Source organism: Leucopleurus acutus (assembly GCF_964270905.1).
Source record: "Leucopleurus acutus genome assembly, chromosome: 3".
NCBI lineage: Eukaryota > Metazoa > Chordata > Mammalia > Artiodactyla > Delphinidae > Leucopleurus > Leucopleurus acutus.
Window position 1 is genome coordinate 112,900,112 of NC_139145.1, and position 72,089 is coordinate 112,972,200.

A 72,089-nucleotide genomic window follows, 5' to 3' on the forward strand; every position below is an offset into this window, starting at 1 on the left:
AAGTTTGTACCCTTAAACAACAGCAGTCTTATCCCCTCACTCCCCATCCTCTGGCAACCACCATTTTACTCTGTTTTTCAAGTTTGACTTTTTTAGATTCCACATATAAGTGATATCACACAGTATTTGTCATTCTGTATCTGACTTATCTCAGCATACTATACTCAAGGTCCATCCATGTTGTTGCAAATGGCAGGAGATCCTCCTTTCTCATGCCTGAATAATATTCCATTGTGTGTGTATACTACCTCTTTTTTTTTAAATCCATTCATCCATTGGGCATTTAGGTTGTTTCCATATCTTGGCTATTGTGAATAATGCTGCAATAAACATGGGAGTGTATGTATTGCTTTGCAATCCTATTTTCATTTCTTTTGGTATATACTGATCTTATGGTAGGTCTATTTTTAATTTTATGAGGAAACTCCATACTGTTTTCCACAGTGGCTGGACCAATTTACATTCAGACAGTGTATAAGGGTTCTCTTTTCAACACCTCCTCGCCAGCACTTGTTGTCTCTTGTCTTCTTGATGATAGCCATTCTAATAGATGAGATGAATCCCATTGTTTTTTTTGTTTGTTTTTTTGCGGTACGCGGGCCTCTCACTGTTGTGGCCTCTCCCGTTGCGGAGCACAGGCTCCGGACGCGCAGGCTTAGCGGCCACGGCTCACGGGCCCAGCCGCTCCGCGGCATGTGGGATCCTCCTGGACCGGGGCACGAACCCGCGTCCCCTGCATCGGCAGGTGGACTCTCAACCACTGCACCACTAGGGAAGCCCCCCCCCCCATTGTGGTTTTGATTTCCATTTCCCTGATGCTTAGTGATGGTGAGCATCTTTTCATGTGCCTGTTGGCCATTTTGATGTCTTCTTTGGAAAACTGTTTAGTTCTCTGTCCATCTAAAAATTGGATTGTTTTTTGTTATTGAGTTGTATGGGTTTTTTAAAATATATATTTCAGTTTGGCATGTACTTCAGTGATTAGAATGAAATCCCCCAAGAACAGTATCTGTAGCCTTCATCACATATTGCTAGTAAAGTGCCAAGGACTCCAGAGAAAGCGCACTAAAATTTTGTAGTATGAAATACCTTTTATACCTATAAAGGTATGACGTAACTCTACCATAGAGTGGGTGTGGACCAGGAGGGCCAGAGAGCTCCTGGAGGCCCTCGGGGCTCAGGAAATAACCTTTCAGTGGGATACAAAAAGCAAGGAAAGCGGGGAAGACTGAGAGATGACAATCTCCAACCATATGAATTTACTTCTCCTTCCTGGGCTTTTTGGAATTGGGAAAGATTTGTAGATGTGGAACCACAGGTGTCACAACAATATGGCCCAGAGATCCTGGGAAGGCAGCTCCTGTAGCAGGATCTGCCTGCGAGACTAGATTCCCTCTGTGTCAGCAGAGGGAAGAATTGGTAGACAGGTCTAAGTTCTGTCCACTCACTGAAGACCCTGATTGAAGGTCTAAGTCCTGACTTTTGAGGCAACCTCCATCTGTAGGCTTTACATGTGAGAGGTGGCCCGAATTCCTGCACATCTCATATTGGTCATGCATATGCCACTGTGTTTTCTGACTACTGAAATATAATAAAACAGTGGTCACAGTGTTTACCCTTTATTTATGATTTAAAATATTTCCAGGAATTTTAGAATTTGGAGAATATATTACTGCCCAGCAATATTCCTTGAAACAAAAATCTAAGGGAATTTATAAAAATTTGCCTGGATCTTTGCCTAACAAATGCAATGGGAGAAAGGCTAGTGCAAAAATCAGGCAAGTTTCCGTCCCATACACACAGAGAGGCTGCCGATACCACCGCACGTAGAGTGTATGTTGTGAGCAGCTTTCTGAGTTGTAGGAGGGCTTATATGATCCATATACGCTATTGTCCTTATTACTTAAGAGGCATTCGTGCATCCAGCCAGCCAGAAATTTACTGGATATCTACTCCATGTCGGGCACTCAGATTATACAGATTGTAGTTAAGACATGGTCCTTTATTCTCAATTAGCTGATATTCCACTAGAGGGAGCCAAATGTATAAATAAGCACAATAACCGTGTTGAAAGTGCCGGCATACGAGTCTGGGCAGAAGGTGTGTGTGTGAGGTGGGGAGGGTAACAGAAGGAACTGGACAAATCTGCCCCAGGATGGGTCAGGAAAAGTCTTCATAGGAAAGGTGTCCCTGAGCAGTGTTTCTGAGGCTTCTTACCCAGAATAAGGAGGCTGCTGAGGTGAGCACGGAACTGGGAGGCTTCTGTGTGAAGGTAACTGGAGAGACGGAAGATGAGACCTCTGGCCTGAGCCTTTTGACTGTTGCACGTGGACACCACAGAGAACGGCACACACATCATCAAAGCCTGAGCCACGTGCAAGCGATGTCTGGGTAACACAGTTTTTAGAAATTCTCTTCTTTATTGCTACATTCATATAAAAAGTTTGGTATATTTGGGTGGGCAAAAGAAAGCCACAGTGTATATAAAGAAAGTTGTAGGAGGTTAAAAAAATATGTGGTTTCAGTGTTTGGAAAAGCAGTCACGGATTGTTTCTTTGGTTTAGTTATCCAGGCGATCGAAATTCTGGGTTTGAAATTCTTGGAAGTCCTCTGGGATGGTGTCTGCAAAGGAGAACAGGCACAGGGGGATTAGGAAGGCTCCCTCCAGCCCGCATCCTGGTGCATCTCACGCTGGGAGGCATCCTGTAGGGGTTGCTGTCAGCCCACCCAGCAGGCCCCCAAAGACACCACTTCACGCCACACCCCCGGCAGCCATTTTCTACTGCCGCTGCTTTGCAAATTGTTGGCTTAGAGCCCAGGAGCGCTCATTCACAGGCCTAAAGAAAAAATGGATTTTGAGTTTATGATTCTGTGTGAGCTGTATGAAAATGAAGGCTGCCTGTCAATTAAACCTGCCTGAATCTCTCACTGAACCCACGTTCTAAGCCGAGCAGTTTAATTCTCTGGGGCTCAATTTCCTCATCTATCAAATAGGAGAAATGAGATCTACCTTTTACTTGGATGACACAGGGATTCTCAGGTTTCGGGAATATGTGGCGTGAGCGTGTGGCTTCTGGAAGGGATGTGTGCTATACGATAGGGTGGCATTATTGGATTTTTTTTCTAGTAGTAATAGTATGCAGCGACAAGAATGTACGTTACCATTGCAGCGATATTTGAGGTTGGACCAAATGATGTTTTCCTGGGAGAAGCAGAACACGCCGAGCCGGCCTCCACGCATGGTGGTGTCTATGGTGACCCCCGAGTCAGCCACCAACTCGGAGCCTTCATAAAACTGCACCCTGCGGACAACACAGCCAGAGCGGGTCTCCGTGAGTAGGTCTCCAACCAAGGTTGGGGGAAGCGCCTGTCGTAAGACCTAGGGGTCCCACTTCTTATCCACCTGCATCTTTGCTCTGTTTCATACTCCACTTTTCACAGACCTGGAGCGTGCTCCCGCTGCTGTGTTCCCCTTTCCCTACGAGACTGGAAGCTCCATGAGGTCAGGGACCACCTGTCCACATCTCCCCTCTTCCGTCTCTCCAAAGGCCTAGCATGATGCTGGGCACCGAGCTCAACTCGCTGGGTACTCGCTGATGAGTTAAAGAGAAATCACAATACGACTCGGGACCGAGAGGCTTTGTGACTTCACTGTCCAGTGAGTTACCTTGTCCAGACCTCATGCTTGAAAACCACGGCTTTTCTCTAGGTCGAACTGATAACATTTGGTGGAATCCCAGAGCAATGATTCTCCTCGGGAGGGACGGCACTCCCCCCAGCAGGGTTTGAGACATTTGTGGGAGCATTTTGAGCTGTCACCGTGGCATTTAGTGACAGAGGCCAGGGGTGCTGGGTAGCTTACAAGGCCCTGGAGAGGAAAATCAAAACTTGTCCTGCATCCAGACACTTTTGGGGTGCTCCTCCAGACCCTTGGGTAGGTGAAGAGACTGTTTATCTGGGCTTAGAACCTAACTCTCTCTCACTTGTGAACATCAAGTAGTTTTTGCACTGGTATTAACTGATTTTCCAGGGTAAATTGAGAAACTGAGTACAGTCGACCCTGAAACAACATAGGCTTGAACTGCATGCGTCCACTTATATGTGGATTTTTTCCAAATACTACTTTACTATGTGATCTACAGGTGGTTGACTCTGCAGATACTGAGCCGCTGATACGGAAGGCTGACTGGGACTGGAGCATCTGCAGACCTTTATCCCTGGCGGGGTCCTGGAACTGATCCCCTGAATTGCTCAAAGGTCAGCTGTACTTTGTTTTGTTTAACAATTAAGCTGTTTACTATTTACTTATTTTATTGGAGTATAGTTGACTTACAATGTTGTGTTACTTTCTGCTGTACGGCAAAGTGAATCAGTTACACATCTACATATATCCACTGTTTTAGATTCTATTCCCACATGGGCCATTACAGAATATTGAGTTCCCTGTGCTATACAGTAGGTCCTTATTAGTTATGCATTTTATATACAGTAGTGTGTATATGTCAATCCCAACCTCCTAATTTTTCCCTTCCCTGCCCCCCATAACCACAGATTGTTTTCTACATCTGTGACTCTACTTCTGTTTTGTAAATCTTTTAGGTTCCACATGTAAGCGATGTCATACAATATTTGTCCTTCTCTGTAGCTGTTCACCATTTTAGAAAGTCACATTACCACTGTTGTGTCTACAACACACCAATCTGTAGTAGGACATCGCCTCTGCTGTGATTCTAGGCGCAGGTGCCAGTGTCTGTCTCATTTTGTGTTGGGTGTGGTTGTGTCCAAGCGTTTACACGATTTTGTTAAAAATTACTATTTCTCTATTAGGGATCAGATTGACTCTCTAAAATAATCTGTGCAGGTAGGTTATATTTTCTATGATTTCATTTTGGGACACAGAGGGGGCATCTCAAAATATGTCATAAAAAAGGGGCATTAAGCTTAATAGGGCTGAGAACATGATCATCTTACTGTGAGGCAGATTACATTTGATGTAATGTCTCAAAGAAGGACAAAATCTGAACTAGCCCTCATGATCCGCTTTTTTCCACTCAGCAGCTTCCTTGCCCCCGGTCAGCAGAAAGCAATCAGCATCCTTCCTAAAAGTGCTACATAAGCTGGCATGGGTGTTGATCTGTAAGTTTGAGGAATGAGAGAGAAAAGTACACCGACTAAATTTCAAAGATGTAGTGCTAAGGCATCCTAGCTTCTGAGAACAGTTGTTTGTTTTTTAAATAGTCCTACAGGGAAATAAGGCAGATTACATCGGCTCACATGAAGGTCAGTTCATGCCGAGGGTGGGATGTGCCGTCACTGTGTCAGGCACTGGGGAGACCAAGATAAAATGAGACATGGGTGCTGCCCTCGTGGAGTTTATCAGACCGTGAGGGACTCACTGCAGCGTGAAATGTTTGTGGGTAAGTGATGATACAGGGCCCAGAGGGACCACATGGGGATGCAGATGGGAGAGTCAGTGCACGTCTCACCTCACACGGGTCAGCGTGGCATCACCGTTCTGGTGCCCTGGTGCCAAGGCCTCCCCCACAGAAGGTCCTTCTACCCCCAGTTTGGCCCTACCATCCAGGCGGTCAGTCTGAGCCGGGTGTCGTCCTCCCACCTCTTTTCTGGGAGCCTGAGGTCCCAGCATGTCCTCGGGGACCCTAGGCTCAGGGAAGCGGAGGCTCTGCCATGCAGAAGGAGGATGCGCTTTACTTCAAGTGCACGGGGAGGAGGGGGCGCTGCACCTACCTGATGTAGCCCACCTGGGGCCGGTGCTGCAGGAACCAGCGGTAGGACACCTTGTCCTTCCAGCCCACGTTCCTGGAGTCCTTCCACAGCAGCCTGACCTGGTCGCTGGTGTCCCCGGTGTGCCACAGGGAGTTGCGGAGATGCTCCCCCGGACCCGTCTTAGACTTAACGGCCTGGACAACGACACGAGTGAGGTCTTAGAACAGAACGCACAGACCACCCTTCCCGCACCCTCCATCCCTGGGGTGGTGACGGGGTGGGAATTCACGGTTACAATCTGGTGGCTTTGGATCTGGACACAAAGCATCAACACTTAAGTGCCATTTCTACTGCGATGCTCCCCCCAGCCTTTCAGTAATCCGCACTGGCTAGTATTCCACTAACCCAGCCCATGTTTTTCCTGCTGAAAATCCATTGCTCCCCACATTTGGCCAATGAGGGCTCTGAAGTGTGCCTTTCCTCCCAGCAGGAGTGACAGAGGTAGCCTCCCAGCCCTCCTGTACAAAGCTGGCCCCATCGAGGAAACACAATACCAGTTTCCAAAAGAGTGTGCCTGAAGCTGCACCCCAAATCCTCCCCACCTCTTGGGCCCCTACTGGGGGGCTGACATTCTCACCATCAGTCACCCAGAGGGAAGCACGTAGCTTGTACGCAGGAGTGAAGGCAAGGCCCTGGATGGGCTCCAGTGTTCCCTAACTTGAATGCTGGCACGAATGCATCAATTCCTTAGATGGATAAATGCCATATGGGAGAACACAGAATTTAAAAGGTGGGTGAAGGGCCCAGAGGAGAGGGAGATGAGTACCTTGAGCTGAATGCCAGGTTCTGCAACAGCTCGGAACGGGGTGGCCTGCCAGTACGTCTGCTCCGTCTGCTTCCACATGACCACATAGAAGCTGGAACTGTCTTGGTAACCAAAGATAAAGCCAGCATAGTCATCGTCCGTCTGGGTGTTGACGTGGAAGGTCCCTTCGAAGTCCACTCCATTAAAAGCCGTGTACCCTGTAACGATCAAAATAGATGAGAAAAACAGACAAGCCACACCAGCTCGAAAGAGTGAATTCTGTACCAGTGGTGACGAGGCCCTGGACGTACCCACTGCCAGGCCTGGATCGCTGTTCATGGTCTGCACGATCTCCATGCCCTGCAGAGAGAGTTGAAGGGGTTAAGATTAACCTTGGAGGGGCTAGAATCATCTCAGAGAAGCCCAGAACCTCAGACCTCCATGTAAAGATTTCATTATCTGAGGAACTGCTCTCCCTTGTTATGTGCTCAAAGAAAGCGTACCCTTAGAAAAAAACAAAAACCCTCAAAGCTAAGTAGAAATAGTTTTGCTAAAACTGTCGCTTAAGCTGAGTCAATAAACCCTTAATTAGAGAACATATGCTTCTAATGAATGTGACCTCCTGGGTGACACTGGAAAACCTACGGAGGCTCTCTGTGCCTGTCTTCTTTAGGTCCACAGGGAGGAGGACACACCGGAGCATCTACGGCAGAGATTAGAAGCATGGCTCTAGGGTCAGACTGCCTAGGTCCCAAATCCAGCAATCTTAGCTGCTTAACTGCAGTGCTACCATGAGTAATCATTCAAGCTTTGTAACACTTGAGCTCATCATCTGTAAAACGAGGCTAATGAAAGAGCTCTGTCACAGGGCTGTCGAGAGGAACAAACACGACGTGGAACAGTACCTGGCTGGAGGTCGGCACCCTCAAAATATACCCACTACTCTCAGAAGGGCCTGTGTTGAGAGGCAACGCTGAGCCGGTGCCAACCGCGTGACCCTCACCTTGTTCAGGACCACCCAATTGGGATCGATCTGGGCGTCCCCTTCAGGGTCCAGGACCACCGTCTGATAGGCCCTGAAGTCGGTCAGCGTGACCTCTGCGTTCTCCGGGCACACGTCGATCCGATCGATGACCTGGTCGTGGTCGAAGTCTGTCTCGCAGATGTCCCCCACGCCGTCGCCTGTGGGGGTGGAGGAGGAGGGGACCAGTTCAGTAATGCCTACTACCCCCAAGCCACCCCCTCCGTGACAGAGGGGGCTGGGCAAGGAGCAGAGAGAGCCCAAGACGCAGCTCCACGTGGAGCGAGGAGTCCTGGAATCAGCCGTGTCTGAGCCGGCCCCGCGGTCCTCGTGGTGGGTTGGTGAACCCCACTGCAGGTGAGTGAACCCCACTGCAGGTGATCAAAAGGACTTCCTAGGGACAGAGTGGAGGGCAACTGTCCAAAGATGACCTGACAAGGGACTTCCCTGGTGGTCCCGTGGTTAAGACTACATCTTCCAATGCAGGGCATGCGGGTTCGATCCCTGGTTGGGGAGCTAGGATCCCACATGCCTCGCAGCCAAAAAACCAAAACAAAAAACAGAAGCAATATTGTAACAAATTCAATAAAGACTTTAAAAATGGTCCACATCAAAAAAAAAAAAAATCTTAAAAAAAAGTACACTTCAAAGTTGACCTGACAGGAAACCCTGGCTGTCCTCTAGGACAGGGGTTTCACCAACTGGTGGATCTTTTTTTTTTTTTTTTTTGCGGTACGCGGGCCTCCCACTGTTGTGGCCTCTCCCGTTGCGGAGCACAGGCTCAGCGGCCATGGCTCACGGGTGCAGCCGCTCCGCGGCATGTGGGATCTTCCGGGACCGGGGCACGAACCCGCGTCCCCTGCATCGGCAGGCGGACACTCAACCACTGCGCCACCAGGGAAGCCCCAACTGGTGGATCTTAAGCCTGACCTTACGTAAGCAAATGTCTACAGTACTTTCTGGACTATGATGCATAAAAAGCAGGGAAATTATGGTCACCAAAATCTAAGAAGAATTTACAGTGATCCTTAGGCTGAATATAGCCCAGTGCCTTTGTCCAGCTGACAGATGGTATTAAAATTTGAATTTGCATACTGGGATGGGCATGCCCTCACCAACGCACCACCGTGTGTCCTCACCACTCTGCTGTCTCATTTCTGGCTCTGTGCATACCTTTCCCTAACAGCTTGGCCCCTGCAGGCATCAGGCATCACTCAGCGCTGCGGTGCCCTCCCCTCCATCCCGCTCCTGCCCTGTGACTCTGGTGAAAGGCACGAGCAAGATGGTGGAGCAGCTCTCCAAGCCCCGAGCAGCACGTGGCTGCTTCCCTGCCCTGTGTGGTCTCATGCTAGGGCTGCGCGGAAGCAGCTCTGCTCTGACAGTTGGAGACTGGTGTCTAGCAGATGTCTACTGTCCACACAAGCTGTGGCTGCTCAGAGAAGCTGGGGCCCTGGCAGAGGGGGGCCACCATGGGCCTGGCCGAAGGGAGCCTGGGGCTGAGCCCACTTACTGTTGCTGTCCTCCTGGGCAGGGTTGGGGACCAGCCGGCAGTTGTCTGGTCCAGGGGGCACCAGGTCTGGGATGCCGTCATTGTCATCATCATCATCACACTCGTCACCAATTCCATCCTTATCGGTGTCCAGCTGGGCACTGTTTATGACAGTGGGGCAGTTGTCTGTACTGTCCTGGTGCCCGTCTCCATCACTGTGGGAGAAAGGAGAGGGGGTTTGCGTCCCAGTCCAGCAGAGGACACGAAGAGTCCAGTTCTCAGGAGGGAGAGTTTGGGTTTGGGGTCTTAACCAGGCTTGGTCTTCTATCACCCCCACAGGTCCTTAGATGAGGCTGCCTTATGGGCCTCAGAGACCATTTCCCACTTCTCCAACCTGTTGAAACAAGTAGATCATCTTCTATTCAAAATAAGGGCCTATTTCTGTGATTTGGTGACCAGATGCTCCTTTCAGTCCCCGGGCACGACCGTGACCCCCGACAGAGAAAGTGGGAGGGGAACAAAGTGAGGGGCAGTGGACTCACTGCCCGCTGCGAGTCCTGGCTCAGCTGCGCACCAGCATGGGGCCCCGGACGTGACACTTACCCCTCTACGGCTCAGCATCCTCCCCTGTACCATGGGAATAGTAACAGCCTACCTCACAGGGTTGTTAGGAAGATTGAATGATTAAGTGATTAGAATTTTGCATGTTACGTTTTAATATAACAAAAACACTTCTAAGTGCCTGGCTCTTGGGAAGCCCTAAGGTGTTTCCTTTTCTATGACTCTTCACCATGCCCGGCCAGTAAGCCTGAGAAGCGTCAGACGGGAATGCACAGGGAGAAGGGCAGGAACAGCAGGGCCGCCCTTCCCAAGGACTGAGCACGTAGGCCGGGCTCGGCCCTGGGCTAATGCACTTCTCAGAACCCTCGTTCTCTGCCCACCTGACATTCCTTCTTTCCAGGCCTAACGGCCACCTGAGGATGAGTCTGCCCTGTCCCCAGGCTTCCCTGAGTTGATGGAGGCCTCCCACGGCTACCCTGGATTAGAGCAGATACTCCTTTCACGGGCGCCACCCACAGCTCGTCCTGGACCAGCAACTGCCCCACGCTGTCCACAGTGGGACAAGGAAGGGAAGCCAGGGGCCAGTCCATGCCCTTCAGGCCAATGCTTCCCAGATGGGTCCCAGAGAAAGTGAGGTCAACCCCGACAGGCAGAAGGTGACACAACTCCAACAGTGGAATTCCTGGGCATGTGGCAGGGCTGCTTTCCAAATCATAAGATTGAGCTATTTCCATTAGCAGCCATTCCATATAGCCCTGAACATTTTTATGCAAAACCAAGCAGTTTCTGTCCTCAAGTTTGTGGGAATTAAAATGTAGTGAAATGAGTTATTTTAGGCAGAAAATCTAGAGGCTGGTGGGACAGGATATTTTAGAAATCACTTAGATGGCACTGAGAGCACAGGATGACCTACAACAGGGAACATTCTTGATGTACATTATCGAGGGAAGTTGTCAGGGTACCAGCCGCATCTTAACCTCAAAAACGGAGACATCCTATGTCAAACTGTCTCCGACTTGCCTCTCCTTTCCTCATGCTGTGATAACACTAATACCTCAGTTACCATTTTCTGCAGGTTATCTGAGGGCCAGCACTGTAGGTAGGAGCTTTACCTACGTTATCTTTCTTTTTTACCATCACTTGGCATTTAATTCTCTCTACTTTGCAGATGAAGAAATTGAGACTCAGAGACTGAGAAGTCTGTTGACGTTCACTTAGCTGGCATGTACTGTGCATCAAGGACACGGAGCACAAGGACTTGATAGGAGCTGTCCTTGAGCAAGGTTGGGCTTGGGAGCTGCTGCCTGTAGGGAGGCCTCTGAGAAGAGGTTGAGAAGGGCAGCTATGTTTCTTCCTGCTTTGCCTTTTAGACTCCTTTCCCTCTCTCACCCCTGTCCTGCTGCCCCTATGATTCCCTACAGAGATGAAAGGGTTTAGAGTCTTGGACGGCAGGTACCTCTAGGGCAGAGCTGGCCATGCCTACATTTTTGATGTTCCTATAGCATCTGATCCAGCCCCGTGTCTTAACGTAGGACTCCATCCATGTGGGGCTAGAAGGGCTGACAACATTCATTTGCATAGAACAACTCCACCCAAATAAAGAAAACTGAAAGAAAAAATTCCAAGGACAATGAAATAACAGTGATTCCCTCAGCACACTGACAGCTCTCTATTTTGGGATGATGATGAAGCTTTCCTGAGCTGAAAGAATATAACAGCAAAAGAGCTAACATCTATGTAACAGAAACTGTAATATGTCCTTTCCATAAATTAACTCAACTTTCACAATAGTCCTAAGAGCTACATTCCATTTCCATCCCCATTTTACAGATGAGAAAATGGAGGCACAGAGAGATGCGGTAACTTGCCTAAGGTAAGCTGCTGTGTAAGTGGAGGAGCTGGGATTTATATCTAGCTGTGTCGCTCCAGAGCCCATCTCTAAAGCATGATGCTACACCGCCTCTCCTGTGATACAGTCTCAGTTGCTCGAGTGCCTAGTGGCCCCTCCTGGTACCGTCAAGTCCCCCATTCATGGAGGTGCAGTGACCCTGACCAAAGACAGGGCTATTGTCCCTCCAGCAACTCAATCTGCCCAGAGAGATCCCAAAGCATGGTAGCAACGGAGAGCTCTGAAAGAGAAAACTTCCTCTGGAATTTTCATCAGCCCTATGCAGCTGGGAAACATGCCATACCTGTCCTGATTGGTGTCACAGGAGTCCCCAACCAGATCGTTATCCACATCAGACTGCAAAGAGAACAAAACGTGTTATTTACCGCTGGGCCTGCACAGAATGTTCCAGAGAAGGCAGACCCAGCCCATCATCACTGGATCTCGGGAATTATTCCTCTGGAATTGGGGTGGTGCAAACTGCAAAAGGACAACACCATATTGGTGTAGGCACAATGCTGAATTTTCAAAAAAGCCTTCCAAAATATCAAGCTCCAAGGATGGGCTGCCTACACACCAGATGAGCTGATTGGAGAAGGGCGCTGGGGCAGCATGGTGGCAGGTGGAGACGTGGCACTCAGGCACGGGTCGGAAGGGAGCCAGCCACAGGCACGGGGACAAGGCAAACAGATTTTGCTTTGCTTCTGCATTTTGGAATTGAGCCAGGATGGGAGTGAGTCAGAGGGCAATAATGACGCCCCTCTCTCAGGGCTTTAAAAATAAGTGACACATCACATCCAATTATCCAGACAGGAAGGAGGAGAGAGAAGGCAAACAGCACATCGCTGACTGATCCCAATCTGAAATGTCCATACATAGGCTGTTGTTGGGATTTGGGGATGAAAGGGACATGAGGCTCCCAATGGTTAATTTCCACATTGCATTTTCCTTTCAGCCAAAAAAACCCAACTTGTTTTGGGCATGATTAAACTATTACTGGGACTTCCCTGGTGGTCCAGCAGTTAAGACTGTGTGCTCCCAATGCAGGGAGCCCGGGTTCGATCCCTGGTCAGGGAACTAGATCCTGCATGCCGCAACTAAAGATCCCGCACACAGCAACGAAGAGCCCACGTGCTGCAACTAAGACCCGGCGCAGCCAAATACATTTTAAGAAACCCCCAAAACTCCTATTCCTAACCTCACAGGGACTTCACAGCCTGTGAGATTAGTCCCGAAGGCCTCAGATCTCCTGTAATGTTCTTCCCATCACCTCCAGGCTTAAGTATACAATTTCACCACCTCTGCTGTTAGGTATAAGGCAACAGCAAAGAACTGGGCTGGCGGGCTCGGCTGGGTTCTTCCAGACACGTGTCTTACGCGAGTCTCTGCATTGGGCAGTTCAGCCTAGAGTTTGGATGCCCCTGGATCCTGCTAACCTGGTTAGGGTTGCTGACATCAGGACAGCTGTCACAGGCATCCCCCACGCCATCACCATCTCTGTCCTGTTGATCACGGTTGGGAACTTTCTGGCAGTTGTCCAGGATGTTTTTTATTCCTGTGAGAAAGGAATGCTTCCCTGAGTCAGGTGAACATCACAGAAAGGTCTGGAGCACAGACTTCCAGGTGCTGTAGAGATCAGGCCAGCACATGGCACACAGTAGGTAATGTCTGCCTGGGCCATCCTCAGAGAGCCATACCTTTTCCAGCAGTTACCTGGAGGTAATGTCGAAGGATGGATTCTGGGAGACTTAAAAGAAGAATGACCTGAGGCATTTATCCACTGAGTTAGAATCTGTTGAAGATATCAAGGGCTATCACTGCAACCAGATGAGGGGGTCATGAGGGCTAGGTGGGCCGACCCTGGAGAGGGAGGACCTCACGGGTGTGTGAGCTATGACAAGGGCCCCGGGGCTCAGGCAGTGGTGTGCTGGAGTCAGGCCAGTCATACCCATTGCTCCCCAGCTTCCCGTTCAATCATGTCATCTCCTCTTGGTACCTTGGAACCAGTGATGGTGGGAGTGGTATTTACATAATGGAAACTGGCAAATGCTACAACTCGGTGCGTTGTTTGTTTGTTTCGCTGAGCGGGTTTACCATCAGTCAGGCTTATAGAAGGTGGGATCGTGTTTTAGAGACATGGGAATAGTCTGGAGTGCCGGGTGTGTGTTGGTTAGTGGTGGGTGTGGTGTATTTCTAAAAGGAAATTCCTTCAAGGTCCTGTGTTGTGATGCGTTTTTCAGAAACTATCGGATCCAGCCTATACTTTGATGATAGTCACCTATATGTTCCGGAAGCTATACAGGAACAAACGTCCTCCCTCACGGCCTGTGAGGCTCCAGAGTTGTGCTCCAGAGGTGCTATTCACACAGACCACAATACGAGGCCCCTTCAGTGGCCCCTGGAGCTGGGTGATGTAGCCGCCCTGCCTGACAGCTCTTGCTAGGCTCCTGGGAAATGCCCGAGTCTCTGCAGGAGGAGCCTGACCCAGGGCTGCAGCCCATGACCCTGCTCAGCCCCTCTACCTCAATCCTCCACTTCCAGGACCCTTATGCATGAGAAGGATGGTGGGGAGGGAGGAAAGCTGCAGTCTGGGAAGACAGATGCTCTACGAAGTCACATCCCTGACAAGACACTGCTCGAAGGGATTCCTACAAAGTTTCTGGCAATGATGTAGAGTTCCCAGAACACCAGGGTTCTTCTTCCACAGAAACAAGTGGGCCTTGGGGCCACCAGGCACAGGCCATGTGGAACCCCCTGGAGCGGAAAGGCCCTCAGAGTCAGTCATTCTATTCCTGCTCCTAAGAGAGAACAAGGGGAAAAAGGACAAATGAGTCCCAAGTAAAAGACTAAGCAAGACACACCCACCATCTCCATCCATGTCGTCATCGCAGGCATCTCCTTTTCCATCCCCGTCAGTGTCCTTCTGGTCATTATTTAGGACATTCCGGCAGTTATCACAGGCATCCCCAAACATATCTTTGTCACTGTTCCTCTGGTCCACATTGTGAGTCAGGACACAGTTGTCCTAAAGGATCAAAAGACCGACATTAACTCTGACTTTTACTGAATCCCCACTGTGTGCCTGGTCCTGCGGTGGATGCCAGCCAACCTTCCCCCGACTGGCATGAGATGTCGCAACTCAGGAGGCCCAAGTTCATCAGTTTTATAAACATTTCATAATCTTAGAATAAAAAACTGCAGTGCCATGGGAACGCAGGCATGGAAACAGACAATCGGGATGATTAATATAAATAGTTGACTTCACGGCCTTTCTTCCACCATCCCTGGTACGTGGCAATTCATAGGCCCTCCCAGCAGAGCAGGTACTTACCTGCTCATTCAGGATCCCATCTCCATCAGCATCCTCGTCACAAGCATCTCCAAGGCCATCTCCGTCTGCATCCTCTTGGCCGGAATTTGGCACATACTTGCAGTTGTCCTAAGTTGGAGAAACACAGCTCAGAGACACATCTACATTTGTATTTTTTCAGCTTTATTGAGGTATAACTGACAAATAAAATTGCAAGACAGTTAAAGTGTATAATGTGACGATTTGATATACGTTGATATTTTGAAGGGATTCCCCCATTGAGTTAATTAACATATGCATCACCTCACATGTTTATCTCCCCATTTTTTTGGCTGAGAACATTTAAGCTCCACACTCTTAGCAAATTTCAACTATACAGTACAGTGTTATCAACTATAGTCACCATGTTATACATTAGATCCTCAGATCTTATTCACCTCATGGCAGAAAGTTTGCACCCTTTCATCAACTTCTCCCCATTTCCCCCATCCCCATCTCCATCTGTCTTAAGTCAAAAACTATTTCTGCCTGTACCTGTCTGGCTTTTTTTTTTTAAATAAATTTATTTATTTTTGGCTGCGTTGGGTCTTCATTGCTGCGTGCTTTCTCTAGTTGTGGTGAGCGGGGGCTACTCTTTGTTGCGGAGTAGGGCTCTGGGCACACGGGCTCACGGGCTTCAGTAGTTGTGGCACGTGGGCTCAGCAGTTGTGGCTCACGGGCTCTAGAGTGCAGGCTCAGTAGTTGTGGTGCACGGGCTTAGTTGCTCCACGGCATGCGGGATCTTCCCAGACTAGGGCTCGAACCTGTGTCTCCGCCTGTATTGGCAGGCGGATTCTTAACCACTGTGCCACCAGGGAAGTCCCTACCTGTCTGGCTTTATTGTTGATGGCTGTTTTGCTACATTTGAGATGCAGCTACTTCAAAAATACAGTTTTAAATGGAAGCCACAGAACCTCTGCCCCATATAAGATGTGGCTTTGGAAAGCCACAGAGTGAGTGTGCGTGCATGCGCGTGTGCGTGTTTTTTTCTCCTGCTCGACCCCCTTACCTTTTTGCAGTTGCTGGCAGAGCACAGCAATTCTTCGTCAGGGTAGCTGTCAATGTCCACGTCCTTTCCGCAGATGTAGCCGTCACCAGCCCAGCCAACCCCACACTGTGAAGGAAAAACCCGTCAGGAGTCCAGGAGCTGAGCCTGGTGGGAGGCCAGGGTCCGACAGGGGCCTCTGCTCCTGTGTGTGCATCCCCAGAGGGAGGGCCAGAAAGCTTTGTTCGCGGGATTTTAAAACTAGTAAACTGTGTTTTGAATAGTCTAATGCTTCAAAATTCAAAAAGTACAAAGGGAGAGTGAAAACCCCTTCCTGCTCTTGCACCTTGGCTCAGGAATCAAGGCAATCTGCTCTCATGAATACTTTCAGAGACATGCTGGGCAGAGATCAGCAAACACACATACGTTCTTTTTCTCTTTTTGTCGTTCAGCACAATTGGTAGCACACATATAAACACTGCTCTGTACCTTGAATTTTTAAAAAATTAACATTATATCTTAGAGCTCTTTTCATATTACCACACGTAGATTAGTGTCTTCCTTTTTAATGGGCACAGAGATAACATACATAAAGTGGAATGCATGCACCTCAATGAATTCAACCAGTCCCCTGTGGTCGGTGTCAAGTCGTTAAAACCTTTTTCTGTCGCAGACAATGCTGCCACCAAGAATTTGAGGACATTTATCATTCTGCACCTGTACTGGCTTCTTAGCATGAAATTCTTGGTTCAAAGGGTATTTGTACTTTTGAATTATCGTCAAAATGTTCTCCATATGATTATCCAGTTTCTTCTCCCAGTGGAAATGAATGCATACAAGGGTGGAGCGGCCGCTGTGGCACCTTCCTTAGCATTCTGGAGCCACAGTCGTATCTCTGAATCTAATGGTCTTCTAGATCAATTTCCACCACAGCAGGAACCTTCCAAAGTGCTTTACCTCCACTCATATCTTTTAACAGGTGAAGATTCCCACAGGTGTAGTGCTGGGTCTGCATGTTCTCTACGTTTCTGGAAAAGTCTACCCAAGTTCTGTGCCACCACCAGCTGCTGAGAGCAAGCCTTCATTGTCAGCAGAAGAGGCATTAAAATAACAGTTATTCCATACCGGACTCTATAAGCATTATCTCCAGTCCTTACAATGATGCTGCAAGGTCATCACTATCCCATTTTACAAAAGAGCCGACTCAGCTCAGAGTGGCTAAGTCCCTTGCCCAAGGTCTCAGAGCTGGGACTTGAACTCAAGACTGTCCCAGTTCAATGTTTTCTGCCACAGGTATTTGGTTGACATGCACTTTGAGTTCTCCCTCTGATATTCCATATAGTTGGCCTGGCTAAAGGATGAATGATAAACCCAAGAGAAAGGAAATCCTTCTATAAGAGGTGTCCTGGGTATGAGGTGGTACCTGGGAGCTCAGCTCAGGAGCAGGATAGGTGCCCGAGGAGGGGCAGGCAGAACTGCAGAAGGAACAGGAGACAAGGGGGCCTGGAAAACGACAGGGAACCAGCAAGGCAGGGGCAGGTAAGAGCCGGGGGAACAGGGCCAAGGAAAAAGAAACTTTACATGAGTAAATGTTAAATTTCCTGCCCTCATTCATCAAAATAACGTGATTTAAGACCAGTGACTTCCTAAGCTGCAGGCTGGCTGTTCTTAATCACGTGCACCCCGCTTCTGCAACCAGAGATGTGGAAGGCAGAATCCAAAGACACCCCTCCCCGTAACTGCCCCTATTTCTGTTCAATTGCTTCAGCAGGGCCTTCAGAGGGCCTGGAGAGCTCAGCCGTGGGGTATGGTCCTTGACTCATTTTAATGAAGAAAAGATTTCCTCTAGGAACAAGGTTGTTTTTAATGAGCCATTTTCTGGCAGATTAAATTATTTTAGTAGTCACACCAAGTGTATTAATCCTTTACCATCTGTCATTGTGCCTTGCCACAAATTCAAAAACACATTAAGGGAGAAAAACACAAAACACATGAAGAGCCTCATCACCCACCATCCCGGGGGAATCGTTAATTTGTTCACAGAAAATGAGGATTTAAACATAGATATAAGCTTGCCTCTCAATGGGAATAAACATGCCCCATCAACAGGAATTAGAGGAACTGTTGATTTTTTTCTCCCCCTTGAACCCAGCCCATTCCTTCATCAGTATCTTGTTACAAATGATCTGTGTTGATGGAGAGAGCTGGTGCCATTACAGTTATTTCTCTAACTTAGTTTTGATTCTTCTCATTTTTCCTATTTGAAAGTGATATGCCCATTGTAGAAAATTCTGAGAACACGAAGGTTAAGGGAGTCTGAGTTTGAGGTATAAAGAAGAGAGAAAAAGTCTCCCAGGATCCATCCTGCCGCTCAGGGTGATCGCCATGAACCTATGAGCCCCCAACTCTAAAGGGCCTGGCTCCCTGGGGAGGTGAGTGGCTGAAGACGGCTGATTGAGCAGCACCTAGAATCCCCCAGGACTCCAGGGCAGGATGGATGGCAGGCATGAACCTCATTCCTCGCCAAGGGCCCACTACACACCTGCCTGGTGGGAGACCCTTGCAAGGCTGCAACTGCCCTGCCCTCTACCCACCTCCTCCTCCCCAGGCCGGCTCCCGGGTGGGGAACCGCATGGGAAGGAGAGTGAGCACCCACTGAGCTACTCCTGAACCCGGCCGAGGTGGACACAGAGAACAGAGGGTGCTGCGGAAGATGGGAGGTTTCCTCCCAGGGTTTATAAGAGCAGCCCACCACCCCTCCACTGTGGCTCACCTCCTGGAGTATGAGGCCAGATTTTGAAACTGGATGCCCTCAGGGTGAGGACAGTAAGGAAGGGCAGCAGTCGGAAGGGAGGGAAGGAGGCTCCTTCCGCTCCGGCTGCTCACTTCTTGGGCCTTCCAGAGGGGGTGGCTGGGAGCTGGGGTCCACCACCGAGGTGCCCAAGGGGATGGTGCCGACCCACGGCCAAGAGGGAGAGAAAGAGGGTGGCTGATGGTCAGGTGGACTTCAGATTGCTCCCCACAAACTCAGCTGACTCTGTTATTACTACATCCTTTGTTTACTTTGATGGAATTGTTTTCATTCTTGAGTACTTTTATCCTGAAGCAAGTAGAAACCGGAGAGGCATGGTGTTTCAAATGGAAGGGGGAAAATGATAAAAAAAGTAGCAAACAACTTACCACGCATGTCACATCCCCCTGCCTCTCTTCAATGCACTGTGCGTTCACGCTGCAAGGGTTCAGTTCTGGATTCCTGCAGTTTCTTTCCATTTTGCATCCCCTCGACTGATCACCAATGTACCCTGGTTTACAAGGCCCACAGCGATAAGATCCCTGTGAGGAGCAGAGCAAGACGGTGAGCCAGGGCCTCAGACCTGTGAGCAAAGGTACGGCGCTTGTGTCTATTTTTACATGTACTCGATGATGCCAGGATGAAGCGAGCCCCATGCCTGCCTCTGCTTATGTGTATGTCTTCTAACACTGTGTGAGTATTGGGGGAGACACTACCAGACTGGAAGCCACAGCAGGCCACGGAGACATGAAGGAACACAATCGAAGGGAGAAGGCTGGCCAGTGAGCCACTTTGACTTGCCGGCTCCACTGTGGAGGGCAAGGAGGAAAGGGCTGAAAACTCCAGTGAAGTCCTGGGAGGTGGAGTGAGAAAATTTACTCTGGGGACAAAGAACACGGTTTGGTAAAAAAGCAAATGAGAAAATTGTTTTTAATGTTCATTTGGCTTTTTTTTTTTAACAGTCAAGTGACAAAGGAACAGAGAAATGTCGGCCTTGCGCTGAGAATTCTTGATGAGGTGGAGTGCTTTGAAAGAAACCTGGCAAGTGAGCTGTCAGCTCCATTGCGGTGGCGCTTCCGGGACAAGCTTGACTGCTTTTTTTTTCTTTTTTACTGAGATAGACTTTACATATCATGAAAGACATCCACATAAACTACACAATTCAATGATTTTGCTCACTCACAACCCCTGACTCACTGAATCCAAAAGATGCTTTCCAAGTATTATTATTTTATTTTGCCCACACTGCAGGGCTTGTGGGATCTTAGTTCCCCAACCAGGGATTGAGCTCAGGCCCTGGGAGAATCCTAACCACTGGACCGCCAGGGCATTCTCTCCAATGATCTTTCTTGATCTGTCAGCCTCATTGGAAGACTCCCTTTGGTCAGTTCTTTCCTTTTCTTTGTTTCTCTGCTCGTTTTCCTTTGCCTACTCCTTCATTTTTGAGGTTTTCTAGAGCTCTATTTTGTAGACAGTTCCACTGTCTACTTTTCCTCTCCCTGAGTGATTTTAGTTATTACCTTCATGTCAGTGTCTCCCAAATCCATTTCCGCAGACTAGCTTTGTCCTGGTAAAAAGCTAAGAAGCTAAAAAGCTAGTAAGTCCCAGTATATTCCTAGGCAGCATTGTGGATAAGAACAGGGCTCTGCAGCCAGACTGGATGTCTTATGAGATGTGTGGCCTTTGCCTAATTATTTAACTTTCCTGTGCCTCAGTTTCTTCAACTGTAAAATGGGGATAATAATAGTGCCTATTGACAGGTTTGTTGTAAGGATTAAAATAAGTGACTTGATATTTATAAAATGCTTTGACATATAAGGAAGCTAGGAACCTAGAGATTAAAAACCTTTCCCAGGAACATACAGTAAATGAGAAGCAGTCATACCTGGAGCCAATAGTTCCTTCATTGACAGTCTACTGTGCTACACCTATCACCTTGGAAAGAGTCAACAGGAACTTTCAGGAATAAAAGCCAAATCTGATTAGTTAAAATTTCAACCCAAATGGAATATTATTCAGCCATAAAAAGAAATGAAATTGAGCTATTTGTAATGAGGTGGATAGACCTAGAGTCTGTCATACAGAGTGAAGTAAGTCAGAAAGAGAAAGACAAATACCATATGCTAACACATATATATGGAATTTAAGAAAAAAAAATGTTATGAAGAACCTAGGGGTAAGACAGGAATAAAGACACAAACCTACTAGAGAACAGACTTGAGGATATGGGGAGGGGGAAGGGTGAGCTGTGACAAAGCGAGAGAGGCATGGACATATATACACTACAAAACGTAAGGTAGATAGCTAGTGGGAAGCAGCCACATAGCACAGGGAGATCAGCTCGGTGCTTTGTGACGGCCTGGAGGGGTGGGATAGGGAGGGTGGGAGGGAGGGAGACGCAAGAGGGAAGAGATATGGGAACATATGTATATGTATAACTGATTCACTTTGTTATAAAGCAGAAACTAACACACCATTGTAAAGCAATTATACCCCAATAAAGATGTTAAAAAAAAAATTCAACCCACTAAGCGTTAGGCATTTTAATTAAATACAAATGACTTTCGAGAAGTCCTATGAAAATAATGAATACCATTTGGGAATTGTGTTGTCACGAGTAAAATGCATATTTTGGAATACTGAACTATTAATACAAATTAAAAAGCTCTTCCTATTTAAAAAATACTAGAATGATAATATTTTATTCAATAAACATTAATTCAAAAGCCCAACACTGATCAGGAAACTTGCATAAGCCTCTGAGATAGCTTCATCCACCAGAGGGCAGACAGCAGAAGCAAGAAGAACTACAATCCTGCAGCTTGTGGAACAAAAACCACATTCACAGAAAGATAGACAAGATGAAAAGGCAGAGGGCTATGTACCAAATGAAGGAACAAGATAAAACCCCAGAAAAACAACTAAATGAAGTGGAGATAGGCAACCTTCCAGAAAAAGAATTCAGAATAATAATAGTGAAGATGATCCAAGACCTCGGGAAAAGAATGGAGGCAAAGATCGAGAAGATGCAAGAAATGTTTAACAAAGACCTAGAAGAATTAAAGAACAAACAAACAGAGATGAACAATACAATAACTGAAATGAAAACTACACTAGACGGAATCAATAGCAGAGTAACCAAGGCAGAAGAACAGACAAGTGACCTGTAAGACAGAATGGTGGAATTCACTGCTGTGGAACAGAAGAAAGAAAAAAGAATGAAAAGAAATGAAGACAACTTCTGGGAGGTTGAAGAGACCTCTGGGACAACATTAAATGCAACAACATTCACATTATAGGGGTCCCAGAAGGAGAAGAGAGAGAGAAAGGACCAGAGAAAATATTTGAAGAGATTATAGTCGAAAACTTCCCTAACATGGGAAAGGAAATAGCCACCCAAGTCCAGGAAGCGCAGAGAGTCCAATACAGGATAAACCCAAGGAGAAACACACTGAGACATATAGTAATCAAATTGGCAAAAATTAAAGACAAAGAAAAATTATTAAAAGCAGCAAGAGAAAAACAACAAATAACACACAAGGGAACTCCCATAGGTTAACAGCTGATTTCTCAGCAGAAACTCTACAAGCCAGAAGGGAGTGGCATGATATACTTAAAGTGATGAAAGGGAAGAACCTACAACCAAGATTACTCTACCCAGCAAGGATCTCATTCAGATTTGAAGGAGAAATCAAAAGCTTTACAGACAAGCAAAAGCTAAGAGAATTGAGTGCCACCAAACCAGCTCTACAACAAACGCTAAAGGAACTTCTCTAAGTGGGAAACACAAAAGAAGAAAAGGACCTACAAAAACAAACCCAAAACAATTAAGAAAATGGTCACAGGAACATATATATTGATAACTACCCTAAACGTGAATGGATTAAACGCTCCAACCAAAAGACACAGGCTTTCCGAACGGATACAAAAACAAGACCCATCTATATGCTGTCTACAAGAGACCCACTTCAGACCTAGGGACACATTCAGACTGAAAGTGAGGGCATGGAAAAAGATATTCCATGCAAATGGAAATCAAAAGAAAGCTGGAGTAGCAATACTCATATCAGATAAAATAGACTTTAAAATAAACAATGTTACAAGAGACAAGGAAGGACACTACATAATGATCAGGGGATCAATCCAAGAAGAAGATATAACAATTATAAATATACATGCACCCAGCATAGGAGCACCTCAATACATAAGGCAACTGCTAACAGCTATAAAAGAAGAAATCGACAATAACACAATAATAGTGGGACGTTAACACCTCACTTACACCAATGGACAGATCATCCAAAATGAAAATAAATAAGGAAACACAAGCTTTAAATGACACAATAGACCAGATAGATTTAATTGATATTTATAGGACATTCCATCCCCAAACAGCAGATTACACTTTCTTCTCAAGTGCGCATGGAACATTCTCCAGGATAGATCACATCTTGGGTCACAAATCAAGCCTCAGTAAACTTAAGAAAATTGAAATCATATCAAGCATCTTTTCTGACCACAACATTATGAGATTAGAAATCATTACAGGGGAAAAAATGTAAAAACCACAAAAACATGGAGGCTAAACAATATGTTACTAAATAACCAAGAGATCACTGAAGATCAAAGAGGAAATCAAAAAACACCTAGAGACAAATGACAATGAAAATACGACGATCCAAAACCTATGGGATGCAGCAAAAGCAGTTCTAAGAGGGAAGTTTATGGCTATACAAGCCTACCTCAAGAGGGAAGTTTATGGCTATACAAGCCTACCTCAAGAAACAAGAAAAATCTCAAATAAACAATCTAACCTTACACCTAAAGGAACTAGAGAAAGAAGAACAAACAAAACCCAAAGTTAGCAGAAGGACAGAAATCATAAAGATCAGATCAGAAATAAATGAAAATGAAGGAAATGATAGCAAAGATCAATAAAACTAAAAGCTGGTTCTTTGAGAAGATAAACAAAACTGATAAACCATTAGCCAGACTCATCAAGAAAAAGAGGGAGAGGACTCAAATCAGTAAAATTAGAAATGAAAAAGAAGAGTTACAACAGACACCGCAGAAACACAAAGCATCCTAAGAGACTACTACAAGCAACTGTATGCCAATAAAATGGACAATCTGGAAGAAATGGACACATTCGTAGAAAGGTATAACCTTCCAAGACTGAACCAGGAAGAAACAGAAAATATGAATTGACCAATCACAAGCAATGAAATTGAAACTGTGATTAAAAATCTTCCAACAAACAAAGGTCCAGGACCAGATGGCTTCACAGGTGAATTCTATCAAACATTTAGAGAAGAGCTAAACCCATCCTTCTCAAACTCTTCCAAAAAATTGCTGAGGAAGGAACACTCCCAAACTCATTCTGTGAGGCCACCATCACACAAAACCAGACATATCAAAACCAGACAAAGATACTACAAAGAAAGAAAATTACAGACCAATATCACTAATGAATATAGATGCAAAAATCCTCAACAAAATACTAGCAAACAGAATCCAACAACACATTAAAAGGATCATACCCCATGACCAAGTGGGATTTATCCCAGGGATGCAAGGATTCTTCAATATACGCAAATCAATCAATGTGATAGAGCATATTAACAAACTGAAGAATAAAAACCATATGATCATCTCAATAGATGCAGAAAAAGCTTATGACAAAATTCAACACCCATTTATGATAAAAACTCTCCAGAAAGTGGGCATAGAGGGAACCTACCTCAACATAATAAAGGCCACATATGACAAACCCACAGCAAACATCATTCTCAATAGTGGAAAAACTGAAAGCACTTCCTCTAAGATCAGGAAAAAGACAAGGATGTCCACTCTTGCCACTATTATTCAACATAGTTTTGGAAGTCCTAGCCACAGCAATCAGAGAAGAAAAAGAAATAAAAGGAATCCAAATTGGAAAAGAAGAAGTAAAACTGTCACTGTTTGCAGATGACATGATACTATACATAGAGAATCCTAAAGATGCCACCAGAAAACTACTAGAGCTAATCAATGAATTTGGTAAAGTTGCCGGATACAAAATTAATGCACAGAAATCTCTTGCATTCCTATACACTAATGATGAAAAATCTGAAAGAGAAATTAAGGAAACACTCCCATTTACCATTGCAACAAAAAGAATAAAATACCTAGGAATAAACCTACCTAGGGAGACAAAACACCTGTATGCAGAAAACTATAAGACACTGATGAAAGAAATTAAAGAAGAAACCAACAGATGGATACACCATGTTCTTGGAGTGGAAGAATCAATATTGTGAAAATGACTATACTACCCAAAGCAATCTACAGATTCAATGCAATTCCTATCAAATTACCAATGGTCTTTTTTACAGAACTAGAACAAAAAATCTTAAAATTTGTACGGAGACAAAAATGACCCCAAATAGCCAAAGCAGTCTTGAGGGAAAAAAACGGAGCTGGAGGAATCAGACTCCCTGACTTCAGAGTATACTACAAAGCTACAGTAATCAAGACAATATGGTACTGGCACAATAACAGAAACATAGATCAATGGAACAAGATAGAAAGTCCAGAGATAAAGGCACGCACCTATGGTCAACTAATCTATGACAAAGGAGGCAAGGATATACAACGGAGAAAAGAGAGTCTCTTCAGTAAGTGCTGCTGGGAAAACTGGACAGCTACATGTAAAAGAATGACATTAGAACACTCCCCAACACCATACACAAAAATAAACTCAAAATGGATTAGAGATCTAAATGTAAGACTGGACACTATAAAACTCTTAGAGGAAAACATAGGAAGAACACTCTTTGACATAAATCACAGCAAGATCTTTTTTGATCCACCTCCTAGAGTAATGGAAATAAAAACAAAAATAAACAAATGGGAACTAATGAAACTTAAAAGCTTTTGCACAGCAAAGGAAACCATAAACAAGACGAAAAGACAACCCTCAGAATGACAGAAAATATTTGCAAACGAATCAATGGACAAAGGATTAATCTCCAAAATATATAAACAGCTCATGCAGCTCAATATGAAAAAAACAAACAACCCAATCCAAAAATGGAAAGAAGAGCTAAATAGACATTTCTCCAAAGAAGACATACAGATGGCCAAGAAGCACATGAAAAGCTGCTCAACATCACTAATTATTAGAGAAATGCAAATCAAAACTACAATGAGGTATCACCTCACACCAGTTAGAATGGGCATCATCAGAAAATCTACAAACAACAAATGCTGGAGAGGGTGTGGAGAAAAGGGAACCCTCTTGCACTGTTGGTGGGAATGTAAATTGATACAGCCATTATGGAGAACAGTATGGAGGTTCCTTAAAAAACTAAAAATAGAATTTTTTAGTTTTTAGTGGGATACAGCAATCCCACTACTGGGCATATACCCAGAGAAAACCGTAATTCCAAAAGACACATGCACCCCAATGTTCATAGCAGCACTGTTTACAATAGCCAGGTCATGGAAACAACCTAAATGCCCATTGACAGACGAATGGATAAAGATGTGGCACACATATACAATGGAATATTACTCAGCCATAGAAAGGAACGAAATTGGGTCATTTGTTTGAGACGTGGATGGACCTGCAGACTGTCATACAGAGTGAAGTAAGTCAGAAAGATAAACACAAATATCGTATATTAATGCATGTATGTGGAACCTAGAAAAGTGGTACAGATGAACTGGTTTGCAGGGCAGAAATAGAGACACAGATGTAGAGAAGAAACGTATGGACACCAAGGGGGGAAAGCCATGGCAGGGGGTGGTGGTGGTGTGATGAATTGGGAGATTGGAATTGACATGTATACACTGATGTGTATAAAAGTGATGACTAATGAGAACTGCTGTATAAAAAAAAAGAAAAAACCCCAAAGCCCATCACTGCAACTTTGAGAGAAGATAAAGAACAAATTTGGCATTTATAAAATTATTATTATTATTAATTTTTTGGCCATGCCACACAGCTTGCGGGATCTTAGTTCCTCGACCAGGGATTGAACCCCAGCCCTCGTCAGTGACAGCGCAGAGTCCTAACCACTGGACCACAAGGAAATTCCCATATAAAATCATTCTTATATAGAAAATTACTTATAAATTACTCTTACATTAAAAACTGTTTTTCAGCACAAATTTTATCCTCACTTGCAAGTCAAATATATTATGCCCATATGTTCTCCATGTGTTTTGGGGTTATGATTTATGTACACATACTTGTTTTAATAACTAGTCTTCGATAACAAGAGCCATGAAAAATACTCACCAAAGTGTTAACACAGATAGAATTGAGAACACACGCTCCACTTCGACACTCATCGATGTCAGTGCAGACCTAGTGCAGAGAAGTTTAAAGGGACACTGTTTAAGTAGAAAGACAAATACATTTTGCTTTGTTTTGACATCTTTGTGTGAAGCAAGGACGTGCAATTGCAGGTAGGCTGGTGATCAGAGTATATCCTTAGTGGCCCTGCTTTTGCTTGAGGGTGTCCCACTTGCCCTGAGTTTTGGAGTCTCTTCACAAAGTGATATTAGCCAGGGTCCTGGGGATTTTACTGCTCTAGGGCTGGTTTTGATGTCAATTTTGGGGCTCCTGTTTCTGCATTCTATGTGTAACATAGGTTTGGAGCTCATGACTATGTGTCTTACGAGCTTGGAGCTTTGATTTGTTGTGGGCAACTGTCATTTCTGTCAACCATGTCCCAAAGCTGACATCAAGCTTCCTGTTGATTTTTGGGGCCTAAGAAAGTTTTCTCATCTCCTTGTAATAAGTAGGGTAGCTCTCTAAGGCTTCTGGTTTTCTTCAGGGGTATTAGGTCTTTCTAAAGGTTCAAGACTACATCTGCTATACCCACACAGTGCTTGAACCCCAGTTTCCCACTTGGAGGACCTAAAACCATCTCCCACCTCCCATGAACTGCTGTGACATCAGTTTCCACCCACAGCTCTGACTCTGAGTTCCCTCTTTGTTTCTCGAACCTGCACATTTCCTCTTATTTCTTTTGATATTGGTCATGCATTAAAATTTGTTGTTTAATTTTAGCAAGTTGGTTCCCTTTGACCTGAGTTCATTCTGCCATATTCTGGAAATCCACTGGAAGGGCTCCTTCCTAGCTTACATAAAGCACCTTCTGTTTCTTTTTGTCTATTTTCCTTAGCTTAGTCTTGGCGATTCTGTCTTTAGAGAAGAGGAAGAAAAACTTAGGTCATTACTCCAATGGCTTGTCATTCGTGTGTGTCGAGCTTGGCTCCTTTTTCTAGTCTAAAAAATGATGCCCTCTAGAATCCTTTGATAGGCTGCTAGGAAATAATGAACCTCTGCCCTTCTTTAAAGCTAATAATTTCCATAAGGTAGTAAACTATATTTATAGACCAACCATTTTTAGGGGCTGAAAACATCAAAAAGAATTTCACGGTCAGTCAGTTAAACAATGGTCAGGATATAGTAGAACATTTGGAAATAAACGGAGACTGTCACAAAGTGCTTGAGTGCTCTACAGCAATTTACGGCTTATATAAGAAGAAAGGCAGGTTTCCTCAGGGGATTATTTCTACTCTTGAAATCCTCTCATCTCTAAAACAGCTTCTGATCAGCAACAATGACTCTATGAAAGTGACCTAATTTTTCAAAGCTTTTGTTTCCCCAGTTCTTAAGTTATTTGGTGGGACAAAATGTTCAAAAGGCTACCAACAAAATAAGGCTGAAACATGTCACATATCCAGGATTACCCCCTTCACTGCTTTCCTAGTGCTACTCGATTATCCCAGCTGACTAGCTTCCTCCTCACTAGCCTTGATGAAATGAGTTGGAAAACTTCCTAATGTGCCCGCAGTGCATGAGGACATTCTGCACACCCTTGGCCGCTCCGGGAGGTAAAGGGTTATATGGAAAGAGGTGGGAACCAACCAAAGGTTTTCTGTTGGTAATTAGAGACTAAAAGGCCACAACTTCAGCCCACCTGCTTGTTTGTCTTGGCAAAATTGATCCCAACACCCTGCACCGTGGACCCTGTGAAGCCCACCGGGCAGGTGTCACATCTGAAGCCAGGAGCCAAGTTCACACAGCGCACGCCTGGGTAGCAGGGATGGTATTTGCACTAGAGAGAAAGAAAAATTCACTCTTTAGCCGCATGGAAAAAACACGCTCAAACTTCCATTCATCTATTTGTGCAGACTTGGGGATTCATTTAACTATCATTTTTTGGTGCTCGACATGATCAAAGGCAATAAAGGCTTCCAATTTCATAGTTACTCACAGAATCCCTGACCCACACGGTCTGGAGGTTTCCTTGTAGTGGACTTTTGCTATATTATAGAATCACGCACAGCCGAGTGGAAAGAGTCCTTAATGTTAACCAGTCTACCTCCCAGCGCAAATTCCCTGATATTCTAACTTGGAGTTTTAAAACCTCTGTGAGAGGACAGTGCTCCTGGACCACTTGTCAGCTAGCTATCAGTTGAGTCCAAAGGAACCAACTACTCAAAGAAAAAGACCTTGAGAAGACAAAACCAGGGCAGTTGTTGTTTCTTGAGTAAGATGTGATTCATCAGGGTCTGTGCCTGCCTTTGTGCCCTACCAAGTCCATGACTGTTCCTAGGCTCTCACAGTCTAGGAGGTTCATTCTGATTTTGTTTTGTTTCGTTTTTAACCAGTTCAACTAATGTAAAAAACATGACCACTTCCTGCCCTTTCAAAAGGAGGAAAATTCCAGCTCACAGATAAAAACCAGATGCAGTTCTGTGAAACATGTGCAGATGTTCTTCCAGTGGAGGGATGACTAAAGACCATCTTAATTGCTTACTACCTGGGGAGGTCATCAGCTACCACAAGCCTGCAGGATGCATGTGTGTGAAAGCTCCTTCCAGCCTTCCTCTGGCCAAAGGCACATGGGGGCAGCCTTGCTACCCACTGCGAACACTGTCTTGGGACTGGACCAGTGGCTGGCTAACGATGGTCCTTCAGAGGCTTTGCCAGCTGGCCAAACAGCCCGTATTTGCTGTATGTCCTTCTGGCTCCCTCTCTGGGCACTTTTGGTTACTCACAGATAATGGGGCCTCTTCAAAAGGTCTTATTGGTTTGAGATTCCTGTCTGCTCCTCTGTTTTAGGAAGCCTGAAGCAATCAGTTGCAACCCCTGAAATATACTCTTACCCAGATCTTCCCCCTCCCATGTTTGCAAATGTGTGGAAAAATCACAACTGTCACAGAGACTGCTTAAGAGAAAGAATCAATGTTAGAGTTGAAGGCTGAAATCTCAGCATTGTAGTAACACAAACTGGAAGAGGGGGAACCCTGGAGGGGAGACGCAATGATCACGGCCACAACTGCGTGTCATGCCTCCTCCTTCCCACCATCACAGATCTCTAAGGATTCCCGAGGGAGTACTTTTTATGTAGCCTGGAGGACAACCCAAGTCATCCCTTAGTCATCAACATGGCTTCTTTTCCCATAAGCTGTCGGATGTACAAGATACTGAGGGAGCCCCATCCTATCTAGTTGAACTTTTACCTCATCAACGTCAGAACAGGTGATCCCATTTCCTGTGTAGCCCTCAGGGCAGGGCCCACAATGAAAGCCATCTCTGGTGTTGGTACATCGGACGCCACGGAAACACGGGTTGGAATCGCACCGGCGCACTGGGGGTATCAGGGATGCTGGGAGCACGGGGGGCACCACGGTGTTGGGGGTTGGAGACTGAAAGCTGAGAGGACCTAGAGGAAAACCATCATCCACAGGCTTATAAACCACCGAGAAAACAGAGCTCATACAGAATCAAGTTTAGCTTCGCAGTGAACTTCTTTTTCCTTCCCTCTGCCTCTGTGCCAAACCTCCAGAAACCAGCGCCAGTGGAGCCTCACCCACCCAGGCCCATCATCAGTTGGCATTTGCTGGTCCAACTCAGAATGCACCAGTTACTAGAAAAGCACTTACCGCAAGCCTGGCATTCAGCTATGGTGTTTCGCAAAAATGATGTTTCCTTGACCTTTAGAAATGGGAAGGGAGGAAAAAAAAGATGGAAAAGGAGTTCCTGATGTATAATCCAGGAGTGAAAGAATCCATGAGTAGCAAACTATTAAGCAGTACTTAAAGGAGTGTTAAAGGAGCTCTTGGTAGTTCCCACTCTGCATGGAGCCCTGGTGTGTTTAGCACAGGCTGGTCCCCCATTTTCAGAGCCCCGGGGCAGCGGGCTGCACGGGGCCACTTGGGCTCAGGCTCCAGGTCCCCTCCCTGCCTCTGCAGGCCTGCAGATCCATTATCTCCAACACAGAGCTTCTCTGATAAGACTGGGCCTTCTCTGATGGTATGTCCTACTTGTTACCTGCTGTCTCAGAAGATCCTTCACCTCTCCCAGTAGCTGGTTTAGTTGTGACATCTGCCCCAAGAACTGCCGATTGAAGTCTCCTGTAGGAACAGCAGAAGATAAGGCGCATTCAGTCAGTGACAGCTATTTCTACAGTGACTCAAAAACAAATGATTTCCCAGAGACCATCAAGACAAAGAACCTAAGATACAGGAATTTAGTTTAGGGTCAAACTCATTTAATTCATCTACAACATAATGATAATGATGCCACTGGGCTGGTTACACCAAACTCCTATGAATTATACTAATAAAAGTGCAATGAAAACATTCCTTGCCCTGGACTTGGCACAAGAGCCTCATCTCTGTAGGTACATGATCCTGTAGGGCTGCTCTGCCCACAGCCCACCTTTCTGGGATGGGACCCAGTCCAGCCGGGGGCCTGGGGGTTTGTGTTGATGGAGGTGTGCAAACTGCCCAAGAGCCCACACCTGTGCTTGTGGCAGCCAGCGGCTCGCTCTGCTGCAGGAAGCAGTCTTGCAGGCTGGCCACCTGGAACAGCGAGCCTCTCACCGCCAACTTCAGCTCTTCCAAGGAGTCCTGGAAGAAATCGGATTCACACCATACATTGCTGATGTCATTCAAAAGCCAGTGAGCTTGCAGACGCACACGATTTTCATAACACAGTAGGCCTGAATACTTGGACTCTGACACTTTCCATAATTTTGTGGGTTTGCATTTTTTCCTGAAGCCTGCCAGCCCTGTCCTTTTGACTGAAGCAAATATGGAAGAAACCAGTAGCTTAGGAGAGTGCTGGAGTCCAGCATGGTCTGAGAGCTCATGAAGGTGACTAGGAGAAGAGAAAAGGCAGTTTTCCTTCATGGTAAACAAGCTCTTTTGTGGCAGGAGCCTCTGAAGAGTTGTCTGTTTATGGAGTTTAGACTGTAATGAATAAGACATTGACCCCAATTTGAAACACTATTGTTCTTAGGGTGCCTTGGATCCAGGTTTTAGCAAAGTCTCTGGTTTCCTTGGATTATGAAGATGAATAAACCGTATATTCTTTTGTGTGTGTGTATATTCTTTTTCTTTCTTTTTTATTGGGGTATAGTTGATTTACAATGTTGTGTTAGTTTCTGCTGTACAGCGAAGTGAATCAGCTATACGTATACATATACACCCTCTTTTTTTGGATTTCCTTCCCATTTAGGTCACCACAGAGCACTGAGTTCCTTGTGCTATACAGCAGGTTCTCATTAGTTATGTATTTTATACATATTAGTGTATATATGTCAATCCCTATCTCCCAATTCATCCCACCCCGCCTTTCCCCTTTTGGTGTCCATACATTTTTTCTCTACATCTGTGTCTATTTCTGCCTTGCAAACAGGTTCATCTGTACCATTTTCCTAGATTCCACATATATATGTTAATATACGATATTTGTTTTTCTCTTTCTGACTTACTTCACTCTGTATGACACTCTCTAGGTCCATCCAGGTCTCTACAAATGACCCAGTTTCGTTCCTTTTTATGGCTGAGTTATATTCCATTGTATATACGTACCACATATTCTTTATCTGTTCCTCTGTTGATGGATATTTAGGTTGCTTCCATGACCTGACTATTGTAAATAGAGCTGCAATAAATACTGGGGTGCATGTGTCTTTTTGAATTATGGTTTTCTCAGGGTATATGCCCAGTAGTGGGATTGCTGGGTCATAGGGTAGTTCTATTTTTAGTTTTTTAAGGAACCTCCGTACTGTTCTCCATAGTGGCTGTACCAATTTACATTCCCACCAACAGTACAAGAGAGTTCCCTTTTCTCCACACCCTCTCCAGCGTTTATTATTTGTAGACCTTTTGATGATGGCCATTCTGACCGGTGTGAGGCGATACCTCATTGTGATTTTTATTTACATTTCTTTAATAATTAGTGATATTAAACTGTATATTCTGTGATGTATATTTTCATATATTTTCACACTACTGGTTTATATCCATCATTCATTGTTAGTCATAGTCAATTTTCTCACCCCTTAATTTTGTAGCTTTTACTGTACTCATTACTTTATATATGTATGATAGAAAATGTTTATGTTAACTGTGGCAACATAAAGTCATCATTCTTATTTTAGAAATGAGCATGCTAAGGATTTTCAGAGGGACTCTGCTTTTTCATTTAGCTAAGTTAAGATGTATGCGACACGTGCTACATAATAGGTATTTTGTTGGAATCAGGCCATAAGCTCTATGGAGGCAGAGCCATGACTGTTTGGCCTAATGCCTAGAACGTGCCTACTGACTGACTAATTGACTGACTGACTGACTGAGAAGGTGACTATGAAGACAGAGCACTGTGGTCCTTGTTGATAGTCTAAGGAGGTAAAACTTTTGGACAAAATTCCAAAAAATTCCATCTGTTTCTGATGACCTTGGTTTTTAGAAATGGACTTATTTGGTGGAGACTAATTTCTGAAATGTCAGTGACACAATTTCTGACTGTCATTCTGACTATTTGGGCTACCCTGGGGATTCAGAAATAAAGTTTGGCATATCTCTCCATTAATGTTTTTCTCTCTCTATAAATCTACACTAAATATATATACAACTCTTTCTCCCTCTCTCTACACTTGGATTTTAGCTTTCTTGAAACTTCTGCTTGAAAATGCTTCCTATGTTTGAAGCACAAATTCTAGTCTGATTCATAGTTTTTACATTATTATCTAAAACTCCTCAGCATTCCTAGTTACAATGGAAATTACTGTTTACACCCTGCTTCTTTACACAAAGGGCTCAGAATAACTTGGTAAGAGCACATATAGTTTAGTTAAAGCATAAAATAATGAAATAGAAGTGGAAAATAGTGATTGCAATATATAAAACAATGGGCCACAGTGGATGAACGTAGTTACTGATTTTGGGATTGACTTCCGTATCAGATGAAATTCTGGAACGATGAGCAGTTATAGTAATAATTGGAAAAGACAAAGAATACTACTAGTTATTTATAGGAAACAAAGTATTTCCTAGCACAAAATTCTTTTTTTTAAATAAATTTATTTTTTTTTTATATTTATTTTTGGTTGCATCGGGTCTTCATTGCTGCACGCGGGCTTTTCTCTAGTTGCGGTGAGCAGGGCCTACTCTTCGTTGTGGTGCATGGGCTTTTCATTGTGGTGGCTTCTCTTGTTGTGGAGCACGGGCTCTAGGAGCACAGGCTTCAGTGGTTGTGGCACGTGGGCTCAGTAGTTGTGGCACATGGGATCTTCCTGGGCCAGGGCTCGAACCCACGTCTCCTGCATTGGCAGGCAGATTCTTAACCACTGTGCCACCAGGGAAGTCCCCCTAGCGCAAAATTCTAAGAGAAGCATATGTGGCAATTTCTAGAGTAGGTGCAATGATATGATGGAAAAAAATACCATCAACAGGGCATAAAACGGAAGACAGAAGTGATGTGATTTGTAAGGCCTCATGGAATTAAGTTGGCAATAAGGGTCTTTTTGTTAGGGATGCTCTAGTGAGACCTGTGAAAAATGTTGTTCCTGGTGCTTGGCAATTTCCAATCATTCTTTTTTACTTTCATTAAAAATATAATAACGTTATAGAAAGATTACAAGTAGATCATCCTATTGCCCTAAGAAAGTTAAAAAATTTTTGCTATTCTTTTTGCTATTCCTTTCCTGCTTTACAATTATATTGCCAAAGTCTCCACTTATCATCTAAAAGAGCAGCTCTCAATTTTGACTTCACATTAGAATCAGTATTTTAAAAAATACTGATGCTGAGGCACCACCGCTATAGATTCTGATTTAACTTGTCTGGAGGGTGGGCCCTCTAGCAGTCGGTTTTTAAGTTCCACGGGTGTTTCTAACATGCAGCCAAAATTAGACCCACTCTTGACCTCAGCCCACTCTTCTGCATTCAGCAGAAGCTTCAGAAACTCATCTTTCCAGTCTGGAGAATGGTTTGTGGGTTCTTACCTGTGCCTTCCTCTGGAAAGTCCTCAATTCAACAGCCTCAGGACTCTGGGCGAGGCCAGAAAAGGCTCTGGGGAGATTGTGAATGGAATCCACTTGCGAGCAGTCCACGTAGAGCTCTACGGAGCCAGCTCCCCGGTGCAGATTGTTCAGTCTCAGGAGGACCCTGTGCCGCCTGCCGTCAGCCAGCTGCAGGTTGTTGAAAACCACCAAATGAATCTTCCCATCATTCTTCAGGTAACGCAGGATGGCTAGAACCAAGCACGGGTCAGTGAATAATGAGATAAAGGGAAAGGGCGTGATTCTGTGCTGCACAGCCTCCAGGTGACAATGGCAAGGCTGGGTCATTGGAAAGACGCAAGTAAGTCAGCACCATAAATTTTCAACATTCTGTGTGCCAGGCATTTTTCTAGGCATTGGCCACCACTCTGTTGCTAAGAATGTTTTGTGCTCATGAAGAGAGACGATAAGTAGTAAATTTGAAAATAAACAGAATCATTTCAGATAATGATGAGTACAGTGAGCAAGTAGAACCCATCAAAAGTCAAGTAACATCCAAGTAAGCTCCTGAGGGCATGACTTCACTAATTCGCAAACATCTACTGAGCACTACTACAGGGCTGGGTGCTGCCCTTCGTTGCTGTAAACACTTAATTTCTCCTCACTGCAACCCTATGAAACTGGAATGACTACAGGTGAGGAAAGGGAAGCTCAGAGAAGCGAAGGAACTTGCACAAGGACACAGTACGTGACAGGACTAGAATTTGAAACTGAGTGCGGTTTATTCCATGACAAAAAGAATGCTAGGCCTGGATAGGCCTTCGTAAGGACTTCATGGGAGATCCAGTACCTTACACAAAAAGACATTCCCAGTATTACGTTGAGTGAAAAAAAGGTTATGAGTCAGTACAGGTTCATTCCGAAAAAACTATGTAGGTATGTACATAGACTTATATACACATATACGGAAAATTAGAAGGAAATATTAATACGGTCATTGCTGGACGACGTGTTTTTTTCCTTTTCTTCATTTTCATTGCCTGATTTTTCTACAAGAAACATGCATTACTTATGTAATACAAAAAAGTAAGAGAAAAAAATGAATTCCACACATAAACCCAGAGTGTGCTACAGTCAGTCTATATGATTCATAACAAGTAACTGGGACCATCTTTCCTCAGATACCTCTTCTGTGAAGTGTAAATGCCAACTTGGTGCTGCCCCATGGAGTAGCCAGCCAGGAATATCTGTTTATGTTGCAACTCTGCCAGAAAAAATAATCCCTACTATGAAATTTTAAAGATGTTTTTGAAGACTTCCTCCAAATACATTAGACTTTCTAGGTTGACTTCCCCACCCTTCTAAACCCTGATTAGATTCGCTTTCCCATTTGACCATGGCTGCAGGGGGCCAGTTGGCATCAGGGTCTGTGGTATAGACAGATGCCCTGAGGAGTCAGGAGATCTTCTTTCGTGCCCACGTGGTCGCTGCCACTTGCTTACCGAGAGAGAAGAATTAGTAAGACCTGACAGAACAGACTGGCTAGAAGGCCTTTCTATGGCTGTAGTACATTACTACGTTTCCTGAAGCAAAGTATTGTTAAGACTTAAGTAAATGTGGTATGAGGAGAAAGAAAACAGACATGAGTAGAAATTCTTGAGGTATTTTAAACATGGGATACAACAGAGTTTTTTTTACCCCTTTATTTAATATTGTTGAGAATTTTTTTTTTTTTTTTTCCCAGTACGCGGGCCTCTCACTGTTGTGGCCTCTCCCGTTGCGGAGCACAGGCTCCAGACGCGCAGGCTCAGTGGCCATGGCTCACGGGCCCAGCTGCTCCGCGGCATGTGGGATCTTCCCGGACCGGGGCACGAACGCATGTCCCCTGCATCGGCAGGCGGAGTCTTAACCACTGCGCCACCAGGGAAGCCCATGTTGAGAATTTATAATAGTAACAGCATGGCTGGAAATTGGAGGCATAAGGTACACAAAAGAGGGGGAAAATGAACCCAAATATATGCAGTAATTCAATATCTTAAGACGTCTATTTCTTTACTTTTTTGAATAGTTTTGCAAATCCCTGGTGTTTTTACAGGCCAGTGAAAACAACACTTGGACTACCAGACTTCAACCAGGCCATAGACACATATACTCAGGCTCTCCTCATTTTCATTATGGCCACAACCTCTGTTCCTCATAGTAACAGTTTAAGAGAATACACAGAGCAGCTTAAAACAAATACCCTTGGTCTTTCTCTCCTGGGATTTCTGTGTAACTCAAAGGAAACATATTTTCATGGGCCCTTGCCTGCTTTTAGCAGGCCTTCCAGGCCATGTGGGCCATGATTTATTTTCATAACTGAATTGCTAAGTTTAATTTTATAAATAGTACCTAGTGGAGTATGTTGTGTATGACACTTGCACATTAATGTTGTGAATATAAACTTTCAATGAATAATTAAATGATTGCATTGAAAGCTTTTCACATATAAATTTAAAAGTTTAGAGAGTAGCAATTTAACAACTATTGCAGGCAGCCAAACCTGCCATTGTGTTCATGCTGTCATTTAAGGGCACGCTAGACTCTGCCTTGCTTTGTGTTGCAGTGCAGCACTGAAATGAGATTCCTCATGCTCATAGATCTTGTGACAAGAGCAAGAGGAAAAAAAGGAAAAGAAGACTTATGGAAACTTCCATCTTCACAAGGTCTGTTAGCAGAAAATTATCAAGTGCTTTGACATTTACCATTCTTCATACTTGATCCAATAATTTTCATTTTGCTTATGGCTTCCACTTTTTCATTTTTCTTTTTTATTGCAAACTCCTTACTTCAGTGCTTCTATACTTATTTTATCTTCAGAGCAGTAAGACTACCCCAGAGGGTCAACAGGCACCTGCTCAGAAAACTCAGCATTCTCCCATCAGTCACAATGAGTCTAGAAACAGCCTCAACAACCCAGGAGCCTGCAGCCTGGGAGATTCCCTGACCTTCTCCAGAAGCAGCACCACTGGAGGGGAGAGAGCAGACATGGTTCCCTTCCTCTCTCTGGTCCCCCTTTCCCAGTGCTCACCTTGCCCAATCTCAGCCCAACATACACACAGAGCAGAGGGGAGCAAAACAGAGGGGAAAATACAAGTGAGCCAGTAAGACATCACTTCTGCCTCCAGAAGGAGTGAAAAATCAGGCCTGGAAGCCGGAAGGAGCAGTCTTCTCCTGGCTCCCGCCCACTTCTGCCCCTTAGCACCCCAGGGAGCAACGCACCCAGGAAAACGGTCCCTGGGTACAGCTCTGCTTCTTCAGCTGAGGCACATTCCATTCTCTTGCTTGCGTCTCACTGAAACAAGTTTGCTTGGTGATTTCAGCCTTGTTCTCTCTCAGGGGGAGTACCAAGAACTCCTCTGATTAGAACTGAATGCTGCAGGTCTTCAAAAGGTGTTTCTGCCTCTACCTTGTTCTATCTCTGGGTTTCTCTGCCAGATTCCTTACTTACCTTCCTGCTGAGGGTCTCTTTCTATGCAGTTTTTCTGGACTGAAAGCTTGAGATTCTTACAGGACTGTTTTGACCAAATGATCGCCTTTTCAAGGCAACACACAACCGAGCCAATGGAATCATTCACTAGCTCCCTAGTGGTCCCTCATTAACGTGTAACTTATCCCAGGACTGGCCCAACCTTCCTGCCACCTTCCATTCTGCTGATCACCATCCAAGCTGAACGACCAGTTCTAACAACCCATTTTCACCCCTCTCTAGCGTTCTCCAGCCTCCCTCATCCTCTTTTTTCTGTGTGAATGTTCTCTTCTCCATTCCTCTCCTTCCTGCTCCATCATTGCCACAAATCTGAAGCCAAGCTCCAGCTCAAATGCACCAGACTCCCTCTGGTCTTCCATCTTCCCCATGGTTGGAAGTTACTGCCTCATTCATCTTCCCTAACACTTTCTCGGTGCTTTGCTAGGTATACTTTTTCAGGACTCAGGTTCCAGTCATGGCTCGGACACTTAATCCCTATGTGACCCTGGGCCTGAAGTGTCCACTTCTTAAACTATTAAAAGGAGTCAATAAAAGCTGTCCTTCCTATTTCATTTTGTTTTCAGTGGTGGTCAAATAAGAAAATGCAAAAATATAAGCTGCTGTACAAACGTAGGTACTAGTATATTTATTTCTTATCTTCTCTACTAAAGCATAAACTCTTGGGACAAGCAGTCTATTTCTTACTAATTTTCCCATACACCACAGCATCTGAGAACACCAAATACAACTATCTGTTGAATGAAAAAATAGATAAAATAGACTGTATCTACTTTGAGACATGTATCTACTCTGATTTTTTTTTTTTTTTTTTTTTTTTTTTGCGGTACGCGGGCCTCTCACCGCTGCGGCCTCTCCCGTTGCGGAGCACAGGCTCCGGACGCGCAGGCTCGCGGGCCATGGCTCACGGGCCCAGCCGCTCTGCGGCATAACCCATGTCCCCCGCATCGGCAGGCGGACTCCCAACCACTGCACCACCAGGGAAGTCCCCTACTCTGATTTCTTTAATCCACAATCTTTTGAAAAATGTGGGGAGCAGTTTCTATTAGTTTACTTACATAAATCCTTTCCTTCTAAACTAAGCATCTTTGCGTACTTGAGAGTTTGGAGCCCCGTTTTATGGCTGCATTTCCATGTCTGGGTACCAGCCTGACAGAGGAGCCACGCAGCCCGGCCTGATTAAAACCATCTCAGTGACTGGCGGGGGATGAAGACGAAGAAGCAAACTCAAGCAATGAAGATTTGAAATATTGCTATCTTGGGAAAACTTTCAAAAGGTGCTTTTTGAAAAGTGGACGGACTTGGTGGTCAAAAATATTATGATGTGTTGAATGTCAAAGCTATGAAGCAGGCTACCAGCTTTAAAGAACTGGAAATGATAATATTTTGTCTGCTTGGGCAAAGAAATTCAGAGTGACCTGGCCTGCAGGCAGCAAACTCAGCAAGGTAGTCCAGGGCTTTCTGCTTTGCTTGGCGAATGGCTTTGCTTGGCGAATGGCTTTGCTTGGCAAATGGCTTTGTTCTTTGGCACTTTTAAATATACGATGAAAGCAATTGCTGTCAACCTTTCCTCTTCTTCTCTAAGTAACTGTACATTAAAAAAAGACTTCTTGCCATTAATGTTTCTTGTGACGGATATCCTTGTTTGCCTGGACTCATTTATCTTTATGCCCTATACGCTAAGGTCTTTGTAACTTTAGTGCTTTGGAAATACATAAAAGGTAAATCATCAAACTGCTTTTCCTAAAAGTACTCTGGGTGACTCCCAGGTGTGATAAATGCAGTATGTGTGTTTTGAAATTTTTTTGTAGCAGTTTAAACCAATGTAAAGCTTACAGAATACACACACGCACACGCGCGCACGCGCGCACACACACACACACGGAGCAAAGAAACCATCCAGTGAAAGGAAGCACAGCAGTTATACTGAACATCTGCAAAAGGCTTTATATTTTGCTAAGTTATGAGGCATCACTGTAAACAACTATCAGGTAGGTAACAGAGCTGTAAATGTGCACAGGATCCCAAGGTCACCTTATAGGAGAGAGGCGCACAGCAACTTCTTAAATGCCCATGGAATGCTCTCTAGCCTTAGTAGAGCCACAGAATATTAGCATTTTAAGTCATCCAGCTTAATATCTCATTTCACAAATCCCTTCAGTAAAAGTGCAGCCTCTACCAGCACATTTCCAGTAACAAAGAACTTTACTTTGCAGAAAAACCCATTTCACTTTTGGATTGCTCCCCAAGCTTTTCCTAATTCAGAGCCAATATCTGTTTCCTCTGACTTCCACCGGTGTGTCCTAATTTTACTCTTCAGAACTATAGACAGATATAATCTTATCCTCAATCGAAATGACATTCTTCAAATACTTTAAGGCAACTTTCACTTCTCTCATGTCTTCTGTCTGGCTCCTTGATTTCTCCAGTTCCTTTAACTTTTTGACTTGTGATGTGGTAAAAAAAAAACGGGATCCAGAAGGATGCTGGCTTGGTGACTCTCCTTAAGGTAGTCTCTGACTTGACAGCGTCCCTGTGAAATGTGCTCACAACTAGACACAGTATTCTAGATGTGGCTGGACAATTAAGTGTGCAGTGGGACTATCAGTGCCCTTAATCTGGCCACATGTGTGTATTAATGAAGCCTAAAATCTGAAAAGCTTTAAAAAGAAGTTGCATCACTGTATCTGTTCATTCATTCATTCAGCAAACATTTCTGAGCAACTACTAAGTGCCAGGCACTGTGCTCAACATTGCTTGGTTCTTAACGTTGTTGACTAGAATGCTTAGGATGGGTCTTCCACATCCTGGGTGTCTACAATTTACTTTTCATTCCTAGAGGACGGATTTACATTTATTATTGTTAAATTGAATCTGATGGTGGCCTACTGTGTGTCAGCCAGGTAGGACCTTGCAAATCTTGATAATGGCATCTGACATGTTCAACTGTTTTTTCCAGCTCTGTGCCAACTGCAAACATGTTAAAATACTATGTTTCCACCTAAGTCACTGATATGTTGAAAAGTTCAATGCCCAAGACAGAGCCTTGTCAAAAACCACTAGATACTCTGCTATAAGGCAATTTACCAACTCCTAACAGTACTATTTATCTAGCTTATTCTTTTTTTATATTATTCAGAAAGGTATAATGAGTGACTTCATAAAATTCATTAAAAAATTTGGCAGGATTTATTTTTAGTAAACCTATTTGCCTTCAAATAATCCCAGCTTTCTTTTCCAGGAAATCCCCAAATGCATGAACAAAACAGTACAACCCTCTGAAGGTTTGTCCTAAAGTTCACGAAAATTCTTTCCACTTTCTGTATATCATCATTTTAAAACTGAGTTCATTCAAGGGTACCTCATAAGAGTACTGTGAAAGTTAAAAGGGAAAATGAGCGTTGAGCCTTTAGCATGGCCCTGGTTCATTGTAATGGCTCCATAAATAAATATTATTATAAGCGTTTGAGGCACCTCATTTTTTCCCCTTCATTATTTGGTTTAGAATTCTAACTTTTTTTTTTTTTTTGGCTTCTCCACGCAGCTTGCGAGATCTTAGTTACCCCATCACGGACTGAACCCGGGCCCTTGGCAGTGAAAGCTCAGAGTCCTAACCACTGGCCAGCCAGGAAATTCCAGAATTCTAACTTTTAAACTCTTCCATCTCTTTCAAGCTGTATCTCTCATTAGCCTGTAGGTTTCAGAACAACTCTGAACCATTTGACTTCTCCTGTCATAGGCTGAGGAGCCTGACTCTCTCCAGTCATTACTGCTAATTCTTGGAGTTCCCTTCATTTCCACAGCATCAAGTTGTTTTTTTGTGGCTCTCAAATTAGGGCTAAAGAAGAGGTCCTCTCATGCTTTTTCTGAAAGGTGAAGCTTTCATTAAGGTAAGCCAAGAGTTCACCAACTCATCATTTTTGGAAGACAGTTGCCTAGATAATAGAAAGGTGTCTCTGTCTCTCACGATCTATCTAATCTATCTAATACAGTAACCTGAAGTTTTTATTGAGCTTCAGAGTCTAAGTTATTATACTTTATGCAAGTCAGTTCTTGCAATCAACCTGGGAGGTAGCTGTTATCATCCCCACTTTAGAGATAGTAAATCGATGCTCGGGGGATTCAGAGATGTATTCATGGTGACACAGTTCCTGAGACTTTTAACTGTGACTCAAACTCAGGATACTAACTGGAAAGTTGTCTCTATGTCAGATTCAAGAAAATCACCAACCATATCTTCTACCCAGCTAGGTGGTTTCTATAGAATGCTTATTTCTATACCACTGTATTACTAATAAAATTACTAATAAAATTTCTATCAGAAATACTACCTGTATCACTTTTACATCCTCAACCAAATGGTCTTCAACATTCATTCATTCAAAAAGTGATTCCGAGCCAGGCCTACTGTGTGACATTGTATACATCTAGAATTTCCACAACAATGTCTTTTTTTTTTTTTAAACAAAGATACTCTTCTCAGCCTCCATTTATTCTATCCAGTCTCTTCATGAGCCACTTCTATGTACAGGGCACTGTGCTATGTGCTGCAGTATACACAAAGGTGAGTTAAGGGATGCTCAGTCCCTGCCTTAGGGGAGCTTATAGCCTACTGGAGAAAAGACCTCTAAGTAATTCAAATACAAGGCAAGCGAACAGTAGCACCTTCTGTGGAGGTACAAAGTCATATAAAGAAAGGTGTCAGGAGGAGCTGGAGATGTGTCTTACGTGTGTAGGATTTCAGTCACTTGAGATGGTGCAGGGCATGCACCGGGGGAAGCAGAGGGCAAGAGCCAAAGGACAGAGAAGGAGCGACAGTGTGGGTGCGTCCAGGGAACAGTAGTTAGTCCATCCAGCTGAAGCACAGGCTGCACGGACAGCTGGAAGGACAGATAAACTGGAAAGGCTGGTTGGGAGTCAGGCAATAGAAAGCCCTAAAAGCCCAGCCTGGGCAATTGCACCTTATTCAGTTTGGGATCGGAAGCCACTACAGGTCTCTGCAGTCAGGCATAACCAGATCCAAGTTATGCTTTGCGAACAGTAACGAGGCGACCATGGTAGGATGACTCGGAGAGTGAGAGGGCAGAAACAGAAAGCTCAGTGGCAAACTCATTCTTTGCAGTCTTCATGGAATACACTTTAGTTTCTCGTAGGAGCTCGTCAAAGGCCCAGACAACCAAATCCTCTCTTCGATTCCATCTGTGCAGTCACCCTCTCCCAAACCATAACCTTTAATAGAGGGAAAGATGGGTCCTATTTCCTACTCTGGTGCTTTAAGTCATGAGAGATACATCTTGATTTCTTGTTTCGCTGTTTTCCATGCAAAGCAACGGAAGACAAGATCAGCTGAGGCTTGTCAGTTGAATAACGGACTGGGGTTCACCTTTCAGGAAGATGCTTTCCCCCCACCCTCCACAAATCATGGCAGGTGTGCATGGCCCCCTGAACGGTCAGGTCACTGAAGATGGTCTCTTGCTCTCTGTAACTCCGCTGCTCGACCAGTCCCTGCTTCACCTACTCCCTACTCACATGAAAGTGCTTGCCCCCTGCTCCGGCAAGTGCTTATTCTAATCCTTAGGCCAGAACGCCTCCACCTGCTAGTTTATTAAAGGGAAACTTCTGCCCTCATGATGGCGGTTAACCTGAGGGGCTGTGAGGGATGTGCCCCAGCTGCCGGTTTCCCTGGTAACTGACGAGCCAACCTGACGTCAATTCCCCCATACATGGTAGCCTCCTTCTCCTCCGAGTAGCAAAGATCGCTGCCACGTCCTGCCTGCTGTCTGCTCTATACAGTGGGATGTCCCTCCAGGATCTTTTGCTGCAGACATGTAAGATCCCCTGTCCAATAAACTGTTGATGTCTCTGTCACTGTTCTGGGCTCTTCTTTTGGTCTCGAGGCCTGCAGGGTGCAGCCCAGCACCACCACTGAACACCTTAATGGGGAGTCACAAACACATGCTGCATCTTTTTCTGGACCTGATGGACCCAGTGACTTCTTTCTTGTTCCAGTCACAATGGGCTGCTGCTCCTTCCTAGAACTTTCAGATTCACAAGGGATGGCAAATCTCTGTCCTTTTTCCCATTGCTCCAGGGAATCTTCTCTGTGTCAAATTCTTCAGCTCTAATACTGTTATAAATTCTTCTTTGTTTTCTGAGAATTGTCATCTCTGGATTCTTTTAGGACTCCTTTTAAAAAATATTTTTTCTAAGAGCTTTTTATCTCTTCTAGTAGGTTGGCAGGTGGAAAGGTGTTCAATCCTTTCCTCTTTTTTCTCCTTTAACATGGAGATCAGCTGGTATTAACAGCTGACTCACGACTGGTGATTCTTCAAAGGAAACGCACTTAACAACCCCCTTCCCTATCCATCTACCTGCCCATGTATCTAGCATTACCCTGGCTTCTATAGAGTGAAGAGAAAGAATCAGCTCGGGGGAAGTTGCTTGTTTTTCCGCAATGGCCAATTTAGAAATAGAGGGTGAGATTCAGAGAGAGTGAAAAGCTGGAAGCAGAGTTTTTGGCTCTATAGAGGGCCTTTTAGCCACTAAGCTGAGCGAGCTAAAACAAAAACCTTCCAGTGCATCTAAAATAATTTAGTGAGAAGCTACTGCCCTTTAGATGAAGAAGGGTGGCTTTTATAGATGATAAACTGAGTAGCTGGGTTCTTAGACAATGAGATGTTCCTTCAAGAGATGTGAGGCAAAATGGGGTTGTCAGAATCAAGGCAGAGAGATGGGTGAAATTACCTCCCATCAGGGCTGAAGGCGGGGCAAAGGGAGCAGGAATGGTTGAAACATCTGCTAAATCATGAATCATGTCCCCAACTCCCTTCATTGTCTGAAACTGCACCTCAGCCCCTGAGAGGCCAGAGGAACAGACAGAGAAAGCAGACTTGTGAGTGAGATGGAAGGAGGGAGGGAGGATATTGGAACTTGACATAAAAGGAGGGGTTAAAAGCCCATTCCTTCTTGCTTTTAACTCTATAGTCCTATGAATGCTGAGAATTAGGAATTTCTTCCAGCTCCCAAAACCTGCAGCTTTAAGTGTTCAATCACAATTAGAATCTCAGAGAGTTTGAAGCACTAGAAGTATCTACTTTGTAGAGCAAACTGAAATAAAAAATCTCGCCGGAAGGACCAGTCCTCCTTTTTTAAAAGCATGAGGCAGCATGGACACGTATCTGTCACATTCCTCAATAAGCAGGAACAGGTGTTGTCCGCAGGGCACGGGTGGATGAGAAGGAGATGAAAAAATAGTGACCTTTTCCTTGGAAGTCATTTCTTAGTACATGTAGGAACTCAATTTGACAGTGAAACATTTGACAGCAGAGGGAACAAACAAGTGACAGACCTGTGTAAACTGGCACAAAGCAGGTAGAAAAGAGAGCTGTTCATTTCGTTCTACCACTGAGATATATTCTCTCCATCAAGTCCGGGAGGTGCTTGCAGAGCTAGGAGTTAGGTCTGCTAAGCCACATGCTTCTAAGGGAGCACAAGAATGGTGCGAGTGGCTATTACAGGCTGAATGTGTGTGTTCCCCTCAAATTCATATGTTGAAGCCCGAACCCTCAATATGGTGGTATTAGAAAGTGGGTCTTTGGGAGGTAATTAGGTTTAGATTAGGTCATGAGGGTGGGACCCCCATGATGGCATTAGTGTCCTTACAAGAAAAGGAAGACAGAGCTCACTCTCTCTCTCTGCACCAGCACACACTGAGGAAAGGCCATATGAGGACACAGTGAGAAGGTGGCTGTCTATAAGCCAGGACCCAGGCTCTCATCAAGAACCAAATCTGCTGGCACCTTGACCTTGGACTTACCAGCCTCCAGTACTGTGGGAAATAAACATCTGTTGCTTAAGCCACCCAGTCTATGCTATTTGTTATAGCAGCTCAAGCTGACTAACAGAGTGGCCAAACAGTCCTGGGTCCTGTCCCTTCCAGGACTGGATGCAGAATAACATGAGGATCGGACAATGTCAAAGGGCATTTTTGCCGCAAGCTATTCTTCCTTCTTTCTCCCGATATCAACTCACCCTCCCGATACAGGTAAGTGCACAATCAGAGGAATTTGGTATTGAAAACTGAAATCAATGGTGGATGGAACCATCTGAAGGAAAGTAGACCCCAAATCCTGGAATACGCAGAGAGGATTTTTAAGAAAATAATTTCTATAAATCTCCTTACCTTTGTTCAAGCGTCCCATCACAGTAAACTCAAAATACTTGCTGTTGTCCGCTGAAGAGTAAAGTCCGAAGATGGTGGCTGAACTTTTCGTCTGCAGCTTGAAGGTGGAGATCACATAGAGCTCGTTCAGGGTGGTGTCTGTCAGGACTGGCTGCAGGGCACCTGGGTTCAGCCTCTGGCTGGCGGATGGGAGGAGGTCAAAGACTGCGGAGAATGGGGAGAAAGGAACAATCAGTGAAAGGTTTAACTTTGGGGCAAACACGTTTTTAGAGGGGAGACAATTTGACAGTAAGCTATGAAGTAAACTGATACTGTAATCATTTTTCCACATTGTCAAACTCGCCAGTTCTTCCTCATCACTCTTACAGTGGCTGGACATTTGAACCAGAAGAAATAGAGCACAATATTCATCACAAGGTTATAGCCCCCAAGAGAAGACAAACTTTGCAAACCCAAAATTGCATTTTGGCTGAAGAAGTGGCTCTGAAAATGCCCACTAGGGAGAGGCTAGTATAAAGGCTAAAAGCCTTTTATACTAAAGGCTTAACGTATAAGGTGTGGGGGACGCAGGTAACAGTGTCCAAGTCATTCTTTTTCTTATGGCCCCTAGTAGTGAATTTCTGCCTTGGGGTCCCTCATGTGCCTCTTGGACCGGAGCCAGTTGTCTTTTCCTGGTCAGTGATAAGTGACACAGGAAATATGCAGCAGAAAGCAGGGGTGTGATAGGAGATACACTGTCAACAAAACAGTTTGCTACCTTTGTGAGACCAAAGTGTTCGCTTTGTGCATTTACAGTGCCCCAGTGTTTCTCTGCTAAGAAATCCCAATGTGGAAACAAAACAAAACCATACAACGTGGTGTCTATTTCTTGATTGTAACCTCACTGATAGAGTTGGTCTACAAAAACTAGAACCTGCATGTATATTTGTGTAAGTTGCTTTTGATCGAGTCAGCAGCACCTTCTCTCAAACTTTATGAAAGTTATGAGAGAGTCTGTCCAGTTAATTTAAAAGGCAAAGGCCAAATGTGGGTAATACTCACTAGAAGTTACTTAGTATTGTTCTTGGTTTATGCAAATATCGTTTGGACAATTCCATAGCCTGCAGGAACTTCAGGCTCCAGAGCTGTCTCCTGGATACAATAATCTGGTTACTAAAAAGGGTCATAGTATCCGTAATTTATAAAGAGCTCCTACAAATCAATAATAAGCATCCTAATAGAAAAATGGGTAAATAACATGAAAAGGCAACTTACAGAAAGAGTTACAATGGCACATAAGTACATATATAAGTGTTCATATGCTTAACTAATGATGAAGGAATTGCTAACTTAAACAACGAGGTATTATTTTCACCATCAAATTGGAAAAACAATAAATACAATAATACCCAACTGTTGGTGAGGATTCAGGAAGATGGGTACTCCTATACTGGTGGGTAAGATTTAAACTGGTATAAACACTTTGAAGCCAGTTTAAATAGCAATATCAAAGGCCCTAAGACACATATGCTCTTTGATTTAGCGTTGCTACAAAAGGAATTTATCTTAAGAAAATAATGGATGACACGGTCATTTATTTAGGAGATTCACCACCAGTGTTCATTCTAGAATTTCTATTTAGGAAGGAGTTATGTGAAAATCTAATTGGAAGAGGTGGGAAACCTGAATCTTTGCTGGCAGAGCACTTTGTCTCTTCTTAACAGAGACAGAAAGGCTTGACAGGGATTACAGGGATTTCAGCCCTCCGAAGCCATCCTGTGGCACTGCAAATGTTCAACAAATTATTTATAGTATAAAAACACTGGAAACTAAGTGTCCTACATTAGAGCCCTGGATAAATAAATTTTGGTCCACCCAAAAAGAGAAATACTATATATTAAATTACTATATATTAAAAAGGGTAATGCAGCTGAATACTTAGATATGGGAAAAAGCTCATGATACATTAAGTGGAGACAGATGATAAAATTACATGTATAACATGATCCCATTTGAAATATGTATTTGCCCAGAAAAAGATTTGAAAAACAATACGACAAAATGCTAACAAGAATAGTAGCTATCTCTGGGTTGAATAATTATACATTTTTAATTTCATTTGATTTTACTTATCCAATTTTCTTTTCTTTTCTTTTTTTACAATGAACAGGTGTTGCTTTCGTAAGAAAAATTAAAGTTATAAAACAAACAGGCAAAAGCCTAGCTATTAATGAATGTCTACTCCTTTTAAAAGACGATATGTCTTCAGATTGGATCTGTATTGTTTCTTTCATGTGTATCAAGAACCTTATACAATAATGATTTTAATACTAGCAGTGCTGGAAAGCAGAATATCCATTATGTTCTTTCTAGCATCCCACATTCCCCAAACATGAGGACTGCTGCCAACTGTACTTCAAAAAGGGCATAGAATTTTTAAATTTCTAGAGAACTGGAAACTTTACATTTCCACCAGTGGGAGCAAAGGGAAATAAGGCAATATATTTAAAAGTTCCATTCAGGACAAGACATCTTCAGGAAAGAGATGTGTGTTTAAAAGTATGGGAACTGCATGCAAAACTAAACTCTTGGTATTCCTGATTTTTGCTTTGACCATGATTACGTCATAATTCAGCTGAAACTAAATTTACCGCATTTCAATCTGTACGGTTCCTCTAATCCACTGGCTTCACTCTCAAGAGGCCAAGTTGGGATTAGTTAGTAATGAGTTTGGAGAGTGTTTTGAAAAGGAAACGAGACACCACAAATTTCTACTAATGTTATGACGCTTTAGTAATAGCGCCAGGATCTAAGCACAACCTTCTAGTGTTACAGGTGAAATTACTGCTACCAATGAGCCCAACCATCACTGTATGAAAATTGAATACTTACCAATAAGACTAGCAAGGCAGCTCAGAGGAAAAAGGAGATAAACTATTCAGCTGAGCTGATAATTGCAAACTAATCAACTCAATAAAGAATCTATCAGAAACTTGACTTAATCAGATCATCTACAGCAATTAAATTAACCAGATAATTTAGGTATAGCCTGATTTCAAGTCTCCATAAAACAGGCAGCTCTATCCAAGGAGAAGCAAAATTCATACCTGCAGCACACCATGAAGTTGTGTGTTCAAACGTCAAGAATTCATATAACACAAAATATTACACCCATGAATTCAAACCTGTTAAATAATGTTTGCAATAAGAAAACTTTTGAAGTGTGTCAAAAAGCTTCCTTTCTGACACCAAAAGCAAAGGCAACAAAAGCAAAAGTAAACAAGTGGAACTACAACAAACTAAAAAGCTTCTGCACAGCAAAGGAAACCAACGAAATGAAAAGGCAACCTATGGAATGGGAGACGACATCTGCAAGTCACATCTCTGAAAAGGGGTTAATATCCAAAAAACTCATACAACTCAATAGCAAAAACAAACAGAACAACAAAAAATCACATTTAAAAGTGGGCAGAAAATCTGAATAAACATTTTTCCAAAGGATATAGATAGATGGCCAACATATAAATGAAAAGATGCCCAACATCACTAATCATGAGGGAAACGCAAATCAAAACCACAATGAGATATCACCTGACACCAGTTAGAATGGCTATTAGCAAAAAGACAGGAAACAGCAGGTGTTGGTGAGGAGGTGGGAAAAAGGGAACCCTTGTACACCATTGGTGGAAATGTAAGTTGGGGCAGCTACTATGGAAAACAGTATGAAGGTTCCTCAAAAAATTAAAAATAGAACTACCTTATATGATCCAGCAATCCCACTCCTGGGTATTTAGCCAAAGAAAACAAAACCATTAACTCCGAAAGATATATGGAGTTATTCATCACAGCACTATTTACAATAGCCAAGATATGAAAACAACCTGTGGCCATCAACGGATAAATGAATAAAGAAAATGTGATACACACACACAACAGAATATTATTCAGTCATAAAAAGGAAGGAAATCTTGCCCTTTATGACAATATGGATGGATTTTGAGGGCATTATGCAAGTGTAATTAAGACAAAGACAAATACTGTATGGTCTCACTTATATGTGGAATCTTAAAAACAAAAACAAACAAACAAGAAAGGACAAGCTCATAGACACAGAGAACAGACTGATGGTTGCCAGAAGTGGGGTAGTAGTGGTGGGGTTGAAATGGGTGGAGGACGTCAAAAGGTACAAGCTTCCAGTTATAAAATAAATAAGCCATGGGGATGTAATGTACAGCATGGTGACTATAGTTAATAGTACTGTATTGCACATTTGAAAGTTGCTAAGAGAATAGATGTTAAAAGTTCTCATCACAAAAAAATCTGTAGTCATGTGTGGCAATGGATGTTAACTGGACTTACTGTGGTGATCATTTTGCAATGTATACAATTATCAAATCATTATGTTGTACACCTGAAACTAATATAACATTATATGCCAATTATACATTAATTTTTTAAAAAGGCTTCCTTTCTTACCTTCTTAGAAGCAAGGTCACAATGAATAAATACTATAAAGTACAGCATTTTAAACATTTCAACCCAAACTAAAAGCAGTTTCACTACCCCCTGAAAACACAATTCTGGTTGCCTGGTCTGGAATCAAAATGAGTTATCTGGTGAAATGCAAAGTTTAAATGGGTAGTTACTGCAGTGGGAGGGGAAGGGAATGGAGAGCACTAGCACAGGCTTTCTTCATTCTGCCTTCCTTGAATTAGCAATTTTTACTTCAAGTTGCGTGTCTCTTCCAGCTTTATTTCCTTAGTCAGTAAAAATTAACCCCAGGCATCAATTCAAACAGATGAAGATCATCACTGGATAGCCAGTTAAAGCCCTAAGATGTTTTCTTGCTTAAATAGTATCTTCCTTTTGGTCTCTCCAAAATTCTGTTTAAGCTTAAGTGCTTTCTGCCCAATAGTTCTTTTCACCCCATCTCACAAAGGGGTTTGAAGACTGATCATCCAGGTGGCTTTTCAAATTATTAATCAACTTATTAACCTCTTTGTAGAGAAAGACCCATTTCTCAGCCTTCCAGTTCAATTTACCTCAAGAATCAAGAGACCAAGCCAACTCCCAAAGGAGGTTTTGGGGTCCCAACAAAGTTGGAGCAGAAAAAGGCGAGTTGCAGGGCAACACAGCCATACTGCACCTTTCTTGGGGATATCAGCCTCAGACCACCTGGTGGGAACATCGCTCCTGCCGCGTCGAAGGATTTAGGATGCTGGGCTGAGTGGAGGGCCGGCCAGAGAGAGCCGCGGGGGACGGAATGCGGATTTCGCCCTACTTCAAACAGAACGTGTTCGAGGTCTAGGGCCGCGCCATAAGCTTGGAAACCCCACGTCTTTGCCTAGCCTGAAAATAAGTTTTGCATCCCCCAAACTATTGTATAGGGAATTGGTCTCATCGCTGGATAATCGAATCTCCGAAAATTCTAATCTTTATCGTTTCCAATCACAATAAAAAACAGAGAGGTGCCGAGCGAGGCCCCAGGAGCCAGGGGCCGAGCCGCGCGCGGAGCTGGTCCCTCCGTTCGCCCAAGTGGACCGCGGAACGGCGGGCTCCGTGACCGAGGGACCCTCGCCCGTGGCTCCCGCCCCGGCTCGCTCCCACTTACCCTGGGGGGTGGCCTGGGCGCCGGCCCCCAGCCACGGCTGCAGGGCCAGGTGCAGCAGGAGCAAGGCGGCTCCGCGCGGGGCCAGCATGTTGGCTTTTCCTGCTCCCCGCGGGCGCTCGGGACTCACGGCTCCGCGGGCCCTGCCTGGGAGTGCGGACGGCGCGCGGCCCCTCGGTCGGGCTTCCAACGCGCAGCGCAGGTGAGGCGAGCGCGGCGTCCGGGCTGCCGTCGGGGGCGGTGCTCGCGTCCTGGCGCCGCGGAGCTGAGTGCGCTGGCTGCTGGGCAGGGCGCTTTATGGTCTGGCTGGCCGGGGTGGGGGAGGGCCGAGGCCGGGGCGGCCTACTTGGCTGGGATCCCCTTTGGCCGGGAAGTATGGGGGCGGCCGGAGCGGGGAGCGTGGGCGGCAGAGAGAGAGGCGTGAGCTTCGGGACTGGGGACGGGAAGGAGCCCTGGGCCGACCCGGTCCTGGGTGGGTGGGCGTAGTCGCCGGGCACGCACGGACGAGGGGGTTAGAAGGAGGCGAAGTGCAAGGATGAGCAGTCGCGGGGCTGGTGAGAAAGTGAGGACACGCAGGACAGAGAAGAAGGAGAAGAGCGGGGCAAAGGAGGAAGAAAGTGACACTGACCCGCTAGCTTTGGGCACCATCCATCCCCCACCTCTTCTTTTCTAAACAGAAGAACATCGTTTGGTCAGGCTCATAACGCCCATCTTGGGTTCCCTTCCCAACGAGCCCTGAAGGCTCTCCGGGAACTTCTGCCTCCTAAGGTGGTCCGGAGAACAACTGGTTTCTTTTATTTCTTCAAGTTTTCTTGAATACTTTAAATGATGAATATTTTCCCCATCAAGTTTTGAGACGTGAACGGTGAATGTTTCAAAGTTTTTGAGTTTTCAATGGAAATAAAACACATCTCAAGGAATCCATCCAGACAGAACCATTTATAGGATGGCAGTGTTTTATGGAGAATTTTTCAGTCCGGTTTCCAAACACTCTGCCCACTTCTGTTCCGCCTTCCCAAAAGATTCCAAGTGACAGTTTAAAGCTATGGGAGTAGGACCTAAAAGAGAGGGAAGGAACATAAGGAATTAGTCTTCCTCCTAGGCAAAGCTCCCTAAAAATAATGTGGATTAATTAGAGGAAAAAATATTTCAGAACAATGGCAAACTTTTTCCTCTTAAACAATCTTGACTAATGGAGAAAATCCAGCAAAGTGTTTATATCCCTATCTTTAAATCTCAAAGAATTCCATTTCAAAGTTTAAGAAGCTATCTGCCATAAACTGGAAGATTAACTCATCTTCTTATTCCCAAACGGTGCTAGAATAACCCCTCACCAATTATGATTCCATTTACAGCTAATGACCTGAAAATTTGTGAGCTATATTCAGAGCTCCTTTCTATTTGGGGTCTAACATAGTTCTAATCCAGGCTTCATTTAAGGCCACATTACACTAAATCTCTGTATGGAGTGGGTCACCATATGTCTACATATAAGAGAGCACTGAAGAGACAAAGGGCACATGTTTCCAGCAATGTGACTGTACACTAGTGAGATGGATTAGACTCGAGAATCTTCAAGTCACCAAACGGTGTCCTCAGGAGTGGCCTGGGTTGGAGGGAGCTCCAGGCCCCCAACTTCTACTTTAAGCACAATGGCTCTGCTTGTATATGTTTTATGCAACGGACTTCGGAGTAAGTAGGACTAAGTTATTTGGAAGGCAGATACCTTTTTTTTAAAGTCATCTTTGTTTAGTCATCTTTGCCAGGCATCCCCAAACCCTAGCAAATTCCCAACAAAACAGCTTGCCCAGGTAGGCACACAATAAATTTTGGTTGAAACTGGATGACTACTAAGTGTACCTGAGCAACAAAAGAATCAAATGACTTTCTGCTAGCCTAATAGAACTTACAATTTAGTTTTGTTTTCAAAGAGACTGCATATTTATGAGGCTATTCTTTGGGGAACCTCAGTCAGCTTTTTCTTCATGTTCTCAGAATCAAGAGGAAATTTGCATTAAATTGGCTGTGAAATATATGGTAAAGGAGGTGAAAGAGTTAATCTGTGTCTTTTCTGTGCCACCTCATTAAAATATCTGTTGTTAACACACTGAATTTTAATTTATTTTAATAATGCACTAATTTATTTAAATTTTCCCCAATATCAGACTGAGCTCTTTAGCACTATCTCATTTATTTTCATAGTCCTAATTCCAAGTACAGTGCTGACACTTGATAGTAAGTAGCTCATTGAATTTACTTTCCTTCTCTTGGTACTGTAAAGCAGGATAAGAGGTTGTGATATGTTAGTAATCCATTCGTGCCATAGATTGCAAAAATGGCCCCAAAGCTTCACTGTTGTCTATATATCTTTTGCTTTCCAGCTGTAGCTCTAGGCTTGGCCATGTAGTTTTCTTGGTCAATAAGAAGTTAGCAAAACTCCCACAAGCAGAAGTAAAAAACATACATGTGTGATTGGATTTGCTTACTTTTCCACCTCTGCCTTTGCCATGATAGTGTGGCTGTGCTAGCCTGTTGGAGGACGAGACATGGAGCAGAGCTGAGGCACCACAGTCACCCTAAGTAAAGCCAGCTGAGATCTGCTCACAGCTGACTCACACAGGTGAATAGGTTCAGGCAAGATCAGCAGAGCTGTCTTGTTGACTCTAGCCATGAGAGGAACAAACGTTTATTTTTTAAAATGTATTTATTTAATAAATGTATGTATGTATGTATGTATGTACGTATTTATTTATGGCTGCATTGGGTCTTTGCTGCTCCACGTGGGCTTTCTCTAGTTGTGGCGAGCGGGGGCTACTCTTCATTGTGGTGCGGGGGCTTCTCATTGCGGGGGCTTCTCTCGTTGCAGAGCATGGGCTTCAGTAGTTGTGGTGCACAGGCTTGTTGCTCCGCGGCATGTGGGATCTTCCCGGACCAGGGATCGAACTCATGTCCCCTGCATTGGCAGGCGGATTCTTAACCACTGTGCCACCAGGGGAGTCCCTATTTATTTATTTTAAACATTTATTTTTGTATGCCATTAAGATTTGGGGGTTGTTTACTATGTAACATTATTGTCACATTACGATCTTATTGTAGCAAATTATATACTAGGTTCTGTGCCATTTCTAATTATTGTAACACAGAGTATGCCCCATTTTTGATGTTTGCTGACAGATTTTAAGCTTCAGCACTCCCCTTCCTCTTGGTCCCACATCTGAGCAACTGGATAAGAAAGTCTGGGTGCTCCTTCCTTTGGTGCTGTGCAAGCCCTACATCATGCATGGGAACACTCTCCCCAGCCCCACCCGCTAATCATCATGAACACCCCAAAGCCAGCCTTCTTTCCCTTCTCTCTCAAGCCATCTGCAGACCAGCTTGGGAGCCCATCCTGCTCTCACCAGAAAGCCTCCCTATGTGAGTAATAAACCTTTTCAAAATCTTTTGCAGCCAGGTGTGGGGATACCCATCCTGCTTCTGCTCCTCCTGTTCTTCAGAAGGGGGAGAAGTTACTCGTATTACACGCTACTGTTTGGCACAGCTAAGTAGAAGCTATATACATATTTGTTAATTGATATTTGAATAAAGCTATCATTAGTTATGTCAAGTTTTCCACTTGAATTTCTTTTTTAACATCTTTATTGCAGTATAATTTCTTTACAGTGGTGTGTTAGTTTCTCCTTTATAACAAAGTGAATCACCTATACATATGCATATATCCTCATATGTCCTCCCTCTTGCGTCTCCCTCCCACCCTCCCTATCCCACCCCTCTAGGTGGTCACAAAGCACCGAGCTGATCTCCCTGTGCTATGTGGCTGCTTCCCACTAGCTATCTATTTTACATTTGGTAGTGTATATATGTCCACGCCACTCTCTCACTTCATCCCAGCTTACCCTTCCCCCACCCCATGTCCTCAAGTCAATTCTCTACACCTGTGTCTTTATTCCTGTCCAGCCCCTAGGTTCCTCAGAACCTTTTCTTTTTAGATTCTATATATATGTGTTAGTAAACAGTATTTGTTTTCCTCTTTCTGACTTACTTCACTATGTATGACAGACTCTAGGTCCATCTACCTTACTACAAAAAACTCAATTCCGTTTCTTTTTATGGCTGAGGAATATGCCATTGTATATATATGCTACATCTTCTTTATCCATTCATCTGTCAATGGACACTTAGGTTGCTTCCATGTCCTGGCTATTGTAAATAGAGCTGCAATGAACTTTGTGGTACACGACTCTTTATGAATTATGGTTTTCTCAGGGTATATGCCCAGTAGTGGGATTGCTGGGTCATATGGTAGTTATATTTTTAGTTTTTTAAGGAACCTCCATGCTGTTCTCCATAGTGGCTGTATCAATTTACAGTCCCAGCAACAGTGCAGGAGGGTTCCCTTTTCTCCACACCCTCTCCAGCATTTATTGTTTGTAGATATTTTGATGATGGCCATTCTGACTGCTATGAGGTGATACCTCATTGTGGTTTTGATTTGCATTTCTCTAATGATTAGTGATGTTGAGCATCCTTTCATGTGTTTGTTGGCAGTCTGTATATCTTCTTTGGAGAAATGTCTATTTAGGTCTTCTGCCCATTTTTGTATTGGGTTGTTTGTTTTTTTGATATTGAGCTGCATGAGCTGCTTGTAAATTTTGGAGATTAATCCTTTGTCAGTTGCTTCATTTGCAAATATTTTCTCCCATTCTGAGGGTTGTCTTTTAGTCTTGTTTATGGTTTCCTTTGCTGGGCAAAAGCTTTGAAGTTTCATTAGGTCCCATTTGTTTATTTTTGTTTTTATTTCCATTTCTCTAGGATGTGGGTCAAAAAGGATTTTGCCGTGATTTATGTCATAGAGTGTTCTGCCTATGTTTTCTTATAAAAGTTTTACAGAGTCTGGTCTTATATTTAGGTCTTTAATCCATTTTGAGTTTATTTTTGTGTTTGGTGTTAGGAAGTGTTCTAATTTCATTCTTTTACATGTAGCTGTCCAGTTTTCCCAGCACCACTTATTGAAGAGGCTGTCTTTTATCCATTGTATATTCTTGCCTCCTTTATCAGAGATAAGGTGACCATAGGTGGGTGGGTTTACCTTTGGGCTTTCTATCCTGTTCCATTGATCTGTATTTCTGTTTTTGTGCCAGTACCATACTTTCATGATTACTGTAGCTTTGTAGTATAGTCTGAAGTCAGGGAGCCTGATTCTTCCAGCTCCATTTTTCTTTCTAAAGATTGTTTTGGCTATTTGGGGTCTTTCTGTTTCCATGCAAATTGTGAAGTTTTTTATTCTTGTTCTGTGAAAAATGCCATTGGTAGCTTGATAGGAATAACACTAAATCTGTAGATTGCTTTGGGCAGTACAGTCATTTTCACAATGTTGATTCTTCCAATCCAAGAACATGGTATATCTCTCAATCTGTTTGTATCATCTTTAAAACTCTGCAAGCAAGAAGGGAGTGGCAGGACATATTTAAAGTGATGAAAGGTAAAAACCTACAACCAAGATTACTCTACCCAGCAAGGATCTCATTCAGATTCAATGGAGAAATTAAAACCTTCACAGACAAACAAAAGCTAAGAGAATTCAGCACCACCAAACCAGCTTTACAACAAATGCTAAGGAAACTTCTCTAGGCAGGAAACACAAGAGAAGGAAAAAACCTACAATAACAAACCCAAAAGAATTAAGAAAATGGTAATAGGAACATACATATAGATAACTACATTAAATGTAAATGGATTAAATGCTCCAAACAAAAGACACAGACTGGCTGAATGGATACAAAAACCAGACCTGTATATATGCTGTCTACAAGAGACCACTTCAGACCTAGGGACACATACAGACTGAAAGTGAGGGCATGGAAACAGATATTCCATGCAAATGGAAATCAAAAGAAAGCTGGAGTAGCAATTCTCATATCAGACAAAATAGGCTTTAAAATAAAGACTATTATAGGAAACAAAGAGGGACACTAGATAATGACCAAGGGATCAATCCAAGAAGAAGATATAACAATTGTAAATATTTATGCACCCAACATAGGAGCACCTCAATACATAAGGCAAATGCTAACATCCATAAAAGGGGAAATCGACAGTATCACATTCATAGTAGGGGACTTTAACACCCCACTTTCACCAATGGATAGATCATCCAAAATGAAAATAAATAAGGAAACATAAGCTTTACATGACACATTAAACAAGATGGACTTAATTGATATTTATAGGACATTCCATCCAAAAACAACAGAATACACTTTCTTCTCAAGTGCTTATGGAACATTGTCCAGGATAGATCATATCTTGGGTCACAAATCAAGCCTTGGTAAATTTAAGAAAATTGAAATAGTTTTAAGTATCTTTTCCAAACACAACGCTATGAGACTAGATACCAGTTACAGGAAAAATATCTGTAAAATATACAAACACATGGAGGCTAAATAATACACTACTAATTAACCAAGAGATCACTGAAGAAATCAAAAAGGAAATCAAAAAATACCTAGAAACAAATGACAATGAAAACACGATGACCCAAAACCTATGGGATGCAACAAAAGCAGTTCGAAGAGGGAAGTTTTTAGCAATACAGTCCTACCTCAAGAAACAAGAAATGGGACTTCCCTAGTGGTGCAGTGGTTAAGGATCTTCCTGCCAGTGCAGGGGACATGGGTTCAAGCCCTGGTCCGGGAAGATCCCATGTGCTGTGGAGCAAATAAGCCCATATGCCACAACTACTGAGCCTGTGCTCTAGAGCCCACGAGTCACAAATGCTGAGCCCACGTGCCACAACTCCTGAAGCCCGTGCACCTATAGCCTGTGCTCTGCAAGAAGAGAAGCCACCACAATGAGAAGCCCATGCACCACAATAAAGAGTAGCCCCCACTCGCTGCAACTAGAGAAAGCCTACGCGCAGCAACGGAGACCCAACATGGCCATAAATAAATAAATAAATAAATTTATTTTTAAAAAAGAAAAGAAAAAAGAAACAAGAAATGTTTCAAATAAACAACCTAACCTCACCCCTAAAGCAATTAGAGATAGAAGATCAGAAAAGCACCAAAGTTAGCAGAAGGAGAGAAATCATAAAAATCAGATCACAAATAAATCAAAAAGAAAGGAAGGAAACTATAGCAAAGATGAACAAAACTAAAAGCTGGTTCTTTGAGAAGATAAACAAAATTGATAAACCATTAGCCAGGCTCATCAAGAAAAAAAGGGAGAAGACTCAAATCAGTAGAATCAGAAATGTAAAAGGAGAAGTAACAACTGACACTGCAGAAATACAAAGGATCATGAGAGATTACTACAAGCAAGTGTATGCCAATAAAATACACAACCTGGAAGAAATGGACACATTCTTAGAAAAGCACAACTTTCCAAGACTGAACCAGGAAGAAATAGAAGATATAAACAGACCAATCACAAGCACTGAAATTGAGATTGTGATTAAAAATCTTCCAACAAGCAAAAGCCCAGGACCAGATGGCTTCACAGGCAAATTCTATCAAACATTTAGAAAAGAACTAACACCTATCTTTCTCAAACTCTTCCAAAATATAGCAGAGGAAGGAACACTCCCAAACTCATACTACGAGACCACCATCACCCTGATAACAAAACCAGACAAAGATGTCACAAAGAAAACTACAGGTCAATATCACTGATGAACATAGATGCAAAAATCCTCAACAAAATACTCACAAACAGAATCCAACAGCACATTAAAAGGATCATACACCATGGCCAAGTGGGGTTTATCCCAGGAATGCAAGGATTCTTCAATATATGCAAATCAATCAATGTGATAAACCATATTAACAAATTGAAGGAGAAAAACCATATGATCATTTCAATAGATGCAGAAACAGCTTTTGACAAAATTCAACACCCATTTATGATAAAAACTCTCCAGAAAGTAGGCATAGAGGGAACTTACCTCAACATAATAAAGGCCATATATGACAAACCCACAGCCAACATTGTTCTCAATGACAAAAAACTGAAAGCACTTCCTCTAAGTTCAGGAGCAAGACAAAGTTGTCCACTCTCACCACTAATATTCAACATAGTTTTTGAAGTTTTAGCCACAGCAGTCAGAGAAGAAAAAGAAATAAAAGGAATCCAAATCAGAAAAGAAGAAGTAAAGCTGTCACTGTTTGCAAATGACATGATCCTATATATAGAGATTCCTAAAGATGCTACCAGAAAACTATAAGAGCTAATCAATGAATTTGGTAAAGTAGGATACAAAATTAATGCACAGAATCTCTTGATTTCCTCAGTGATCTCTTGGTTATTTATTAGTGTATTATTTAGCCTCCATGTGTTTGTATTTTTAACAGATTTTTCCCTGTAATTGATATCTAGTCTCATAGCACTGTGGTCAGAAAAGATACTTGATATGATTTCAACTTTCTTAAATTTACCAAGGCTTGATTTGTGAACCCAAGATATGATCTATCCTGGAAAATATTCCATGAGCTCTTGAGAAGAAAGTGTATTCTGTTGTTTTTGGAATGTCCTATAAATATCAATTAAGTCCATCTTGTTTAATGTGTCATTTAAAGCTTGTGTTTCCTTATTTATTTTTATTTTGGATGATCTGTACATTTGTGAAAGTGGGGTGTTAAAGTCCCCTACTATGAATGTGATACTGTCAATTTCCCCTTTTATGGATGTTAGCATTTGCCTTATGTATTGAGGTGCTCCTATGTTGGGTGGATAAATATTTACAATTGTTATATCTTCTTCTTGGATTGATCCCTTGGTCATTATGTAGTGTCCCTCTTTGTTTCTTGTAATAATCTTTATTTTAAAGTCTATTTTGTCTGATATGAGAATTGCTACTCCAGCTTTCTTTTGATTTCCATTTGCATGGAATATCTTTTTCTATGCCCTCACTTTCAGTCTGTATGTGTCCCTAGGTCTGAAGTGGGTCTCTTGTAGACAGCATATATACAGGTATGGCTTTTGTATCCATTCAGCCAGTCTATGTCTTTTGGTTGGAGCATTTAATCCATTTACATTTAAGGTAGTTATCGGTATGTGTGTTCCTATTACCATTTTCTTAATTCTTTTGGGTTTGTTATTGTAGGTCTTTACTTTCTCTTGTGTTTCCTGCCTAGAGAAGTTCCTTTAGCATTTGTTGTAAAGCTGGTTTGGTGGTGCTGAATTCTCTTAGCTTTTGTTTGTCTGTGAAGGTTTTAATTTCTCCATTGAATCTGAATGAGATCCTTGCTGGGTAGAGTAATCTTGGTTGTAGGGTTTTCCCTTTCATCACTTTAAATATGTCCTGCCACTCCCTTCTGGCTTGCAGAATTTCTGCTGAAAGATCGGCTGTTAACCTTATGGGGATTCCCTTGTATGTTATTTGTCATTTTTCCCTTGCTGCTTTTAATATTTTTCTTTGTATTTAATTTTTGATAGTTTGATTAATATTAATATGTGTCTTGGCATGTTTCTTATTGGGTTTATCCTGGATGCAACTCTCTGCGCTTCCTGGACTTGATTGACTATTTCCTTTCCCATATTAGGGAAGTTTTCAACTATAATCTCTTCAAATATTTTCTCAGTCCCTTTCTTTTTCTCTTCCTCTTCTGGGACCCCTATAATTCGATGTTGGTGTGTTTAATGTTGTGCCAGAGGTCTCTGAGACTGTCCTCAATTCTTTTCATTCTTTTTCCTTTATTCTGCTCTGCGGTAGTTATTTCCAGTATTTTATCTTCCAGGTCACTTATCCATTCTTTTGCCTCGGTTATTCTGCTATTGATTCCTTCTAGAGAATTTTAAATTTCATTTATTGTGTTTTTCATCATTGTTTGCTTTTTAGTTCTTCTAGTTCCTTTTTAAATATTTCTTGTATTTTCTCCATTCTATTGCCAAGATTTTGGATCATCTTTACTCTCATTATTCTGAATTCTTTTTCAGGTAGACTGCCTATTTCCTCTTCCTTTATTTGGTCTGGTGGGTTTTTGCCTTGCTCCTTCATCTGCTGTGTGTTTCTCTGTCTTCTCATTTTCCTTAACTTACTGTGTTTGGGGTCTCCTTTTCGCAGACTGCAGGTTCGTAGTTCCTGTTGTTTTTGGTGTCTGCTCCCAGTGGCTAAGGTTGCTTCAGTGGTTTGTGTAGGCTTCCTACACAGTGGAAGGGACTGGTGCCTGTGTTCTGGTGGATGAGGCTGGATCTTGTCTTTCTGGTGGGCAGGACCGCATCCGGTGGTGTGTTTTGGGGTTTCTGTGACCTTATTATGATTTTAGGCAGCCTCTCTGCTAATGAGTGGGGTTGTGTTCCTGTCTTGCTAGTTGTTTGCCCTAGGGTGTCCAGCACTGTAGCTTGCTGGTTATTGAGTGGAGCTGGGTCTTAGGCGTTGAGATGGAGACCTCTGGGAGAGCTTTCACTGTTTGATATTATGTGGACCTGGGAGGTCTCTGGTGGACCAATGTGCTGAACTTGTCTCTCCCACCTCAGAGGCACAGGCCTGACATGCAGCCAGAGCACCAAGGCTCTGTCAGCCACACAGCTGAGAAGAAAAGGGAGAAAAAAAGAAAGAAAGAAAGAAAAAATAAATTTATTAAAATAATAAATTAAACAAAATTATTAAAAACTTAAAAAATTTAAAAGTAATAAAAAAGAAAGAAAAAGAGAGCAACCAAACCAAAAAACAAATCCACCAATGATAACAAGCCCTAAAAACTCTACTAAAAAAAAAAAAAAGACAGAACCCTAGGACAAATGGTAAAAGCAAAGCTATACAGACAAAATCACACAAAGAGGCAAGTACATACACACTCACAAAAAGAGAAAAAGGAAAATATATATATATGTATATATTTTTAAAAAAGGAAGAGAGCAAGCAAATTAATAAACAAATCTACCAATGATAATAAACTCTAAATAGTAAACTAAGATAAACATAAAACCAGAAACAAATTAGATGCAGAAAGCAAACCCCAAGTCTACAGGTGCTCCCAACGTCCACTTCCTCAATTTGGGATGATTCATTGTCTATTCAGGTATTCCACAGATGCAGGTATGTTAAGTTGTTTGTGGAGATTTAATCCGCTGCTCCTGAGGATGCTGGGAGAGGTTTCCCTTTCTCTTCTTTGTTTGCATAGCTCCTGGGGTTCAGCTTTGGATTTGGCCCTGCCTCTGCGTGAAGGTCGCCTGAGGGCATCTGTTCTTCTCTCAGACAGGACGGGGTTAAAGGAGCAGCTGATTTGGGGTCTCTGGCTCACTCAGGCCGGGGCGAGGGAGGTGTATGGGTGCGGGGCGAGCCTGTGGCGGCAGAGGCCGGAGGGACGTTGCACCAGCCTGAGGTGTGCCGTGCGTTCTCCCGGGGAAGTTGTCCCTGGATCATGGGACCCTGGTAGTGGCGGGCTGCACAGGCTCCTGGGAGGGGCGATGTGGAGAGTGACATGTGCTCGCACACAGGCTTCTTGGTGGCAACAGCAGCAGCCTTAGTGTCTGATGCCCGTCTCTGGGGTCCGCCCTGGCAGCCGTGGCTCGCGACCGTCTCTGGAGCTCGTTTAGGCAGTGTTCTGCATCCCCTCTCCTCGTGCACCCCGAAACAATGGTCTCTTGCCTCTTTGGCAGGTCCAGACTTCTTCCTGGACTCCCTCCCAGATATCTGTGGCTCACTAGCCCCCTTCAGGCTGTGTTCACACAGCCAACCCCAGTCCTCTCCCTGGGATCTAAGCTCCCAAGCCTGAGCCTCAGCTCCCAGCCCCGCCCGCCCCGGCGGGTGAGCAGACAAGCCTCTCGGGCTGGTGAGTACCGGTCGGCACCAATCCTCTGTGCGGGAATCTCTCCACTTTGCCCTCCGCACCCCTGTGGCTGCGCTCTCCTCCATGGCTCCAAAGCTTCCCCCTCTCCGCCACCCGCAGTCTCCGCCAGTGAAGGGGCTTCCTAGTGTGTGGAAACTTTTCCTCCTTCACAGCTCCCTCCCAGAGGCGCAGGTCCTGTCCCTATTCTTTTGTCTCTGTTTTCTCTTTTTTCTTTTGCCCTACCCAGGTACATGGGGAGTTTCTTGCCTTTTGGGAGGTCTGAGGTCTTCTGCCAGCATTCAGTAGGTGTTCTGTAGGAGTTGTTCCACACGTACATGTATTTCTGATGTATTTGTGGGGAGGAAGGTGATCTCCATGTCTTATCCTCCATCATCTTGAAGGTCTCCCCCTTCTCCACTAGAATTCTTGAAGGGAATAGAAATGGAAGATAATTACTAACATTTAAAGATGGTTTGAAGGGAGTATGGTTTACACTGTAATATGTGATGACATTTATGCCACAGCACTGGGAAATGTAGACTTTGGACTACTGTTTAGTTTAGTGTTAATAACAAAGAAAGTTCCTTTTTTTTTTAAATTGGGGTATAGTTGTTTTACAATGTTGAGTTAGTTTCAACAAAGGAAGTTTCTTGATTAAGTGACAGGAAAATAGCTTCTCTAGAAACTAGTCAACACCAATAAGGGCCTAGTAAATGAAGCAGGGGACATTTGATTAGTGTACAATTAAAAGTAAAAAACTTTTTCGCAGAACTCAAAAAAAGATAGTTTGCCTTAGCAATTAGGCACTGAAGATTAATGAAGCAAGGAAAGAAGTGTGTAAAATCATTCATTTTCAATCTCACTAAGGGTCTAAGTAGACTATTTTAAAAATTCTTATTAAGCTTCTTTAATATACTTTACTAAATACTGTGTAAAGATTCCTTAGAAAAATAGCCAGAGTTGCAATTGTGAGGACATTTATTACCAGTAACTATGTCTACCCAGCTTGAAGTCCAGAGAGAGTTTTGACAGCTAGCATTTCTTAAAGTAACTGCACTGCTTCATTAAACAATACATTAATCCATGCAAATGGTGGTTTCTGCAAAGTCTAGTGATAAGAATGATTATTGTTCCAGGGAAATCCCAAACTTAGTGCCAGATGTCTAAATGTATTTGCTAAGAAAATATGATGCAAACTGCAATGAAATAATAGGACATAAAGCAAACTTGCAAAATACGCTAAAATTATATTCATTTGGATGTGAGGAGTTTAGAATTGGGGATGATTTGATTTGAATTGGATTGAAATTCATCTATGGGGAAAAAATGTTTGTCAGCAAGTGAATAGTATTACTCGAATTCCTGGGGGCATGTTTCACTTTACTAAAATAACTAACACATGAAGGATTTTAGTAGTTAACTGTCGACTGGAAACTTGAAAAATGAGCCCTAACAAGTTTGTAAAGAAGCTGGACCATATATATAAATATATTTTCCAACTCTAAATTATAAAATTCTGTAGGTGTTGCTATCCAATCATTGACAAAAGTGTTGAGTTAGAAAGAATATTTGCCTATCAATCATGAAATCTGAATTAGGGTTTCTTCTCTTTAATATAATCAGCTATCCAACAAATAATTATTTTGTGCCTCTTCATTACTTCACTCAACAAATATTTCTCAACAGTCTTCAAGAATGTGCCCACTACTGTGTTAGACAATGGCCATACAAAGATGAATGACACACAGTTCTTGTTCTCCAGCTCAGAGTCTGCTGTGAGAAATACAGAAATACAGAGGATATAAATAATATGATAAAGGCTATAACAGATATGTGTCCTAAGAAATAAGGAAATGCTGAGGAGAAAGCAACTTATAGTTAGAGAGAATTGGAAGAGTCTTCCTAGAAGACATTCTCCATGTGGCAAAGTAAGGGAAGAACATTGCAGGCAGAGTGAATGCGTGTTATGTACAAGCCCATGGAGGGAGATGTCAAGATGATGTCCGGGGTCCTGACCTGGGCCACGTGGCAGACTGTAGTGCCATCCCCTGAGATATGAGGGGTAGATGATGGTTTGGCTTGGCCATGTTGAGGTTAAGGCACCTTTAAGACATTCAAGTGGAGCTGTCCATTAGGAGCTTAGTTACATGGGTCTGTAACTCAAGAGAGAGGTCGATAGGTGTGGCCTCATTAATTTACAGGTAGCAGCTAAAGCTATAGGTGTAGATGAGACTGCGTAAGAAGTGTGCGTCAGATGAGGAAAAAACGCCGAGGAACACTAATGTTCAGAACAAGTAGAGGAGAAGGCAGAGATAAAGATGGAGAGAAGTAAAAGAAAACTGGGAAAGTGTGGTATCAGGGAGGCATGGTGAATAGTATCAATACCTTGGAGAGGTCAAGCAAGATAAGAACTGAAAACTGTGCTTCGGCTTATCAACATGGAAGTCATTGGTGACTCTGTTGGAAGCATTTGATGGAGTAGTGTGGGTGAAGGAAAAACAGGGGACCGCCATTTGAGGAGTGAGGATGACAGAATAGGAAGTGGAGAATAAAGATAATGATAAAAGTAAGATAACTTTCAAGAAGCTTGCTCGGGATGTGGAAGGTGGAGATAGGGCTGTAATTATTGGGAGAGATAGGAACATATTTTGACGTAGATGGAACAGAGCTGCCAGGGAGGGAGTTGATGATATGTGATTTTTCTTAATCAGGAGGCATTAAAAGTATAACTAGTGTCATGTGGTGGTCTATTAAATTTGATATTTTATGTTTTCTTATAATAGTTTTTCATCTTCTGTATCACAACAGAAGCTTCACAAGAATGAAGGCTGTCTGTAACAGACAGTAACAGAATTCCCATCCCAGGGGTTCATTACCTCCTATAACATGAAGTCCAGAGGGAGAGAGTTGCAGGGATGATTCAGTGAATTAACAACCTTATGCCTCTGGGTCAGCTCTTGAACTTCCCTCGTGGCTATTGCAGCTCCTAACGTCATGTCTTTACATGACATCATCCAAGAGTAGGAAGCAAGGGGACGGTGAGGCTTCTGCTCTTGTATCTCTCTCAATCTCCAACCACTGCTCATTTTTCCATGAGGAAGACCTTTCCCAGCAGCACCCAAATAGACTTCTTTCTCTTCAAGTCTTATTGTCCAGGAATGGGTCACAGACATACCCATGTCTTTTCTGTCAGGAAGGGTGGGAAAGGGACGACTGGTGTCTTCAGCCTCCATTGTGGGCGTGGGCTCGACCAGGAAGGAAGAGGGAGAGGAGGGTGGATTACAGACCAGGCCAACATGGTCACCACAGGCTCTGTGTCTCTCATTCTGCTAGTGCCCCCTGCAGGGCTGGGTGCTTACAAGTGGGTCTTTGGCAAATGGTCCTTATTCTCTTTTGAGGTTCATAGCTCAAATAGGCGAAGCTAGAAGAGAAGTGGTGAACTGGTAAATGAGAATAGGAGGGAGGGGGTGGGGAAAAATAATGGACTTAGGGAAAAGAGGATGGGCAAAAAGAGACGAAATAACTTCAGTTTCCATGGGTTTAATGTGAAGAATACTCTTAATATATAAGAAGTTCTAGACCAGGGATTGGCAAACTGTGACCCACAGGCCAAATCTGGCTTACCACCTGTTTCTGTAGGGTCGACAAGTTAAGGGGAGTTTTGACATTTTTAAGTGGCTGCAGAAAAAAAAATTATAAAGAAGAGTGTTATTTATGACATGTGAAAATTATGTAAATTTCAGATTTCAAGGTCTATACATAAAATTGTGTTGGAACACCGCCATGTTCGCTTGTCTACGGCTGCTTTTGTGACACAACCACAGAGCTGGGGAGTTGCAACCACGTCCATGTGGATTACAAAGCCCTAAAGTCTTTACTCTCTGGCGCTTCACGGGAAAAGTGACTGGCCCCTCTTCTAGGCCATACGTTTTCTGAAATCCTATCCATTATGTTAGACTTAATTATTAAGCAGAAGAAAGAAAGGGAAGGAAGAGGAAGCAAATATTAGCAGACTCCTGTTGCTGACTCCATTCCTTACTCTCCTGTCTTCTATTAAGACCTAGGAGTTGAGGGGCACGGGGCATGGGCATCACATCTTACTTCCTAGTACCACAAACTAATAAGTATTAAATCTACCCTTCCTCTCCTTCCTCTCTCTAGGTACAGTATTCTGCCAGTGGCATTAACATGGACCAGCTTTACATCAGTCTCAGGAGAAACGGGAGGGAGTTGGTCATTGACTTGAAAAATCTGTCTAATGAAAATATGCTTCCTTTTATGGGTCTAGGGAAATGTGAACTGCAGACCTTTTATATTGCCACTTGAGCATTCAATTTCATTGGTAGATAGCATGTGTTTCCTCATACGTGTCAGTTAAAAATGAGATTCTGCCTTGCATAATTCTCAGGAAGATTTCCTTCTGGTGTTCTGGCATGTCTCTTCACAGAAATAATTCTGAGTATGGATGTAATTGCTAGTGATATTGATGACTTTGGCTGCCGCATTTAAAAAGTGACCAGTGGGAAAGCAAAGTAGACGTGACAAATCCAATAAAGGAAAAGTTTCAGCAGGAAAAGCAGAAGTGAGCAAAGGTAGCAGAGGAATTGGGGGAAGAAGGAGAGGAAAAGGGGAAGGCAAGGTGAGGAGGCAGCCAAGAGTCCCTCAAAAACAAGCTCATTGTATGCCGGGGTGTTGAGTGCTGTTTTTTTTGGGTTTTTTTTTTGCGGTACGCGGGCCTCTCACTGTTGTGGCCTCTCCCGTTGCGGAGCACAGGCTTCGGACGCGCAGGCTCAGTGGCCATGGCTCACGGGCCCAGCCGCTCCGCGGCATGTGGGATCTTCCCGGATCGGGGCACGAACCCGTGTCCTCTGCATCGGCAGGCGGACTCTCAACCACTGCGCCACCAGGGAAGCCCCAAGTGCTGCTTCTTTTTAAAGGACCCGTCAAAGAGTCCCATGTTCCATTTGATACCTTCATTTTTCTTTCTTACACACATTCTCTCTCTCTCTCTCTCTCTCTCTCTCTCCAGAATGTAACCGCTCCTTTCCCAGTGACCTCTGGTTGGAACACGCTGCTCAGTGAGGCTCCCGGAAGTCACCAGTGAGAGCACAGACTTTGGTACTAGTCCTCTGAGGATTACTATCCCTCTTATCTTGGTCGCAGCAGCAGTCTTTCAACACTATCTGCATATCTCATAAGCAGCTTAGTTAAGCAGCTAAAATCAAGGCCTGCAGGCTTGCCGCAGCACACCCGAACAGGGCTTTTCCTGTGACATTATGACTAATTTTTTATCTTCATTTGCACAACACAACTTACTTATACATATGTACTTATATGCATATTCATGCACGCATATATATGCATGTATATGCATAAGTACACACACACACACTCCATCCTTATCTCTTTTCTGTGGAAGAGTCTTAGTAACTCACATAATAGTAATCAACTTTATCTCATTCAGATACAGAGCCCTATCATATCTTTGATCTCATTTAATCTTCATGACACTGAAGTGAGATAGATAAGATGGTTAAAATTCCCACTGTACAGACTAGAAAACTAAAGGTCAGGGAGGTTGAACAACCTACCCAAGGGAATGCTGAAGCTTGGCCTCAAACTCAAGTCTCTGACCCCGGGCCCAGAGCCTTTCTACTCTACTGCACTGGCTTCTAGAGAACGAATGATCAATGCAAAAACCCCTGCTTCCTGGGCAGGCTAAGGGAAGGGAAGCCATAAGAATGAATTTCTTGCTGTTAATTTAATTTATTTTCTTCTAATATATTATGTGAAACCAAAAACTCAGTTTTCCAGTATTAGCTTTTCTTTCTCTACACTCTTTAAAGACCGTTGCCATAATGGTTGTGGTCACCAGCACAGTGTAATCTGACCTAGCCCTGTCCTGTGAGGAATGCTGTGTCTGATCCGGAGAGGTGGCACATGGAGTCACACCTGGGTTTGAAACCCCGCTCATCACTCTCTAGATGTATGGCCTTAGAAGGTGTATGGTCTCTTAAAACTTTTGTTGGGGGAGGGGGTGGTGTCTTCATTTCCGCACTGGGAAATGGGAATGATACCTACCTTGTGAGTTGTATGAGAACCAGCTCCAGGATGGTGTCTGACATACTGTAACTTTCAATTAACAGTGGTTGTTTATTCCTACGTTGAGACTGTGACTTCAGGGACTTGAAGACTCCCAGGATGTGTGAATCTGAAACATTTCTGAGAAGGGCTGCTGAAAATAAGCAGGGGTATTGTGCTGGTTAGGAATGCAGTAGACTCTGCAGCCATAATGGCTTTGATCCTGATTCCATACTGTGTGCCCTTAGGAAGGCCTTTAATGGCTCTGTTCCTTAGACTGAAGTGTCATTCAAAAGATGGAGATGCTAATGGTACCCATTGTAAGATGAGTGGAGATGCCAATAGCACTTTTTGGGTGAGAGAATAAATATAAGCATTTAACCTAGTGCCTGACACAAAGTGGTTTCATTATTACTTTCATTTTGGGGGAATGAGGTTCAGGTATTTCCATTTTAAATTGAGTTTGTTAATCTATTATTCTCCGGAGCCTAAATGAGAGGAAATGGGGAAAGTGTAGGTTGCCTTTACAATTTTAAACAAGTAGAGCATATTCTCTTAGAGGAAGAACACCCGACCCTCTTGTAAAAAGAAGGGAAAGACAGCAGGACTTAGAGGAAATTTTAATTGCTCTGACTACAAGCAGAATTAATGCTTTTGCTGCCTTGGTTACCTAGGGCAAAAATTGAGCTCAAAATCAAGGAGGAGGCTGTGCTATTATATATAGAAACTCTGTAATCTCACTCCTGGGTAACTCTATGTGTGTGCAGGTACAGTTAGATATGTTGGCCAACATACAGATCAGAAAAATAGAGATTTTTGGAGGCTGGTAAAGGCTAAGGAAAGTCCCAGGCTAAAAATATCCTCAATCCACAAGTGTAATTGACTCTGGGGAATAATTATTCTGCTATAATCAGGGTCTGTGGGACATCATGGAATGTTATGATTCTGAGATTTGCTTGTTGCAGAATAGATATTTGTTTACTTTCCTTCATTTCTCTATGTTTCTTTAATAAATATTCTTGTTCAGTTAAGGCTGGTGTTCATCCAACTGAGGACATCAGTGGTAACCTACACAGCTATCTTGGGGAAAGGTTTGCCCTGTGCTTCGGTGGAGCCTTGTGTTGAGAGAACTGTGACACCCTCATAGAGTAGTTTGGTCCAGAGCATCCCATGTCCAGTACCGTAACAAGAAAATGGGAGAGATGTGGGCTTTGTAGTCTGATCCTTATCTAAGCAAATAAATAAAGCATGAAAAGAAGGATGTATCAGACTTGTCAACAGGGCTGTTTCCACTGTTGTTATGAAAGGAATTTATGACACTGAGAAGGTGTTCTTTCATGATCTAGCCTCTCTTTATGTACATTTTTGGTACATAAGGTAGATTATGACTTTCCAACGATTTGAGTAAATGAGCTTCATAAATCAGGAGAAAAGATTGGCTTGATAGTGTACTTTTTTGTCTATTGAGACAACTATATTTTCACCTAGGTAGCTGAAAGGTAAATGTACTGGATTTATGTATTAAGACCAGAGGCTTTTTAATAATGATATGAGAAGGAATATTTTTTGGAAACTTGCTTGTGGTTATAACTGCTATTTAAATCTCTACAAACATTGGAAGAAAAATAATTGTGATTGAATTTTTATTTAAAATGTTGCACGAAGACTTTTGTTTCTGGTAGTATATTAGAACAAGATGTCCTGAATGATCCTCCTAGTAAAAACAATGAACATTTCAGAGTAGAAAATATTTTAAAAATTAGATTGATTACTGAGCTGTAAGAAAGCAATTCATAGAGGCCAATTCATAGAGGCCAAGAAATTCATAGAGGCCAAATATAAAGTTAGAGCCTGAATCCTAAAAGGTAGTGAGCACTGAAGTCAGCTTTTACACTGAGAGTATCTGATAAACCTTGGGAAATTAAACTTCTGTTTTATCAACTTCACAGGTTGAAGGGGTAAAAAAAAAGCCTAAGACCCTCCTAGGATGAAGAAACTAATGGAGGACGCCCTCCCCCATGTAAAGCTGAGACC

The 72,089-nt window shown here is 43.4% G+C and overlaps 1 protein-coding gene across 1 annotated transcript; it reads right to left on the reverse strand.

Annotated features, from left to right (window-relative positions):
* Positions 1-2,422: 2,422 nt before the first annotated feature.
* Positions 2,423-52,300, reverse strand: THBS4 (thrombospondin 4; the record flags this gene model as incomplete). Its single annotated transcript, XM_082835132.1, has 22 exons — positions 2,423-2,622; positions 3,163-3,302; positions 5,749-5,921; positions 6,554-6,750; positions 6,844-6,892; positions 7,536-7,714; positions 9,064-9,257; positions 11,796-11,848; positions 12,928-13,046; positions 14,357-14,516; positions 14,823-14,930; positions 15,850-15,954; positions 19,006-19,158; positions 26,901-26,969; positions 28,594-28,731; positions 30,143-30,345; positions 30,566-30,617; positions 30,954-31,036; positions 31,426-31,534; positions 34,918-35,165; positions 46,623-46,826; positions 52,213-52,300. 22 exons carry the CDS (start codon positions 52,298-52,300, stop codon positions 2,561-2,563), a joined length of 2,886 nt encoding a protein of 961 aa, XP_082691258.1. The 3' UTR covers positions 2,423-2,560.
* Between the last annotated feature and the right edge of the window lie 19,789 nt (positions 52,301-72,089).